The following is a 60,948-nucleotide window of genomic DNA, read 5'->3' on the forward strand; positions in this document are numbered from 1 at the left end:
TTGACAACTCCTCATATACGAACCATGTGTCCCAAGCTGATTTCTTACCTTTCCCAGAAAAAGCTGAGACTGTGTCACAACTGGTAAATGAATGGAACAGTGGAAAGACTTTCAATTTCAATGGTCCTAGAGCAAGGCACAATCCATGGATTGAAATATATCGGAAGTTCTTTCCAGTGTCAAATCCTATCCACAGCTGTTCATTCATTTGAAAAAAGACACTCTCTTTGACTGGCATTTCAACATAGGTTCAGATTGGTCAAATGTTTGAACAACGCCTTGAACATCCTCTGAAATATGTTGGAATAAAGATATACCTGTACCATAGAATGAATCTTTTAACGAGATACTGCTTGAATTGTGTTCAAGGTTGTCTACAGCAGATGAAGTAAACACATTTCGTAGTAGATTGGTAGTGCAAACAATACCTTTTTGGACATAACGACGACAAGCATCATTGGCCATGGAAGTATAATTTTCTAATCCTCGGTCGTAGGAGACAGACAGTTCAAGTTTGAAGAAAGTATCTACTAGATCACGTTTTCTAGTCTTAATCTGGATCGTGATTCCCAAATAAGCACAAACTGGAGGTTCATGATCTTTCATGTGACGGTTGGATAGTTTCTTTGTACAACTATACATCAGAAGCTGTGCTATTGTTAATGTCGACTGAGAATATGAACGATCCTGAATGTTGGGTCCAAACTGAATGATACTGACCAAAGAAAGCAATGACTGAGGTACAGAAGCTGCCTGACATCCCTTTGGGAAGGTTCCTTTAAATTCTAAATTTGATGCGAAAATATCTTTACGAACAAACCTAGCTGCTTTTGATATGTTGACAAACTCATTATCAAAGTCTTCTAAGCGGACTCTCTTCAATGCAGGACCAATGTCATCTTTGAAAGCAAGAATGTTTTCAAGGCCTTGTTTGTAAGCATCTTAGTTAGGGAAATAAGATACAATTATGTGTTTTAGTCGTGTACTATTAACTCGAGATGAAACATCTGCACCTATACATGTTGTTCTTTCCGTATAAAGTTTACATAGATCTGACAACTTGTAAACACTTATGGTCTCATCGCATGACCTTGTTTCATTTATATAGGAGACTAGTTCTGAAAATGTAATACCATGGATTTGACTTTCCTTCTTAGATTCGACATTATCATTTTTCATTTCAATTCGAGATGCACGATTATATAAGGAAACTAAGCATTCAGAGTGGGACTTTGTTTCCTGTGCAATTAGATCACCAGTACTTAACTTTGCAAGTAACAATGTGTCATTTAATTTTATTGCACATTCTCTCACACGTGTATCTTGTCCAAACGTTGAGGACTCATGAAGGGCTTCTTGGCTATTTTCATTATGGAAAAAGTACACAGACGGGTTACTGGTGGACTGAACGGAAAAGCTATGTATAGTTTTCTATGAGATGTGGTTGCTTTATTATCTATCCTCTCATGTGTTCGTATTTCTGCTCTATTCAACATCGTCCTGTTCAGTTTTTAGTAGCAAGATTTGTGCCAACATGCCTTTTGGTAAATGAAAGACTGTGCTATTTCAGATCCCTCATCTAAGTTTTCAATGCACACATTAATGCCTTCAGTCATCAATCGTAATTCATGAAACTTCTTAATATTGTCAGCTAAAGATTGATAACCAGCACCAACATTTAGACGTTTAGAATCAAATGGGCATATAAGTTTTTCATCTATAATTTCTTGGCATAGGATGCAATTTGCCCAATCAATATTATTTGATTTAGTCGGTTTGTCATATTCTACACTTAATACCCTGAATGTCTTTTTAGTAGCCATGTTGTAAAAACTCTGATCGTAAATTGGTTTATATATTCCTTGAGGATAACTTCTGTATGCCAGATGCGTATTTCGTCTACAAATGACGTATCAGTGACGCTAACAGCTTTCTAGATATAACCGACATAGTTTCTGATAATGAGACTTTTGGCGGCCATTTTGAATTTGTCGGCCATTAAGGAATTATTTTTGATTGTTCAATATTCAGAAAAGATTAATTAGCATCATAACTAGCAATATGATAAGTTTTGAGCTTTTATTTTCAAATGATCAATTGTATCATTTTTTTTACTCTGCCTCATGACTATTGGCGGCCATTTTTAAATTTGGCGGCCATTATGGATTTTTTATTATTGTTCCATATTCAGAAAAAAATAATAATCATCATAACTGGCAATATGCAAAGTTTTTGTGCTTTTATATTCAAAATATAAATTATACTATATTTTTGGACTCTGCTTTATGACTGTTGGCGGCCATTTTGGAATTGGCGGCCATTGTGGAATTTTTTTTGATGGCTCCATATCCAAAAATGTTTATAAGCATCATAACTAGCACTGTGCAAAGTTTCATGCTTTTACCATAAAGTGATCAATTGTCCCAAAATATTGGATTTAGCTGCTGGACTAGCAATATATTCTGCACATTTATGATTGATTGAATATCAGTATGACATAAAAAAAAGATTTAGCACAAAAATGTTAGTATTCAACGCAGAAACTAACAAAACCTTTAAATAGACTTATTAAGAAGGGATATAGTTACGATACTGTTGTCAGGTCATTAAAGATTGCATATTTTGGCGTTAATATTGATTCACTTATAGGGTCTTTGCATCGGAACTAAAAGCATTTATTCAAAAACCAGTTGTTGGCAGGACACGGGTTATGTTCTTCTCATATATGTTATGATGGTATGATACTTAACCCCTAACGGGAAGGATTGTGCCTGATATTCATATGATGAAATCACAATCTTTCAATCATTTTAATTGAAGTCTGGAGCTGGCATGTCAGTTAAGGTGGTTCGGGTGTCTTCCTCCATCTTGGATTTTGAACAAGCAGAAAGCTTTGGTCTATATATTTGATGAAATGTAAAAATTTTGAAAGTTGTATGTAAATTATGTAAAAGACTTTAGATATAAATATAGAAAATTGTGTGTTTAAACATAATTGGAGTTGTAATTTTGCAAAATCACCTTGTTTGTGTTTAATTAGATTTTTTCAAACTTTGCCAAATATGGGGAGATAACGCCAATAAAGTCAATTTTTACAATAGAAAGAGTTATGAATTTACCTATTTCGATATATAGCAAGAAAACATGTTCGGTGACCCCATTTTTTCTTTTGCTTATCTGAAAGCATGTTATAAGAGCAATATTCTCATATTTTATCTTAAAGTTCTTATAGTACCTTTTCGTTTTATCACCCAAAATTTGATTTTCCATGAATAATATATTTACAAAATCTGACAATTTTGCGAAACCTGTAGCGTGAAAAAAAGTACGGTGACCCATACTTTTTAATAAAGTTTTGAAAAAAGCATGATAAAAGCTTCATTTTGACAATTTATCAAAAAATTCTGTCAGTTTTAATTAAGACGCCCCGCCACCTTAACTGCTATTAGTCTGTTGTTATTTATGTATAATTGTCATTTTGTTTCTTTTCTTTGGTTACATCTTCTGACATCAGACTCGTACTTCTCTTGAATTGAGTTTTAAATGTACGTATTGTTATGCGTTTACTTTTCTACATTGGCTAGAGTTACAGGGGGAGGTTGAGATCTCATAAACATGTTTCACCCCAGGAGCCTCTGGTCTTTGTTAGTCTTGTATTATTTTAATTTTAGTTTCTTGTGTACAATTTGAAAATTAGTATGGTGTTCATTATCACTGAACTAGTATATATTTGTTTAGGGGCCAGCTGAAGGACGGCTCCGGGTGCGGGAATCTCGTTACATTGAAGACCTGTTGGTGACCTTCTGCTGTTGTTTTTTTTTCTATGGTCGGGTTGTTGTCTCTTTGATACATTCCTGATTTCCGTTTTCAATTTTATTTACAAAAAAACTTAAAAGATTGACAAATATCTAAATCCATCATTGACCGAGTAGAAGAGTAATTGACCATGAAATCGTATGATACTTCAACTCGAATGAAAATAAGAAAATGTTTTATTCAATTTAATTTTATAAAAAAAGTCGTTTATAAATTTGTCATAAATATTGAATATTAAAAAACACAATACCGCCAGACGCGTGTTTTGTCTATATGAGACTCACCATTGACGCTCGAATTATATTTTTTTTTCAAGTTGGCCCTGTTTTCATTGTATCTTAGGTTTTATCCATGTTGTAAGATGGTCATATGATATATGATAGGAACCGTTTGGTTTACTAGATAGTGTAATACAAATAAAATTTGTATTCCAGCGAATGTCATTTTTGAAATGTTTTGTCCGTTAAATGTGCTACCATGAAATAACCGTATAAGGCGTACACGTGAAATCTTTTTTTTACAAAATTAATATATCAGTTTTAAGTTATATGTTAGACACACACAACAAGTCGTTATTATAATCGAATGCCATCAAAAATATCATATGCATAGTGACGTGCACAAATTTTACTCTTATATTAATCAACCTTTAGAGGCGCGGTCTCTACTAAAACATAATTTTCTAATGGTATCAAACCATAATAAAAGACTTCAAATACTTTATTCTATTATGTAGTGATATTCAATCACACAATTTGCATTTAAGCAAAAAAATTGCTGATAAATACGTTTCTTAATTTGTTTATTTCTACTTTGTATTTTAATGTCGTTATTATCATTTTATGAATTATAATAAATCCTATCACAATAAATATACTGTGATTTATAGTAAATTGCATCTATAATTATAATGTAGAGACAAAATAAAATGCTTGTAAGAAAAGCATAAAGTTAACATAACTTAGTCGTAATACCAGTGACTGTGTATGGCTGTTTCATTACATCTTTGATTAACAGTTTAAAAAATATTGAAAAACATAACACAGAAAAATACCTGAACGAGATTGGATATTTGGCAGTTGTTTTCCATTCCTTCCTTTTGTAGGTATAGTCTAACAGGTTCGGTATATGGCAGTTGTTTTCCATTCCTTCCTTTGGTAGGTAAAGTCTAACAGGTTGTATATATGGCAGTTGTTTTCCATTCCTTCCTTTGGTAGGTAAAGTCTAACAGGTTGGATATATGGCAGTTGTTTTCCATTCCTTCCTTTGGTATGTATAGTCTAACAATTGATATATGGCAGTTGTTTTCCATTCTTTCCTTTGGTAGGTATAGTATAACAGGTTTGATATATGGCAGTTGTTTTCCATTCCTTCCTTTGGTAGGTATAGTCTAACATTTCATATAAGCAGTTGTTTTCCATTCCCTCCTTTGGTAGGTATAGTCTAACATTTGATATATGGCAGTTGTTTTCCATTCTTTCCTTTGGTAGGTATAGTCTAATATTTGGTATATGGCAGTTGTTTTCCCTTCCTTCCTTTGGTAGGTATAGTATAACAGGTTGGATATATGGCAGTGGTTTTCCATTCCTTCCTTTGGTAGGTATAGTATACCAGGTTGGACATATGGCAGTGGTTTTCCATTCCTTCCTTTGGTAGGTATAGTCTAACAGGTTGGATATATGGCAGTTGTTTTCCATTCCTTTCTCTGCTAGGTATAATCTCACATCTGTTATACGGCAGTTGTTTTCCATTCCTTCCTCTGGTAGGTATAATCTAACATTTGATATATGGCAGTTGTTTTCCATTCCTTCCTTTGGTATGTATAGTCTAACATTTGATACATGGCAGTTTTTTTCCATTCCTACCTTTGGTAGGTATAGTCTAACAGGTTGGATATATGGCAGTTGTTTTCCATTCCTTCCTTTGGTAGGTATAGTCTAATATTTGGTATATGGCAGTTGTTTTCCATTCCTTCCTTTTGTAGGTATAGTCTAACAGGTTGGGTATATGGCAGTTGTTTTCCATTCCTTCCTTTGGTAGGTAAAGTCTAACAGGTTGGATATATGGCAGTTGTTTTCCATTCCTTCCTTTGGTATGTATAGTCTAACAATTGATATATGGCAGTTGTTTTCCATTCTTTCCTTTGGTAGGTATAGTATAACAGGTTTGATATATGGCCGTTGTTTTCCATTCCTTCCTTTGGTAGGTATAGTCTAATATTTGGTATATGGCAGTTGTTTTCCATTCCTTCCTTTGGTAGGTATAGTATAACAGGTTGGATATATGGCAGTGGTTTTCCATTCCTTCCTTTGGTAGGTATAGTCTAACAGCTTGGATATAACGCAGTTGTTTTCCATTGCTTTCTCTGCTAGGTATTATCACACATCTGTTATATGGCAGTTATTTTCCATTCCTTCCTCTGGTAGGTATAATCTAACATTTGATATATGGCAGTTGTTTTCCATTCCTTCCTTTGGTAGGTATAGTCTAACATTTGATATATGGCAGTTGTTTTCCATTCCTTTCTTTGGTAGGTATAGTCTAATATTTGGTATATGGCAGTTGTTTTCCATTCCTTCCTTTGGTAGGTATAGTCTAACATTTGATAAATGGCAGTTGTTTTCCATTTCTTCCTTTGGTAGGTATAGTCTAACATTTGATAAATGGCAGTTGTTTTCCATTCCTTCCTTTGGTAGGTATAGTCTAACAGGTTCGGTATATGGCAGTTGTTTTCCATTCCTTCCTTTGGTAGGTATAGTCTAACATTTGATATACGGCAGTTGTTTTCCATTCCTTCCTTTAGTAGGTATAGTCTAAAATTTGATATAAGGCAGTTGTTTTCCATTCCTTTCTTTGGTAGGTATAGTCTAACATTTGATATAAGGCAGTTGTTTTCCATTCCTTCCTTTGCTAAATAAAGTCTAACATTTGATGTAAGGCAGTTGTTTTCCATTCCTTCCTTTGGTAGGTATAGTCTAACATTTGATATATGGCAGTTGTTTTCCATTCCTTCCTTTGGAAGGTAGAGTCTAATATTTGGTATATGGCAGTTGTTTTCCATTCCTTCCTTTGGAAGGTAGAGTCTAACATTTGATATAATACAGTTGTTTTCCATTCCTTCCTTTGGTAGGTATAGTCTAACATTTGATATAAGGCAGTTGTTTTCCATTCCTTCCTTTAGTAGGTATAGTCTAACATTTGATATAAGGCAGTTGTTTTCCATTCCTTCCTTTGGTAGGTATAGTCTAACATTTGATATAATGCAGTTGTTTTCCATTCCTTCCTTTGGTAGGTATAGTCTAACATTTGATATATGGCAGTTGTTTTCCATTCCTTCCTTTGGTAGGTATAGTCTAACATTTGATATATGGCAGTTGTTTTCTATTCCTTCCTTTGGTAGATATAGTCTAACATTTGATATATGGCAGTTGTTTTCCATTCCTTCCTTTGGTAGGTATAGTCTAACATTTGATATATGGCAGTTGTTTTCCATTCCCTCCTTTGGTATGTATAGTCTAACATTTGATATATTACAGTTGTTTTCCATTCCTTCCTTTGGTAGGTATAGCCTAACAGGTTGGATATATGGCAGTGGTTTTCCATTCCTTCCTTTGGTAGGTATAGTCTAACATTTGATATATGGCAGTTGTTTTCCATTCCTTCCTTTGGAAGGTATAGTCTAACATTTGTTTTCCATTCCTTCCTTTGGAAGGTATAGTCTAATTGTTGTTTTCCATTCCTTCCTTTGGTAGGTATAGTCTAATATGTGATTTTGCCAAGTTTAATGGACTTTACCCTTTCTGAATTTACCTTGGATATAGTTTTCTTTTGTTCTACGGGAAAATCAGAAAGATAGAAAGAAAGCCAAACGTTAAGAGATGGAATATATTCACAGTAGGTTTCAATACATTCGCGAACGCTCAAAATAATTATTGGATGAAAAGCGAATCTTTCTTTTGAAAGCAATACATGCCGTTTAATAAAAGCGAATAGGGTTAATAATAAAATCATATGAACCCTCATTGGTAAAAAATTACTGATTTGGTATTGTTCGTTCAATTGTTTTCAAAAAGTAGCAATTCAATTTGATAAGTTAATTTTAAAATATGTCTTGTATATATGGATGCTTGGTACAACTATCAAACAATAACTATATTATATGATTTAAAATATCAATATTTACAATAGTGATTGAAATTTCATAAAAATTCAACGAAGTAACTACTTATTTTCAAATTTTACTTATATGACGAATTATAATTGATTTCCTGTGGAACGATACTGGATTCATCTCATTAAGAGAAATTCCGCCGAAGTTTATTGTGAAATATTTTAATTTTAGATTCAAATGTGAATATCATGTTATATTTTTCTTTCAAGTATCTTTAAATTCAGAATTGAATGATGTTCTAGAAAAAAAAGTGTACAAAATAAAAGCAAGTGAATATCACATTTTAAGCAAGTCGTGTGCTTCATCGTTTAAATCTAAATCACTTGCTTTGATTTCGTATCTATTTTAAAAATCTGCATTCAATATAAATGATTGAATAGATTTTATAGATTATTCTGAATTATTGAAAACTGATTCAAACATCAATACAGACACCTGACCTAAAGAAGCAAAGTATATAGGCTTAATTCCTTAATAGAGGGGAAGGCACAGTTTTATCAACGAAAATATGTTGAAGACAGGACTTGATCCTGTATCAAAGTTTCTACACAATCTTGTCTTCGTCATTTGAAAAGAAGAGGACATACTTTCCGATTGTGGCAACCGTCACCTTGTGAAAATACCAAAATCAACATGAAAGGGATTCTATGTCTTGATTTTCCTATTTAAAAATCTGTTATTTATTGACAAATAATTACACATAGACAAATGTTTGCAGAATTATAAGGTATATGAAATGTCAACACTCAATTATAAGCTAATGAATGCCTTGTAGAAAGCTGTGAAAGCATTCTTCATTGGTGGAATTTCTCAGATTCACGTGAAGTTAAATATGATGTTTGATTGGCTTTTGACAAATTGTAAAGGCTTTCCACCCAGGAAAAGAGAATGTTTTCCAGAATGAAGGTCTAGATTTTGCTGTTGACATACATGAAGTGAAAACAAAATTATATCAAACACACTCAACAATAAGCATAGAAGACTAAAGGTCTGAATTCAACTTTGATCAAATCAACCTTGCTTGAATTGATTGATTGATTGATTATTGGTGATTTAACTTTTAAAGGGGCACTAGCTGTCAAATTCATGGTAACCGATTTGACTCAAATTCTCATATTTGGTTTATAACAATGTAAAACATTTATCCAAACTATCAAAAGTCTAAAATAAACAGTTTACAGAGCATGGGGTAGATAATATATAGGTTCGTTTCGTGTGTATTTTAGTCCAGACGCCATCTAATTAACTATCGATTTGACCTCAGATGACCATATAAGCGATGTAAACAAAAATAAAGATACGAATAGATTAAAACAACACGTGCAATTGCATTTTTATAGGTCTGTTTGATTTTATTTTATAGATTAAAAATAGATGTTTCTAATTGTTTTTAACCATATAAGAATGATTTTATGTGCATCGAATTAGTTATCAAATGATTTACCGTAGTTTCACTTTCATTGTTGACATTCTTTTTATTTAAATAACCAGTACACGTACAATGCATGCGTTGTCAATCTCTAGCTAGGGGTTAACTTGAAGTTCACATGAATACCGGTTAGAATGATGATGACGTTTTCACTTGCAAGCGAATCAGTCAAAAATTATGTTTAATCGCTTATTTCAACAAAATTGAAGGAAATTGATTGCTAAAAGCAAATTATTATTTCATTATTCCAATTTGATTAATGATTGATCTAAAAAAAATCATACTTTATTTTTTTATATATATCCTAGCTAGTGCCCCTTTAAGCGACACTTTTGGGCTATTTGAACTCACAATCGCAGTGTTGACTGGCTAGAGAATAAAGTAGTAGACCTATTTAGACAACTTGGCTACCGAGGCTCCCTTGTTTGAATTAAGGTTCTAACAAAACCAAAGGACTATCAACAATCACCCGACATATAACCCCAATTACAATGAATGATCTGCCAGGAGAACGTTTCGAATATTTCACATGTCTACAAACATCGTAGGATAGGAAAACGAAAGAAGAAAGGATTGACAGGCAACACTATTCTATGTACAAAAATACAAAAACCCGTGTAGACAGTTTGTCAGGCATTATGCGTCAGTGTGGACGAAACTTTGGATAAGTATGTCATTCAAACAGTTCAAAGGAGGGCTGCGCTATACGGCACCAAGCGTCACACCCACAGATTATGTGTCACTGACATGATTAACAAATGGGGTTTGGAAAGTCTCCAAGAAAGACCCAGAGAGGCCAGGCTCGCAATGATGTATGTATTCGGGAAAGACAAAGTAGCAATCAACAAAGAAATGTATCTCCAAAGACAAACTAGAATATCTAGAATATTAAGACACACACAACAGCATGGGTACAAAGCGGAACCAAAGACTGCAGGACAGGGTCCAAAGAGGAACCAAAGACTGCAGGACAGATTCCTTGTTGTGAACACCACCAAAAACTGGAACAGTTTCCCCCGGAGATCGCCACAGCACAGTCAATTGAGACATACAAACTAAAGATGAACAATTTTGTGTAGTTTAATAAATTGTTTTTCGTGTAATTTATTTCGAGATGTTATATTGCCTATCATTCAAAATTTCGTTGTGCCAATTGTTTATTTGCATATTTTTCTCATATTATAATATTTTCTGTATATTTTGCGCGATCGGAATTCAAGGTGTGGTATGGTATTTTTTTTTATCATTATTTAATGAAAACGTTTTCATATTATCAGACCAGCTGCATTCATAGGGTTTTTTTTTTTCTTTTGCAAGATTCGTACCGTAATACCATATATACCTTTTGGAAGGAAGGAACTCAGCACTAACATATTAAAACTTACATCGTACATCTTAAAAGAATCATTCTTTTGTTTTTATCTTGTAAAACATCAAAATAAAATAACTGTTTTGCAAATATTAATGCGATATTTTTTTTTATTAGAGTATAAATTGTAAGTACAACATGACAATTATCATGTCACAATAAGATAAAATATGTTGTAATTGGCAAACATAATGACATTTTTATACTGAATTACAAATGATATAGCATTGCTAGTAGTGTTTTCCAATAAATATTTAGATGAAATGGACATATAATGGAACAAATTATTATTCTTAAAGTTTTTATGATTGTTTCATATTAAAATATGAGATGTTTTGTAATGATTCAGGTTCAGAGCAAAAATAAAATATGAAAATTGATTAGAAAAATAAACTATGAAATTGTGGAATGTTAGTGATGAATTGCCACTAATGATTGCAAGTAGAGACTGTTCCGTAACGTTTACTTCAACAGTGCAGAACAAAAATAGATTTACTGTATCGAAACTAGATAAATAGTCACTTTGTTTGTGGTATTATTATATTGTCTATAACGGCTAGCAAAAATCAGTTTTCGCGGAATTAATTAGTTTTTGCTTAATAATAGATTTACTTTTTACCTGAAGATAGTTGCAGCAGTTTAAAGTTTAAAGTTGCGGTAGAAAGAGTACATCAATATAATGTTTCATCCAGTAATACTACTGTATCATCTTAATAACGTGCTATACTATTATTTTATTTGTTTTTATGAATATTAGTTTTACTTTTTAGTTGATTAGTTTTATTGACGAACATTTTCCGTGGCTCTTCACTTTTATATTGTTCTATGATAATTCTTATATTCCTGTCTTTTATTTTTGCTAATGTGCTTTATCTATATGCCTATTGGTGTTTCTGCAATACATATGACGTGGCTCTGTACTTATACATCCCATTATTGTGCTATTGTAAAACATTTTTGTATTCTTGTCTAATTATTTTGCTAATATGCTTGGTCTGCGTGCTATTTTGTGTGTCTTTGTTACATACTTGTTTGTTTTGTGGTGATTAAGATAATAACACAATCTTGACTTCTGTACCCCTTTTCTAAACATTTTTACCTATTATGTCTGTTTGTTTTGTTCACACATTGCTATCAATATAATATAATGAATGTGATTGTCATACAAGTGAAAGGTTGAGCTTGGATTAAAACTAGGTTTTATCTTCTATTTTCTACATACGAACATGCCTGTACCATGTCAGGTATATGACAGTTGTTATCCATTCGTTTGATGAGTTTCAGCTTTCGATTTTGCAATTTAATCAGGGACTTTTCTTTTTCAATTTTCCACGGAGTTTACTATTTTTGTGATTTGTCTTTTTAATTCTGCTGGAAACATAATGTCATGCCACTCATCTCATTATATATGTTCCAAGCCTGGTTGAAATCTTTGTTTTCTTTCATTTGAAACAATATATTTTTATATCTTTTTTGTGATTATATAAGTCTACCTTCGTTTGCTATGCAACAATAGTCAGGTAATACTCTGAAATATCACTAATCCAAATAGGAACATACAACAGTGTCCATAATAATTCAGTACACACCAGAAGCGAAAGGAGGATTCACTCATACATGAACAAAATATAGTTATGAAATATGTCATATATTAGGAAAAACAATAAATAATTATAATTGTCATAACGATAGATATGGTCTCGAAATATTGAATGGGACTAATATAATAATAAAAACTAATACTTTGTACAACTTATGTGAACAGTGTGAATTTATACATTGCAATTGCAAACCGAATGTAGGCGTCTGGCGTGCAAATTTTCTATCAATTCTGGTATCTCTAATGAGTTATTTGGTATAATAGTAAAACTATATTGATACTGTTCATTATATATATATAAATTGTGAAACGTTCATCAAATTATTTTGCCTTCACAATTTACTACGAAGTATAGAAATAAAAAAAAGCATGCAAAGTACATGTTTATTTAATGTAAAAAAAGAAGGAATTTGTCTTTAAATAGGACGTGAGGGACGTCCTGCGAGTATTCAGATAGTTGTTAATGGTAAGAACAATAAAATAATCATTCACCAAAGGGAATCATAAATATAGCTGATCATTGCCTGTTCAGAAATGAATCTGATCCGTATGTTCTTGCTTTTTCTGTACATATGGTAGCTCTTTCCAAGATTAAAAAAGTAACTAAAAAATAAAAAGTCCTATCGAAGATATTTCCTTTCATCACAATCTGCAACTAATACAGTATCTTATTTCTGCAGTAAAAAAAAGATAACGAACACTTCTGAGCCTTTCTGACAACTTATTGCAAAAAATGATTTTAAATGAAGCAGTTTATGATCTTTTGTGATATTTGCTTGCCGAAAACACATACGTTTTGCGTGTGATAGTTTGTATCTTTCCATTACAAATTGACAAAAAATAAGTGAAAACTGAGGCACAAAAAACGAAAGAGTTGTAAACTCATAAATGTAGCGTGATAAACAAATTTGTTTTTAAATCAATGTTTTATTTCAAAATATGTTACTTTGAGGCGGGTGCTTAAGCAGTGCTTATTTAGAATTTACTTCATTTGATTAGTGAATTGCCTAACAATGACATGGACCATTTCATTATCACAAATATGAATGAAAGACACGTTTTTTCTACTTTATCAGATACGCTCCAAACAAAATAAGAGCGTGTAATTAGTAAGGTGACACCGCGTGCACTGGCTAAATTTTACATAAACGGTTTTAAAGAAAACACTCTCTCCCAAACTCGACAAAACGTTGTCGAACTAATAGTTATTAGTAATGCTGTTCTTCGATATCTTTGTGCCGACATAAATGTCGTTCTTCAATAGAAAGATGTTCTATTACCGGTGTTTTTTTTGGTTAGGAGGGGAAAGTGTTTCATTTTCAAAATGTAACTTGTAGTAATTAACATTTTTCTTTAATAGCTTTGCCAAAGTTTCTGCAAAGATAAGGCAGCACAACTGTGTGATGTATGATAAAGATACAAATGGACCCAGCATTATACCACTGTTCATGATATCGAATGTCTTGCAAAAGCGAACGAACCAAAGAGACATCCAATCTAGTAAACCAATAACTAAACGAACTGTCAACGCCATGTCAAACAACGATAAACAACAGGTCACAAAACACAACAAAGCAAATGAAATGTTGCTGACGTCTGTTAGTTTTTATTGAACTTGTTTTCGTGTTATGTAGTGTTATAGGAATTTCCATTTTTCTTCATATCCATCCTGTAAATGCTGTTACTGACTTTGAAATCGTTGATGTTTTGTAATGATTTAAATGTCAACCCAATTAACCAATAACCCAGGGACATAGTGGTTTTATAGTATAGCAATTGAAACAGATCAACCAAATTCAAATTACTCTAGACACATTTTAGTACTATACGACTAATTACACGCCCCCTATTATCAGTAAATATCTTGTCCTCCTTTTAATAAATTGATCATTGTATTATTTAGAGGCAAAGGCTTCCTTTTTGATATTTACAAGTACACACTGCTTACAATGGGAGATCACTGATTTGCTTTTCTCTCTCATTAAACATTTTCACAGAGAATGTTCCCGTGATGATTGAGTTACAGTAAGTAATAATGGGAAATCCGAAGACAGTTTGTGGTCATCATTTCCTGTACATTATTTCCATATATAAACCTAAAAACGTTTTCAATATTATACTATTATAATATTTACGACCTATATGGCAGAATTATATTGTCTACAACACAGGACACCACTCCTTCATTGATCGCTGTAACAATACTTTCGCGTAGGCAGTGACGTTTGTATTATCGATTTAGGGTCGATCAAACCGGATCATCGTCATTAGATTTCTTCACGTAGAATTCTTGTTTTCTTTTAGAGAGATAGACAACAGAATGGATATGCATATGATACTTTTTCTTGAACAATCATGACAAAAGGTTCTTTTACATTTGTTTTAAGAAATACGCGTGTTAGCTTATTATAGTGTTCTGTTAAGCGTTGGATATAATTTTTGATTAGTTTGGTCTTTGCTTTATAGCTCTATTATTACTAGATAGAAACTAATATTATTAGAACAGTGTTTTAATAAACTTTTGTAAAATAATATAAACAAAAAGGGGGTTCCTTATCTAGTTTTCATAATTAATTGTTAAAAAGAGAGAATATATGCTGATTTACCTTTATTTCAAATTTAATAGCCTACGATGAATAGTGTTAAGACATTGATATCTTGAAAACAATGAAATGAGATTTATAGCTCTACCATTACTAGATAGACACTAATATTATTAGAAAAGTGTTTTAATAAACTTTTGTAAAATAATATAAACAAAAATGGGGTTCCTTATCTAGTTTTCATAATTAATTGTTAAAAAGAGAGAATATATGCTGATTTACCTTTATTTCAAATTTAATAGCCTACGATAAATGGTGTTAAGACATTGATATTTTGAAAACAATGAAATGAGACACTAATACGTCTCCTACTCAAAACTCTTATAACGATGATATATATTTCAGCATACTTATACAATATAAATAGCACTCATAAACATCATGCGTCCAATTCAATCTGTTCGTAGGTAAGTAAATAGTTTAGTTTAAACATATTTATTTATAGTGGATTGGGAAACAAGTTTTGCAACTTATATTAATCTCTTTCCTCTTTGTGGGTGTTTGTAAATGCTGCCTTGTATTAGCCGACTCTTTTTCGAGATCTACAAGGGTGTTTTTAACGTGCAAGAGATATGGCTCTCTCTCAACACGGGTCAGCCATGTATCTTCACCTTACGGTCCCTCAAGACCATACTCGCAATAGTGTCAAGAGAGAACTGACAACTCAGTCCCTGAAATTTTCATACCGGAACGGGAATCGAACCAGGAACCTTTGTGTTAGTAGTCCGATATATAAATCCCAAAATTCCACAAGACTTAAGTTCAAACAGGTTCAGGATATCAACTACAAACGATAATATACAAAACAATATCCGATCATAATTACAAATAAAACTAGATTCATGAACGCTTGATAAACAAATACCGAGACAAGTCTTATAGCAATGCGAATTAACGCTCAGCAAACCAGTCATATTCGGAAATAGGTCACGTTCGGTACCTAAAGACCAGACGACGTAAATGATAAACCACAATCTAAGACGTGGTAACAACAGTTCAGTTTAGACATAGACAAATTGTATCGTGGTCTCCAGAAAATACACACAACATAGAAAACTAAAGACTTAAGGTAGATTCATGGTATACCGCCATCTCGGATTGAACAATCACAGTAAAAAAACAGTATAGTTATTTTACTAAATCTGCAAATTTGGAGACAGATTTGCAAATTAATGATTAAACTGTTCAATAATATAAAGAAAACTTGGCAATTTATTGTATCATTCAAAATATTCAAACAAATATATATTTATTTTGCTTTTTGAATCATTTTTTTCAAATGAGCTATTTGAGGGAAGATAACTCTTTTAGTTAAAAAAATTATACTGGATAGATAGGGATTTTTTTTCTTTTTACTTGTAGCAAGAAAACAAGTTTGGTGACACCCTTTTTTCTTCTTATTTTCTCAAAACATATAACAAAACCTATCCTTTCACAATTTATTTCAAAATTCTATCTCATAGATTATTTTTTATGCACACAGTTGTGTTTTTCCATGAACAAACAAACCAAATTTAGGCAATTTTCAATGACTCATAGCTTGAAAAATAGCACGGTGACCCCTACTTTTTATTATGTTTTTGAAAAGAGCATTTAAAATCTCCATTCTGGCTGAGTATAAGAAAATTCTGTCTAAAAAAACATTTACTTATGATCTACCTTAACGGACAAATCACACAAAGACACTGAACTCCGAGAAAAATTCAAAACGGAAATTCCCTAATCAAATGGCAAAATCAAATAATAAAACACATAAAACGAAGAGATTACAACTTTCATATTCCTGACTTGGTACAGATATTTTCGAATGTAAAAAATTGGTGGATTAAACATGATTTTATAGCGCAAAACCTCTCACTTGTATGACAGTCTCATCAAATTTCATTATATTTACAACGATGCATAAACAAAACAGACCCAATAGGTGAAATTGTCAAAATATGGGTACAGCAGACATCAATGTGTAATAATTGCAAACCAAACAAATGTTTAACAAAGAAGCACAAAAACCATTTATCAAATCTAACAACCAGATTCATTAATTCTCGTGTTTAACGTCAGAAAATGTAACGTCGCACAGAAAGAAATATGAAATAATTTCATTCAAAGTATTTTCAAAAGTATAATTTCACGCGCGTCTGGTGTACTTAATTATAATCCTGGTAACTTTGATAACTATTAACATGGGGAATGGTGGTATACAGGGTTGAAAAATCAAAAGTTTTGATAGAACTTATTTCAGAAAAAGACCGAGATTAACAATAATCCAGAAGTTCTTTTAAAAATTTAAGAATCCACATATGGTTAATATCACTAGGCGAGTGAACAGTTTCACAGTACCTCTTTAACTGCAGCCATAATTTTAGTCAATATAATGGACAATTCTTTAGTTAGGAATATAAACAAGGTAAGTCCACCTATTTGTTGTTCAATGTATTTTTAATTGAAGCCATGAAGCACTTATGATTTGCCAAAATCTCATCCTTGTCCAATGATATGTCTTTGTATGTGGGATTACCTGAGTGCTCATTTATTCTTAATTCTTTTACAAGACATTCGATGTAATACAATTTACATAAAAAGATAATATTATCTTAAGCTTTGTTTGCAGGAACAACAACATACTTATCATAAAGAGATGATAGACTAAGCAACACGAATCCCACCAAATCTGAGGGTGATATCATGCTCTCCGGAAGGATAAGCAGATCCTTCTCCACACGTGGCACCCGTCGTGTTTCTCATGTTATAACAAATCCGGTAAATAGTTTTATTCAGTAGGTCACATGCATGAACGGGAAGGGGATTGTAGTTACGACGTAAGTGACATATCATTTGTGAAACGGTTGTTCCATAATAACGGTCTACCAACTCGTGATTGCGTCCGTAAAATTTACGAAGGGATGATATCAACCTCTCAACTACTCAACATAAGTACAAACAGTCAACATCAGTTTTAATAAGCTTCACTCAAAAGATCGCGGTAGTATTCACAACAACACCTAAAATAAAAACGAGAATGCACCTAAATATGAGAATTCGCAGCTACTAAAAGCTTTGAACTATCAGAGCAAAATACAACTTATAAATAAATCATGTTTTCTGAAAATCAGGACAATTTGTGTCACGATAAAACGAATATAACAGTGTTTATCAGTGGTAAAAGAATTCCATTATAATCGTCAGAAAGTGAGGTGGTGGTGTTGGCAAACACCAAAGAAATGTAATAATGTTACCTATTGAGAACCATTGAGAACTATTGACAACCGTTGGTACACCTATTTTCCTGTTAGCAGTCACTATCTCTCCAGGAACTGAAACATATTAACTAGAATGTCGTATCAAGCGGCAGAAATAAAATGGATTATATGTTCTGATTAAACTCATCATAGATACCATGATTCAAATTCTATATTTGCGCCAGACGCGCGTTTCGTCTATAGAAGACTCGTCAGTGACGTTTGAATAAAATATTGATAAAAAGGCCAATTAACGTCCGAAGTTGAAAAGCATTGAGAAATTAAAAAAAAATTCACCAGCAGTTGCATCGACCCAGTGGTTGTAAATAAACTCTGCATAGCTATTGAATATATAGGATTGAAATAGTCCCAAAAAAAAGTTCTCTTTAGACCTTTCGACACAGAGTTAAGTCCTCGTTGGAACTAACTATGAATTTAAACATCCTACGAATTAGCCCAAGGTACCGTCGATATCGATGATATTGAATCAGAATAGATGATTTCTTAAGACAACAATACCAATTCATGGTGTCAAATAATGTAATAGATGAATACAGAGTCAATCTACATTTAAAATCAACATTTCTAGATTTGAAACAATATGTATAGACAAATAACATAAATATAGGAAATCATGACATTGTTCAATGCCAAACTATAGATATCGACAGATTGAAGAACCGTCAATGTACCTATATGCATAACAAAAAAATCTGGTATTCTTTTATTCATTGGTAATTAAATAAATTTTTATACAATCATATAAAACATTATTCAATAATCGAATACAGTATTGTATTTGTCACCATTAAGAATAAGTTTATTTAAAGGATCGATCAGTTCACACGGAGCTTACTTAAATTCCCGGGATTGGTTAAAAAAGAATAACATTGAAAATTGATTATGTTATCCCGCTTGCAATCGGTTATATACTGCAAATTTCCAAACCATAATAGAATTTATCGAAAGGATGTAATTAATTCTCAATATCTCAATATATCTCAATAATTTATCAGTAGTTCAAATATTGCATTAATTGAAATTCAAAACATATTCATTCATCATAATTATTTGTTTCTTGTTTTCTTAAAAAGGCGATATTGAAATGAATAGCAAAAAATGAGATTTAGTAGGTAGGTAATCTGGTATAATAACAAGAGCTTTTCCGTCCACTGAAAATATTTTTACGCCTTCGTTCTATTTCTAGTTTTGATTTTTATTTTCAATATTTCTTACTGCATTTTAGACCACATACTACGTTACACGATTAGAACTTCTAATGAAAGAAGAACACAAAAGAATGTACTTGAACATCTATTCGACAATGTCTTTTCCGAACTAAGACAGAAATTCCAATATCAAAATTCAAATTAATCACTGCCTGACATATATAATTAACGATTTGAAGTGACATATATGAAAATTATTATAACAATCACATTCCGACACACTTCTAAGTACATACAATATAATGGATTTCATCTTAATATGTCGCTAATGGAAAAAAAGTTTAAATTACATGTAATGGTTTGATTAACACATAGTTTAATTGACATTAGTCTGGATTTCAATTCTGTTTCTGTTTATTTTTCTCTTTAATATTTACTGAAGCCTTCGTTGATGACACCTCCATCTACACTCCTATACGTCCCTGGCATTTCTGCATCGCTAATGGCTATTTCTTTTTCTCCATTTGGAAAAGAGATATCATCATTATTACTCCGAGAAGGAGACTTGAGTGGAAGTGAGGTAATTCCGGTATAAATAGGAAGTAAAAATAATGTCGTCAACATGATTAAAATCAATATTGCTCGGGAAATAAATAAGACCACAAGTACTCCGCATACTAATGCAAACAGAGAGTATCCCCATAAGTGATGGAAACTAGATATAAATGGATTGCTATTTCTGAACTCATCCTCTACTGCCCTTTGAGGAATCCATTTAACATTCTTTGCAAGATTTGCTTGAACAGCTTTAAAAATTCTAACACAGCCAACCATAGCTTCGGGTGTAAATTGGAAGAACGATGCTAAAGTTTCTAGCAAAACATATTTATAATTATTTCTATTGCATGTTGCAAATTTTGGGAACACTAGAACGAGAAACATAATAAGGATAATTGAGGCATATCTATATCGTAAATGTACCGAGATGTGGATAATTACATACAACATGAGTAATGGCTTCATTACCATTTGTCTCAGTGCTGAATAGGCAATGTAACTGCTAGCGAAATTCAGTGGAGATTCTGTTCTCAGTTTGGTTGCATTAAATTTCTCCCCCTGAAGTTTCTTTTTTATCCATCGCATAGGCCTTCCGATGCCATTCTCCCAAAAATACATAGCTAATAAAACTTCTCCCCGGTTCCATCGACGTTCACGAATACTCCATGTCACAAAATTTAATGATGGTGCTTCAAGAAGGAAGACTGATCCGGCATAAAGCGGTTTTAAAATGGCAGCCTCAAATGTGTCGTGACTGAGAACATCAATTGGAACTCTTTCAATCGGATGATCTCTGCTTCCAATAACATTATCTATGTAAATTCTATTTTTTAGCAATGCTTTGCCAAAATAAGCTGATTGTCCTAATAATTCCATTACAGCATTTGTCATTGGTTCATAGATTTGCTGGCGTATTGTTTCAATATGCATGAATATTGTATCCGTAGGTTGACAATGAATTTTTATCGCCGGTTGAATGATACCCTTTTCTGGATTTGCAGCGGCAATGTCTAGCAGATCGAAGACACATTTTTTCGGAACACCCGTATCTCCGTCTAATACCAGTGTATAGTCAAATTTTCTACCAAAGATATTTTTGACGTCATCCGAATCATAAAAAAGTTGTTCACCTTCATTCCTAGCACCTTTGCCATAAAATAATGGGTCACAGTATGAGAAAGCCTCGTCTTCACCTTCAGACAGAAGCATAAGATCTTGATACTGACCACATTTTCTTAACACCCGAGATACCCGGTGTATTACCATAAATTCTCTGGCATATCGATCACATATATCATGTAAATATTCGTGAAAGAACAACGTTTTATCTACATCTTCATACAAATTCCACACATTCTCTAAACGTAGGGGATCAATAGATTCGAAATCATCTTTTGCAAAACAAGATCCTTCATGAAATAGTTCATCGAAAATGGCCGATCTGAATCGATCTCGAACTTCCAGTTCGTAGTCTTTTAAACTTTCGTCGCCCGTTGCACTTACTAAAACAGCTGACACATTCGGACTAAGGTTTCCCATGTAAGCTTCGTACATAGTTTCCATACACTCATCTATTTCATCTCTACTCATTGCTAATAAATTGTAATTGAGAACGATTGTCAATCTGTCAGATTTAGCTTTTTCTAGTCCTCTTTTATCGCCTCCTATCAAAAGAGTTGCCATTGTTTGAGTAGGAAATTCCATAACGCTGCCTTGAAGAACACCAAGGACAACTACAATGATAATTCCGTTGATATAGTTAGTCCTTTCCCAATCCACATTAATAACGTTCAGAATAATAGCAATAAAAGCCAATGACACCCAAGTCGTAAAATACAAGTAGATTCTTGTTATTCTGTTCATTTTGATTCTATTACTTTATTTTCGTCAGATTTGTATTCCGTGCGCTAATTCGGTAAATTTAAATATCCAAATTCAGTATCTGAAAAAAATAAAAGAAAACTATATAAAAGATAGAATGAAGTAATATTTCGACAATAAAAATTATGAACAGCGGATTATTACAATCACATTAATTCTTGGTCTATTTGACTAGGGACTCTCCGTTTTTTTATTTTCCTCGGAGTTCAGTATTTTTGTGATTTTCCTTTTCTTTTTAATCAATTTAGAAATAATTTGTAATCAATGGAAAAGGGTATTAAGAATTATTTATACAAATACAGATCAAATACAAATCGATGCAAATCAAAAGAATAACTTTTAGAAGAGACCGCCCATCTAATAAGTACATTGAATTCCATCACTTGTTCTAAATCAATCACTACAAAAATGTTGTAGAACATCAACAATACAATTACAATTGGGACCGTGTGAAGGATTCAATGACATTTATAGTTTTTGCTTTATATTTATCACTAATTTAATTAATTTTTTTTAATATGAAATTTTTTATGTGAATTTCTCGATATTTTAATGATATATTCGTAAAAAATGTTGACTATAAAATGTTCTTCACTCCCGTAGTACGCCCATCCAAAACATAATACAAATTATGAGTAATAGGTGAAAAGTACAAAATAGTCAATCTATTTATGTTCATCAATATTTATTTCAGTTTTACGTGATTTTCTCGTTAATTATATTTTTATGAATTTGGTAATAAAAAGTTACAATAACATTGTTAACTTTATCTATCAATCACTTTTCATAACAAAATTTAGCTTCATTAATTAATTTGTTTACAGACACCATCATGATTTAGCTGACAATTACTGTATGATCACGAACAAGTTACATGTGTCTAAGTCGCAACCCCAGCCTCATTTGTCTTTCATGACGTTACTGAATGTGACTTGTCACCGATTTTCGCTGTCAGGAGCAACACAACGGTGCCGTTTTTTTTAATCATATTGAGATAAACCCTCATTTCTTTCAAAGGGATTTATGTGGACTTTAACGTTGTGTGTTGAATTTCGTAGTACTAATTATATATTAATATTTGTTAGATTTCTGTACAGTCCATCTTTAACGTTGTGTGTTGAATTTCGTAGTATAATTATATATTAATATTTGTTAGATTTCTGTACAGTCCATAGAAGTAAATGGTCTTGTCTCCTATTCAAGCTCGAACTCTTTCGTTCAGTCATGTTTTAAAGGTAAACAATTTATATGTAAAAGTGATTTATATATTCTCGTTCAATTTGGCATTTTGGTGGTATTGCTATGAAGGTATTCAAAACATGATTTCAAAGTTAGCCTAATTTAAAAAACAAATAAACAAATACCGACCCCAATGTAATTCCAAAGGAGGAACTCGATACATACTAACGTTATCAGCCAACGGAACGAGTAAAACATAAAATCATAAAAATACTGAACTCCGAGGAAAATTCAATACGGAAAGTCTCTAACCAAATGGCAAAATCAAAAGCTTAAACACATCAAAGAATGAACATCAACTGTCATATTTCTGACTTGGTACAGGCATTTTCTTAGGTAGAAAATGGTTGATCTAACTTGTTTATAGCTAGCTAAACCTCTCACCTGGATAACAGTCGTGTAAAATTCCATTATATTGACAACGATGTGTAAACAAAGCAAACAGACGTTATAGGTAAAAATGTCAAAATAGAGGTAAGGCAGTCATGACTAGTAACCAGCGATAAGCCCCGTGAATTTTAATGTTCCTTTGGTATCTTTCGCCTCTCATGTGCAAGGAGGATAATCATTTGTACTTAAGAAGAAAGACATAATAAAAAAACCGTTTTGTTTTCCTTAATCATGAAACTAACGTGTCTGGATTAAAATGACAAGCGGTATGGCCATTTTTATTATTTATTTCACAGCAGAGACTTTTCCTTTAAGTCTTTGATTTTTGTCATATAAAAAAGTAAAATCACAAAAATACTGAACTCAGAGGAAAATCAATTTGGAAAGTCCATAATCACATGGCAAAATCAAAAAACAAAACGCATCAAAAACGAATGGACAAGAAATTCACAGTATTATAAGGTCATAGTGTGTTCTTCGTTAATATTCTAACGACAATTATAAAACCACTTACAATAGTGTAAATGTATGTCAGAACATATCATAAAATAATAAATACATATACAGAGTTAAAACTTCCATTTTGACAAATTTTTATTGGAGGCATTCTTTACCAAAAACACAATTGATATGCAAGTATTTCAAATATTTTCTATTTAATATAAAGTAATTTATGCATTTTGATAAAAAAAAAAAATGTAGTTAAAACAGGCAACATTTTCAAATATGTTAAAAATCTAACAAATATTATTCAGAAAACATCTTGGTAATGTACGCAAAATATGATTCGCTTAACTCTATTCATGTTATAATGTCAAAATTGTCTTATTACCAAACTAACATAAACAAAATGTATATTTCCGTATTATGAATAAAAAATATCCATGGAAGTTGTCATTAAAAAAATCTTGAAGAATCAAGAATAATACGAACTATTGATTCAGTAGTATTATGAATGGTACCAGGAATAAATTTCAATCCACAATCAGCGCATTACGTATAGTGTTGGATTTTTACTAGCAGATATGGTGTATACATTTTTAATTCATGTTTAAGTTTAAAAATCAGATTTCACATTTAAAAATCTGAAAACTATTCATGAACCAAGGTGCAAACTCCTTTTGACTAAGTTAACCTGGCATTCGTTGTAATTTGATTTAGTCATAAATATCGTCTCGTATTAATACACTTTCATAAGCTTTTAATTATTTAGGGTATGTGCGTTACTGTCAAGTATATCGATATACACATTTCAGACGCACAAAATATAGTTTTTTTTTAGAGCCCTTGATTTTAGAAAGTAAATCCGTAAACAAACTTAAAAAAACGCAAAGCAAAGCAAATTGCTTACATCGGTGTTCTTTTTATAAAAGTCACAATGAAACCTTCTTTATTAAATCGTTGACTTGAATTACCAAAGACTTAACTTACCTTGCTACCAGTTAAATGAAGGGGTAATAGCTTGCTCAAACGTGTTCATTTATTCAATTCTAAATGATTCCGGTCATCTCCTTATGGGATTGTACAGTAACAAAACATCCTTAACTTCCGACTAAACGATACTTTCATTGCTTGATGTCTTATGCCTACGGCGTTCGACTTAATTAATTAACAATTTTTTTTATGAAAAAGTACAAGGTTGTCTGTTACGTGTTGTCTTGAACTGATTAATTACCTTTCGCTCTAAACAAATGACGTACAAGGATATGTGTACATAAGTGAGATATCTGTACACAAATATAGTTACTTATCGGGAGGGGGCGGATGAAAAACTACCATACCTAATAATTAATAACACATGAGAAATATAATAAAAGTAGTATTTGCACTTTAATGTACTAAACAAACGTGTGTTTAATATTTTCCCCTATATTACTAACAATTTACAATACTGAAAATCATTCGTTTCGCTGAGATGAGAGAGAAGTTTAAGCCAATTAATATTTAAAAAAAAACTGTCATCTGATTTGTGTATACATTTAACATTTACAAACTCCTTGGATCATTTTCTGATTCTATAAATTGGCATTTCATTTGGTCGTTTCAAATTTTTTTATCAGTCAAATCTTTATTCCGATCAGTGTGAGTTTTCATTTTCACGTAACATCTTTGTCTTCAATCTGATGACACCAAAATAGTCTGAACTGAAAATTGCAGGTTAAGTTCTATTGGCTATCTTGACATTTGTTTTCTGAGACTTGATTCGCATAACTAGAAATATTTATAGCGCAATTTTAACTTTTGAAAGTCGTCAGAATTTTTTATCTTGTTTGATATATTCTAAATAAATACGCCTTTAAGGAAAACTGTCGTATTCCTGACATGGTGAAAAATGTTGTAATAAACCCGAATTTATAGCTAGCTAAACTAGTCGCATTAAAATAAACTGTTGGCAGCTATTGCAAAATTGTGTACGCCAGACCTGCGTTTCGTCTAAAAAGACCTCAGTTAGTGAGAAATATTTATGTAATACATTATATACCATTATTCTCGTAACCGATGTAAAAAGAATTACACAAATATACATTTATGCATTCAATACAATGTAATTTAAAATGCAGGGTTGAAATTTAATGTGTTTATCCAGAATATCCCAACATATATTTATACATTTTGTTTAGTTAGGACAGAGTTTTAAAAATTGTTATACAGCGGTATACTACTGTTGTCTTTATACTGCAGAACTGATGTTGTTTATAAAAACCCATAACAAATATATATATATATATATATACTAGAAATACGTTTCTGTAAAAGGAGGTGGTTTTTTTTTTGGAATAGACTTTATTAAATGACAAGGTGTTTTTTTACAGTCTTTATATAAATATTTAGGTTTAATTGATGATTTGGCTAGGTTTTATTTGATTAATAAGAAGATATAAGAAAGTATGTTCTAACTTGGATGCGTCCAAAGCGTTTTTCTGGATTAACCATTAATAGGAACGCTTAGATCTATTATTTGAAAGACATTTAAGATTCAAAACAGTTGAAGAGCTATTTTACCAAAAAGGGAGCAACACACATCCATCTAAATGCAACTTTGGTCATAAAAAAAGCAATTCAAAATTTCAATGACCAAATTATTTCTAGCTAGTCTGTTAAAGAGTTTATTTGTACTTGATTTTGAGGGTGAGCATCATAATAAAACAATGCAATATTAATACTCGTTATTAAAAAAATGCGTTATTTCTCCCAATAACTTTTTTTCAATAAACCGGATGTCATGGTTCAATACATTCATATCTTCTTTGACTGTCCATGATGTTAAAATACTAAATCCCTGTTGTTGATGTGATTCATAAATGTTTCTCGATTGCCGTTTTTATGTAGATTAGACCTTTAATTTGAATGATTTTACACTAGGGCATTTTAATGAGCCCTTTAAAGCTTGCGTTCCGTGTTAAAGACTGTACTTTGACCTATGATGATTTCCTTTTACAAATTGTGATTTGGATAGAAAGTTGTCTCATTGGCATCAATACCACATATTTTTATATCTGTTTGTTAAAAGGAAAGAAAATACTGTCGGACAAGTATAAGTTTTTCATTAAAAAATGAACGTGGGCTGGTGTTTTTACCAATACCGTTAATCCTACATTGTTTATTACGGTTAGTTTACGTTATAATGATGAATAAATCATAAGAAAAAGATAAATTCCATTCAATTTACATGACTTTGCAGGAGTGATATTTCAGCAAAACAAAGCGTTTCTGAAGTTTATAACATTGCACATCTGCGTCCTACTCATAAAATTGTCGCCAAACTTATAAAAATATGTCAATACCATTTGTCAAATTCGTCCTGCGTTCGGGATCATATTTTAATCTACTTTCCTTATTGTGTCTATCATGTATTCAAAAATTATGATAAAACTTAAGTCGCGCAGACAATTATACTTATGCTTTGCTGAAAGAAAAAGATCTTTTTGATATGATATTGATATAAAGTATATGACTATCTGTATCAAAACGCATGTAATTTTTCCATTATAACCAAAATATTATTTAATAAAACACTGGATGATACTGAGATTGTTTATTATTCTTTGTCCGTGTAGTCATTATATACTGAAGAAAAAGGCGTAAGCTTGTCTTTACAATATAAATATATCAAACAAATTATTACAAAACAAAATCTCAAATCAAAACAATTGGAATTTAAAAAATAAAAATGAAACTTATACTTCATAAATTTGTTGAGTCCGAAATAACCTTTCCTGGATTTAGTTTTTTTCATATCCCAAAAAGATGAACGATAAGGATTTATAATAACCTTAATATTCGTAGAAGTATAAGGATCACAATGGGCACAAAACATAACATGTGTCTGTTTAGTTTACGCATCAGTGTCATATATAACGGAATTTGATGAGACCGTCTTACAAAGTGAGAGGTTTAGCGCTATGAAACCAGACACTGTTGTCCATTCGTTTTTTATGTGTTTTGTCATTTGATTGTGCCCTGTGATTAGGGACTTTCCGATTAGATTTTCCTATGAGTTCAGTATTTTTGTGATTTTACTTTTTTCGAATACATGGACGGTCAACTTTGCTTTATGGAGTGTAAAGCTCTCTCTCTCTCTCTCTCTCTCTTTAATATTTGCTCTATTTGACCCACATGTTTACTATTCAATAAATTAACTGAACGTCGTCTTTTCTCTAAAGAAACCTTCTGACTGAATAAAGTTGCATATGGTGGTTGATTCACCATGTCTTTTTCAGTTTTGATAAAATACAAATTCTACAATTTGTGTTTGGTTTTTTTTCTGTCTAGGGTCTGTTGATTCAGAAAATATTTGCAAAGTTTGAACATCGGTAAAATAGTGTAACCTCAAATCAAAATTATCAAACCACACTTTCTATTTATGTATAGTCCGAGGTTCCTTAAGCTGGCGATATTATATTCCTCCAAAGTAGAGAAAATATAATCACAAACTTCTTGTTGATATAATGACTTGCACTCTATATTTTGAAATTTGCACATCCACTGTCAATTTGAAAAAAATGCAAATTTGTAATTATCAGAAACGTTGTAACTGTATACATTATTCCAGAAATAAAGTTTATTGGATAAAGCTTTATAAAAAAAAACCAGATACAGTTTGTAAATTTTTTCTTTTAAGACCTGCTAAATAATTGTTTGTCAAATAAACAAAATTAAGATATTGTCTATCTATTTCAGAAAACAATAATTATGATGACCGTAAAGTTATAATCAGAAAAGTACATTGACCTGATTAAAATATATGATCCGGAAAATTCTTACTTAACCCTTTAATCTTTCTTAATATTTAGGTGAACCGACTTGGAGTCATTGCACTTCCATGTATTGACTGTATGCAGTTAAATAAAAGCATTGCTTTAAATGTTATGGATAACGTAACATACCAATGAGCTAGGCAGGATTCATGATTCCTAGTAAAAAGTGAGTTTATGATAAAACCATTTAATGTTTATTACTAATACAAATAATTAATTTACCCCATAATCGAACATGTTAAATAAAACTATTATAAAGAACCCAAGATGAAAGATTTGTGATTCTCAGCTTTGGTAAATATAATAATCGTCTTTTGCCAATAATGATACTATTGCTAGGAAACAAAACATAGATGAAACTGATTTTAATCACAAAGAGCTTTATCCGACCAGTAGTTTCTCTGTGTTTTATAACATATATAGAAGCAGTTAAACATATTAACGTGTCTTTAAAAAACAATTGAGTAAAAATGATTCAAATTAATCAACTATAAGCATCAACGTCCATCAAAGAAGACGAAATGTTCATAAACAAGCAACAAGCTTTTAATTGACTTCGTTGTATCATTTTCAATATAAAACATAACGGCGTATTCATTTATTTCAAGTAAGAGGAAGTTGACACTAGGGATGTTTATTATTATTTTTGGTTGGAAAACTCAAAAGGTAATATTCTTTGCGGAAATAACCTTGACATAAAAACTATTAACGATAAACGATAGCAATGACAAACAAGGTCATAGAAATGGTCAGATCAGATCAAATGTAATGAAAGTTTCATCAGGAAAACAAAAATCAAACAAAAAATTATAAAAAGATGGTAGTTATATAAATATCAAAAGTACCAGGATTATAATTTAGTACGCCAGACGCGCGTTTCGTCTACATAAGACTCATCAGTGACGCTCAAATCGAAATATTTATAAAGCCAAACAAGTTCAAAGTTGATGAGCATTGAGGATTCAAAATTCCAAAAAGTTGTGCCAAGTACGGCTACAGTAATCTATGCCTGGAATAAGAAAATCCTTTTTAGTTTTTTGAAAATCCAAAGTTTTGTAAACAGGAAATTTATAAAAATGACCACATGATTGATATTCATGTCAACACTGAAATGTTAACTACTGGGCTGATGATACACTCGGGGTTAACCTGACAATTTTAAAAAGATTCTTAAATAAGTACTAAGTTATGAAGGCAGCATTTTCTTCTTGAAATAGGAGATCCATATGTAACAACTTAGAAATGTGCAGCCTTACGAAAAACAATGGTTGTTTAGTGGTAATGTGTTATGCGTCTTTTTATTCTTAAGGGCTTACGTTGACTTTGTTATCATTTTGGTATAAATAGCAGTTCATTGTGTAGTAAAAAGCTTACCGAAAATAATGTTGGCTCAATGAAACAATTGTTACCCAGTATCTCTATTTATGTTTCCTTCACTAAACCATCTTATTTGTTAGCTTTAACGGAAAAGAATTAAAGAGAAGACAGCAAATATTTGTAACTATGAATACTACAATCCAATACTTGTGCCGTTATTTGAATAACCACCTAAGATTGCTGTGCCACTTCCGATATTATGTTTTTGTACTTGTATTACACATTACATCATGGTAACTGTAAGTGTACGTCAAGCTGATTGACATGTATTACAAATTCTTAAATATGGTCAAATCATTTATGACATGTCAAGTTATAGTTTTTACTTTGGGCGTGACATATGGGTAGACCGCAAAACCATAAAATCTCATAAATGGGAAGTTAAAAACATGGAAATTCATTCATCAATAAACGAATTTAATGGTACTTTTAGTGCGTTTTGGATTTAGTATAGAATAGTATTCTTTGCGCATCTTCCTTTCGTAGAATTTTACAACTTTTTATCGAAAATTGTATATTTTTTGTCATATATCCTACAGACTATCAACCCGCGATAGTTAAATATAAACCCAATGGGACTTTTGAATTTGAATTTTCCTTGGGACTTCGGTATTTTTCCGAATTATTAAAAGGTGGCTAACTTATACAGACTTTCAATACAAGAACAACCTAAACTATAGACATAAGGAAAAGTTTTATAAGTTAATACAGTTGAATGCACATGGGAATAGCCTTGACATGTTACACAATATATCTCCGATTAAAAGCAAAATACAGCATGCGCATATATATTGTTTTCATTTAATTGTTCCTTCTCGAAGAATAGGAGTGTGAATTTGAAGCGAACATTATGTCAAAAACCTAGGGATATTTCTTTAATAAAGCAAACATTAATATATATCACCTTCTTATAGATGTTAAATATTTTTAATGTTTAATTTGGTAATAATGCCTTTGTGTTTAATAACGAGGTCAAGCATTTGTAACACAGAATGTGTCTCTTTTTTAGGTCATAGCTTTAAAGGCTCTAAATGCTATATGTATACAGAGAGAAAGAGATACTAATTATTGCTAACAGGCCTTTTGTAGATGAAACGCGCGTTTGGCTTACAAAACTATAAGCCTGGTATCTTCGGTGATTTTTTAAAAGCATGTGACTTGCAATAGTGTGTTGGTCATTGTATTGCCAACAATCAAAGAGTCTTTGATCTCGTTGTTTTTGAGATACTTCAATATACAGGTCAACAACAAGTTTACTGATGTGAATGTTTAATTACTCTCAATTGTAAAACAAAAATTTATTTGTTATGAACATAATGACTAGAAATTACATTTAGGGTTAGGACGCAGTTACTGCAGATCCAGGTCTAAATATTGTGTCCCCTAAGGCGATACCCATATATTAAGCAAAGTGCGACCGTTTTAGTAGACCTTGTTAAGATTACGAATCTATATTTATGTTTGTAAAGTCCAAAATATATGAGATATGAAATATGAAACATAACAATTTTAAAATACAGCATATCATGAAAGTTATACGCTTAAATTTACGTGAATGGACTGCCATAAAATAACTATGTATATTTAGTATGTGTATTTTGTAGTAATCAGTTTTCAGTTGTGATTTATAATGATAGCGATTATTTGAAAGTCGAATAAATATCTCTGTATCAGGAAGAACTAAAATAAATCGATGTTTTATATATCATTTATGACATATACTAACAGAATGTTTGTGTGAGATACGAAGGACACAGGCACATGTCTCAGATTTTTTTTCTTCTATATACCTTATATAACACGTTATATAAGGGTTTAAAGGAAAATTATGTTTCTGATACTTAAGTGCCTGTGACGAAGGACGTACGTTTTATCATGAATTTCACATAGCGACTGAGGTGAACAACAAATATATAAAAGCAGAAAAGAAATAGAGTCTAGATTGTGAGCAAAGGTTAACGATTTAAAAGTCTGTTTCAATTTCGATAATAGTGTAATTATCACAAACTCTATAATAGATTCCTATTGCTTTATTAAAAAAAGAAGGAAACTTACCATGTTTCGACTTTTGGTATATACTATGCATTTCTCTCAAATGTGGATATGGTCTTACAATTTGACATGATTACCCATCAGTTTGATATCACACGTATGTATGTATATTAGTACGCCTTTTGTTGATTAGATCAATCACTTATTTATTACCACACCTTTTGTTTTATTGATATCATTGTCATGAGCTAATAGTAATGAAATTTGAGGTTTTTTTGTATTGTATTTCTACGTAGACGGATCAAAACTCTCCCTATTGATAATAAAGTAAACATAATTGTTTGTTAGTTTTGTGTAGTTTACAATACAAAACCACAGACAGTACATCATATTTACAACATTAAACGTTACCAGCCGTGAAGTTAATATTTATAGTATATATACATATTGTATGAATAAAGACAAACAAATATCACTTTATCAATTTCGTGCGTCCTTTTTTTATTTTACCTATATCAGGAACGTTACACCCAAACAGTTGAAAGCCGAAAATGAATAAACATCTGAAAACGTAATGATTATTGCAACCAATTAGAACCTAAAAATTTTATTCCAATTAGTCTTAGATAAATTTTGTCTGACGGATAATCACATCTGATTACATGATAGCCTTGTGGACATACTGTCCAACAGAAATGGTATTGACCAAGTACTAGTAAATGGGAATAACACTTCATCAATCTGTCGTCCTAAACACTTTTCAAATCTAATATGACAGTTACTATCCATTCGTTTGATGTGTTTGGGCTTTTGATTTTGCCATTTGATGATGGGGACTTTCCTTTTTGAATTTTCCTCTGAGTTCAGTATGTTTGTGATTTTACATTTTTTCCTTCTTCAAAAACCCTTACATCCAGAACCTAAGTCGTGTCATTGTTAGGCAATTTAATCTTGGTCTTTAAATAAATATGTCTGTTTAACTATATAATTTGCTGTTTATGTAGAGAGACATATTGGCTTTAAAAGTAAGGAATGTAAAGATAGACAAGCGTGATAAACTATTTATAAACCTATATGGAGTAATTTTCATTCAGAACCATAGGTTATTCTTTTTCAGAATCAATCCGGACGATACCATGTTTCAATGAATTACGCTCCAAAGCATAAAATAATGTAAGGTCTTTCATTTAATCAATCCTGACACCCGATGTGTGTTCTACTACAAGAAAACCCTTAAAATATGCATTAGCTATAACATAACCACAAGGTACCCAAACAGAATAGCATAATGTATATATGGTCAACTTTGCGAGAGGGAGTTTGCATCTTAGTTTCTCAATGATTTCTTAATTTCTCATCGTGGAATGTAGGAACAGTATGCTATACATCATGTCAGTACAGATACACTGACTTCTGGTCTGAGTTATTTTAAGGAAAAGTGTACAGCTCATTACATCTAATACATAAATCAAGTTCTCTCAAGCTTAAATATCAATCATAACAAATCTAGCGAATTACGTTATAAACGTCATAAATAGTCTGAGAATAGGACAACCTTGTGCAATGCCAACATATAAGAAAATACTTTTGACAGGATGTAGAACCATAAATTATCATAACTGTATAGCAATGCATATTTTGTAACGTTTTGAATTATTATAAACATAAGAAGTGTTTATACCAATGAAATAATACTTTCATACAAATGAAAGGTTTAGCCAGCTATAAATCCAGGTTTATTGCACCATTTTCTACACAAGAAAATGCATGTACCAAGTCCGGAATATGACAGTTGTAATTCATTCCTTTTATGTGTTTGAGCTTTTGATTTAGCCATTTGCTTATATGGACTTTCCATTTATAATTATTTCTCGGAGTTTTGTAATTTTATTTTTATTTTACATTTTAAATGATTTAACAAGTCTCGTATATAAAATTGTTGGCTTTATAATCAAAAGTCATTAAAAGATAAGTTGTGATATTTCGTTTATAAAAAGACAGTCGAACTTTAAAACAAAATCTTTTAAACTTATGTATCTTCCACTTCAAAAGAGCTACTTCTATATTTTTTACAGGCTTTAGTACAAAGCTTATATGAATTTCTTTAATAGCAGTACATGAACTAGTTAAACATAAAAGAAAATTAGTTATTCAACACTTACTGTATGGGAGTATTACAGTCGTTTTAAAATATTCCGTGTTAGTGTATGTTGGTGGGTTTTTTTTGTGCCTCAGATCAATGTTTCTGTTGTTTCGGTTGTTGTCCTCTGATAGTTGGTGTGTTTCCACGGTTTGTTGACCCGGATGTTTTTCTCCTTATCGAATGATGACTTTTGAACATCGGTATACTACTGTTGCCCTTTTATTTAATAAAAGCCGCGATGAGACGATATTAGACGGTTGCGTTAGTCATTGTGAGTGTAGTTTAGGTATATTATACATGCTACTTAGATACAGTCCGATACTTACCTTAATTTTTAAGCCTGAGACAACTATAACATAGTAGTCTAGGTCTAAGCTGAGATGCGATAATGGCGTCACCATCGAATTACTAGTATAGTGCATCCCTGTAGTGTGGGGACACCAACCAAGTACTAGTATAGTGCATCCCTGTAGTGTGGGGACACCAACCAAGTACTAGTATAGTGCATCCCTGTAGTGATCGATTAAAAAAGTCAATAAAAAAACATATATATAACAAGAAGAATGAGAAAAGTCATTACACAATAACTTTCAAAAAAAATAACGTCATATTTATCTTTCAAACTTTATATTAAACTATAGCTAAAACAATTTTAATTAGCTATCGCGCAAGGGATAATTAAAGTTATCTCTTCGCTTCAAATGTTAACAATACCATCATGGTGTGGTTGTGACACCAATGTCACTAACGACAAAGCAGATATTCTTCTTGTCGTAGCATAATTCCGTGTTCCTTCTCTTGTTGCATCACAGAATTCGTCTTATTTCCCAATCGGTTCCGCCCCCCCTTTTTGATCGGACTTTTTTTTTTTGTAAAATGATTTATCAGACTAAACTTCGTGAACTTTGCCATTTCCCGTGAACTCTAGTTTTTAATTTTTATGCGACAATTCTTTACTTATAAAGATATTTTTCGCTGGAATCTACTGATTATCAAAGTCATGTGTATGTGATTCGCTATGCCGGTGGAGTTGACCAGTGCGTCGAAAAAAAACGTCGCTCAGTCATTTTAAAATTCAAATTACAGCAACACATTGCTTAGGCTGACGATGACAATCGCACTTTCCGTGAAAGCGACACAGGATTTAAGCAAGAACGTATTGACCTCTATTGCATTATTCCACAAAACAGAAACTAATACTCTATATATGGACTATTACACTCTCATGACAAAAAAAAGTTCAACAGCAGTATTAAACATCTACGAAAAACATGTTTAACCTCAAACGCCCCAACCTATTTAAAAATAAGATAGCTGAATAATGATCCCCAGTCACGGTATATATAGGCTCTATATATATTTAATGTACGAATAATTTGATTTGAGGAGACAGTCTTAGATATTGGAGAAACAAAATTTACTCTGATTTTTGCCTTCCACAAATCTGGTCGTATCTGGATTGAAAACAATAATCTTGTCCACGTTTTTGCTATTACAAACTAAAAAATCCAACAGAATTATTCAGTAAATGAACATGATATTTAGTATGTTTTTTTGTGGCAGGAGTTTTTGTGTCTGACCGGCATGTCAGTTTAGCCGAACTGGTGTTTTTAGTACTTTTTCAAGACCACACTGCAACCTGATTGCTAGGTGTGGCCTTTATAAAAATGTTTCCCGATTTGTCGGCCGTCAATCATAAATTCTTTGAGAATTCTTTGTCATTTCAGACTCATTCTTAGCCTTTGGTTGATTTGGAACCCCTCACTTCCCTTAACTTTGTTGGGTGAAACATATCAACCAAACGTTTGGATAGAAACTGCTTGTTTGTCTTTTTTAACTCGTGTCGGTCATATTTCAAATTCAATCGAATAGCCCAGCGTATATCTTGTTTACAACAAGACATTTGTGAGGTTATGATAACTTATTACTTGCAACAAACCGGCGAGAATTTTCAATGGTCTATTTTTTACTAACAAGTTCCTCATCAAATTTATCAGTACATACCTTTGGATCCATGCTATCATTTTATGATAGACAATTAGTAGGTAGAATACAGTACATCGAAAATATCCAACCCTTACACTTTACATCAACTATGAAAATATATATGCCCCACTTCAGGAACCGTTTCAAAAGTGCATAGAACACATATTTTATGTTTTTAGCCCAAAAAAGGTCCCAAAAAAATTTGGCCCCCTTTCCGAAATCCTGGATCCGCTCCTACAATGTATTGTGAGTATTTATAAAAGATCAACATCAGAGACTGTCTTAGTCCAAATAATTATGACGTTTGGCGAGGCTATTTTTATTTTTTTTTCTGGGACGCCTTCCTACGAGTACGACGGTCGTAGGAAGGCGTCCCAGAAAAAAAAATAGCCTTCCCAGACGTCATAATTATTTGAACTAAGACTGTCTCTGTTAAAACTAAAGTCATAAATGCATTAAAAATTTATGAAATCTTGTTTAACTCTTCCGTAATACCAGAAGTCCATGGACTAAACTGTATTTTATATATTTATATATACAGTAGGGCTATATACCTATACGGCTAGGACTATTAGACATTTGCGAAAACTTGCATACACCTAAGATTAGGATTACGATTACACTTATAGGTAACATTTAAACTTTGGTCTTCTCAAAGTGTAAATACAAACTGTCGTTCAAAACAAATGCTACATGTATCTCTTTTATGATGAATTTAAAAGTTGAACAATTGAGTTTTCAAGCAAAACATGTAACCATAATTAACATATTTAATACAGGCGCGGATCCAGAAGGGGGGGGGGGGTCCGGTGGTTGGAACACCCCTTTTTTTAAAACTTTTTTAAGATCAATGTATTTGAATGGGGACATGTAGTTGGACCAGCCCCCCTTTTTTTGTCCTGGGTTAGAACCCCCTTTTTAAAATGGCTGGATCCGCCCCTGTAATATTGGTCGTTGTGTTAAACTGTAGTTAAAGTATGCCACTCTAAAGGCATGCATATGTTGAAGGCCGAACATTGACCTATAATAGTTTACTTTTGTAAATTGTTATTTGGATAGGGAGTTGTCTCATTGGCGCTGATACTACATCTTCATATGAAAACAGAATACTTCTTTTTATGCTCTGGTTACGATCGTATCCGTCATATCACATTTTTTTCTGTAATATTTGACGTTAGTGTTTCGATTATTAAAGATGACATTCATGCATGTATACCTATTTTTGAAGAAACATATAGTCGTCTCATTTATTGGCCTTCTTTTGGATGAATGGAAGGACTTACACGGTGGGTGGGGAAAACTTCCGTTTGCAGTAGGGGCTATTGACGGAACTTCAACTGAAATTTATAAGCCGATAACAGAACCACAGGAACAATATTATTCGAGATACAGACAATATCACTGCATTCATACTCAAGTTGTTATATCGAACGAAGGCAGGATATGTTATGTCGAATGTGGATTTCATGGACATCAAAACGATGCTCAGCATTATATGTTGATGCGAAATATTGGACAACAACTACCTTTCCCGGATGAGCTATTTCTGCTGGGCGATAAAATTTATCCTAACAGACATCCAGTACTGACAGCTTATACTAGACAGCAAATTGTTAGAAAACCCCGGAATAGGCAGAGAAAATGTAGAAAGTTAAATAGACTGATTACCCACTATAGAGTTATGGTTGAACACGCAATCGAAGAATTAAAAAAATATAAAGTTATGGGGACTTAGTGGAGACAGCGATTAACATCTGTTGTGACCATATGCGCTGTTTTCGTTTGCCGCCGTAAAGACTTATTTACAAAATAAAAAAAATCATTTAACTATGTATCTTTATTTGTTTTTTGTTTTTTTTCCAATTTGAGATGACCCTTTGTTTTTTTAACTGTAATCGTAAGTCTAAGGTGTAATCCTAGGTGTAGACCTAGTTTCCGCAAATGTCTATTATAACATACTTAGTCTAGTCTCAGATCTATCTGATTCAGTGAAAGAGTATAATTATTCTCGACTCCTAGTTCTCGACTCCTAGTATGACCTCACGTGTGTGGTAAAATTTGTTGATTGATGCACGTGGCGATTCTAGTAAATGAATTAATCTACAAAGCGAGAGCTCTTTCCATTTTCATCAGCTAAGAGTGGAATTTAGCACTTTTTGAAAGGCTATCGCTTGTTTTTTTAATGTCAAAAACATTTTAAAATTTAAAAGAGTGTGGTTCTATCCAGAAGTAAAATGATAGGACTTACAATGTACAACGTGTGTTTATTATCAGATTATGTATATTATATAATCTCCCAGTATATAATAGTCCCAGTTACAAATTGTACGCAATTACCGGCCAGTATTGTTTATCTTAGATGTGGTGGTATTTAGATTTATCAGGTAGAGTTACCGCCCCTTCAGCGCTAAAATGCCAATTTAGTTCTAGCTCAGACTACTATACTATAGTCTCAGGTTCTAGGTAAACATTTGTGTATAATTTATTAAGTAATACATCTACAATAGTGAAATATCTGCAGATTATATTGTTATTAGCTATAAATTTTTCTTTTATAATGATATATTCTATGAATAAATATACTGGGTTAACCCCATTCCGGTGGTCAAAATGTTAATCATTATTCCAAAGTGCCGGTCGAACTAGACGGAACAAATATGATTGAAATAAATAAAATTCAGATATTTAGCTCTTCAATGGTGCATAATATGTTACCCATTTGTCAAGTTTTATCAGTTTAATAAATGATTGAAAATCGGTGATCACCACCCATCATTGTTTTTGCTATTGTATGTACTCGAGATTCCGCCAATCTAGACGCACCCCTTAGTTGATTGCAAGGGTACAGCGGATCCATGTACACTCCCTAAGGATTAATGGAGATGTGTCCTTTACAATATTATCCCACCACCAGAACAATCCCCACCCAACACCACCTAAGGGAGCGTGTAGGACACCGTGAAGTCTGTTATTATGGTGGAGGAAGCCGAAGTACTCGGAGAGAACCACCGGGCCACTCGGTGGAAACAGACAAACCAGAGAGATATCAGAAGATTGATCTCCAGGTCAAAGTAGGGGACAACTTTGACCAACCGAGGCCCCCAAAGTACCCATTCTAGTTTAAACTCCGGTCTGGGTACCAGAGATGTGTGTGAGAGGGTGAAAATTACCCTTCTGATGTACTGATATTTTTAGCACCCTGAGTGAGAATCGAACTCGGGACCTTCAGCACTGTAGCCATCGGTCTTAACCACTAGACCACTAGACCACGAACTCACTATTAACCTCTTTCCGGTGCAAAGGTAAAATATAGTATGGAGGACAACTTGGAACACTAATGCACCTTATTTTGTGCATCAAATAACGCTAATATTCTAGTAAAGAAGTACAGATCAGCAAAACACGATTTTATTTAGGACAAATACACAAATTATTTTTGACAAGATGAAAAGTGTTGAAAAGTCCAATATGCAAGATTTTTTTTCTAAATTTAAAAAAAAAATATCATTCAAATTTTTGTTTTACTTTCACTCTTTTGTGGAAATTATTTGAAATAATTCTATTTAGATGGCAATAGTGGAAAAACTATTTTTTTCTCTGTAGACTCATCAAAAGGGTAATTGGAGCATCTCCTATCCACAGAAACCAAACCAAGTGTCCTATCTCTAAGAGTGCTTTCTGGAATACCATAGTTTTTTGCAGCTTTGTAAACAGACATTCCATTTTAGACAGCACCATAGGCAAATTTCGAAGCATTTGGGTCATATTGTTTTTTCTTCATTGTAAAAATATCTGTAATAAAAATGAATAGTCATAATCATTTACAAAAGATCAGTAAAATCTTAAATTCAGTTTGAAAAAATAATTTCATTTCCCCCCCTTATTTATACCTTCAATTAATTATAAAGCACATTTTTTTTAATAATTATTGTGCAACCATTTTGTCCTTTAATCACAGTAATATGTTCTTCATATTCATTTTTATAAATTCTTATTAAATTCAATCAACATAAATAGTTTTATAAACATAAAAACGAGATTAATAACTTTTTTCTAAAATAAACTGTAAAAGTGTTCATTTTTGTTAATTAGGCTTTCCATAGATTTTTCAGAGTCATATCGAGGCTGTATCATCACGTGACTGTTGTTTGGGACGCCTTGCAAATGGCAGACGAAAAATCAATAACAATAAATCGATTTGGGATGATTATTCAATATTTTTAGATGGCTTGAAATTTTATGGCATATGAATGAATTTGGGAATTATGGAAATCATACTATCGTGCGCTAATATATATCTACCTGTAATGAAGACCGTTTGACATATTTACATTTCTTGATGACAGCAATGCACCAGTTGTCTGTAACCTGTAACCCCTGACCCTTGCACGCGCTTTTAGTTCAACAAATACCCGCAATTTAACATTACACCGGAATCAGGGATACACCGGAAAGAGGAGAAGGCAGTATACACCTTCTTCTTCTTTAGGTTTCTAGCTTCTTCTTCTCTGAATCTTTACACCCTTTGTAGGGTAACCATACTTCCGTATGTTGAACAGTTCCACCACCAAAGAAAATAAAAAATAATATATACATGAAGAATAAATTAACAATCGTAAAACTTATATATACACTATATTTACATTTTTTATTAAGTCTTTATGTGTTTTTACAAAGGAGGTTTACATGTTTTATTTTGAATTTTACATGGGAAGTTTACAGTTTAATGTGCAATTAAAGGAAAAATTTTGATTTTACTTTTAGCAGTTATTTTTCATATATTTTATTATTAATTTTTTAATACTTTTTTTATTTTGTTTATTATTTTTGGTTACTAATTGATATTTAATTATAATGATAACATTTACAGATTAGGTTATATTCACTTTTTAGATAATTACCCAGATGAAATAAAAAGAAAAAGATTTTGGTCTTTGCCCTTTAAAATTCTCCTTTATATCTTTGAAGTTAATTTAACACTAATTTATTCGCTGTGTTTTATGAGAACAATTAGTAAGATGATGTTTTTACGACTATTTATAGTTAATTCACAGAATATTAATGAACTGAAACTTAATTCGAATAAATTTTTAAAATGTTTTGTTTAAATTTTACATTGCTGTCCTCCCATCCTTGCCCCCATTCTCAGGCAGCCTTTTTCTTTGCTTGGTCTTTCATCACCAGTTGATATCGTGCGTTGTGTATGAGGAACACTAGTCTTCTTGATTGGAATTCTATTTGAGATATCAGGTCAGATGTGATTCTGTATATCTTTTGTATTTTTGTAATGTCAATTAATACTTGAATTAATGTTACAGGTATTTTATTTGATGTTTCACCTTCAAGGACTACAGTTTGTGTTCTGTTTGTTAAGAAATCTTGAATCCAATGATAAGCATTGCAATTTATACCGTAGAAACCAATTTTGTACATGAGGTGGTGATGTGAAACTTTATCAAATGCTTTTGCAAAATCCATTATTATGATGTCTATTTGAATGTTTTTATTATTTGAATTTGCAAGATCTTGAATAAATGGTATTAGCTGAGTTTCACAGGAGCGGGACGATCATATTTGTACTTTGTATCTATAAGTGACATCTGTACATGCATGTATATCCTTAGTCCAAATAATTATGACGTCTTGACTCTTGAAAGGCTATTATATTTTTTTTCTTTGACGCCTTACATCGAGGCGTCAAAGAAAAAAATATAATAGCCTTTCAAGACGTCATAATTATTTGGACTAAGGATATACATGCATGTACAGATGTCACTAGATACCTAATATAATAGTATCAAAAGTATACAAATCCAAAGACAAAAGGAGAAACTACATTACTCATTAGGGATTATAAGTTTGCAAGAGAGGAACATTTACTGTAGTAAGTTGGTTAATAAATTGTATTTAACAATCCATACCTTACAGTTAATAAATCATCAAACTTTAAACTTGTTATCTTATATATATATATATCCAGGTTAGACAACGGGAAGACAGGAAAGCCAGACTTCACTCCCTCTACAGTCCATAGCATGACTTATCTCCCTTTACAGTCCATAGCATGACTTATCTCCCTTTACAGTCCATAGCCAATCGGAACAACTCGGCCTTTCTGGTTGCACGAAGAAATACTGCGTAGCGAGAATGGCCGAGTAGTTACGATTGAGTCCATAGCATGACTTCACTCCCTTTACAGTCCATAGCATGACTTCACTCCCTTTACAGTCCATAGCCAGACTTCACTCCCTTTACAGTCCATAGCCAGACTTCACTCCCTTTATAGTCCATAGCATGACTTCACTCCCTTTACAGTCCATAGCCAGACTTCACTCCCTTTACAGTCCATAGCCAGACTTCACTCCCTTTACAGTCCATAGCATGACTTCACTCCCTTTACAGTCCATAGCATGACTTCACTCCCTTTACAGTCCATAGCCAGACTTCACTCCCTTTACAGTCCATAGCCAGACTTCACTCCCTTTACAGTCCATAGCATGACTTCACTCCCTTTACACTGAGTCCATAGCCAGACTTCACTCCCTTTACAGTCCATAGCATGACTTCACTCCCTTTACAGTCCATAGCATGACTTCAACAATTAATTATTGCGCAGGAACAGAAGACCCTTTACCATACCTAGCCCATATAATTGATATGTCTTGTGATGTCTTTATTAAAATAATTTATGGACACATTTTTAGTCTTTCAAGATCCTACCCCGACACATTATACACCTCATTGCTATATGTCTGCCATTACTAGACATCACAAAGGTTCATGTAAAATTTTGATGTGTGTGAATTGTCATAATTCAAAATATCTGATGCCTCAATCATGTCAATGGATAAGTTAAAATGTTGTATTATGTCAAAAGTTCAAATGACGCAGATTTCCAAATAGCAATAAGGTGTATTTTAAATCTTAACTCTGAGCCAACCAGTCTTTACTCTTACTACTTTAAAAGAATGTTAATGCAGCATGCTTAGCCACGAAGCAGTCAAAACCAGCTATCTATTAATTTTGAAGTTTGTCCAATCTAATAGAATTAATTGTTTCATATAGAAATAAGTATTAAAAGCATGGCAAGCATTAAAAGTAGCATTAAAACATTATTAATAAAATCTAGTACATTCTACAGGTTTTTATTTATTGATGTATCACTTATTCTCTGTTTATGTTCCACGGACTGTTGACCTCTTTTTGTTTTAAAAGTGAAATAACAGACCTACAGAATTACTTAGCCTTCAATAGAGTATTCGGGACACCTTTCATTTTCCATTGTCAACAAAAATATTTTATTTCAATGAGATCCATAAAGGTTTTTGTCAAACTGATATAAAATTGAGCCAATATTTTTTTTTTTTAAATGTATGTTTTTTATAGCAAACATTGCAATGGTATGTTTAATGCTAAAAATAAAACCTTGCATTTGAATTCTGATGTCAATGTCACAGGACATTCCTTTTGGGACCTAAATTACAGCTTTTGTGAGCCATGGCTTCATGTAGAAGATCTTATATGTACTTTTACCTATAATGCTTATTATGGTTCACTTTTATAAATTGTGACTTGGATGGAGAGTCGTCTCATTAATTGGCACTTATACCACATCTTCTTATACATGTATCTATTTGCAAAATGTCTGAATTTACAGTTTACCTAAGCCTGACTTGGAATGTACTGAAGAAGTGTCAATTAACATGCCTATTATCATGGTTATATACATGATGTCAGATACATTTTTGTATTTGTATGTCAGATTTTTTTTTGTGTTATTTTTATTTAAAGGCTTAAAGTGAAATAGGAAGAAAAGAAAATGATTAACAAAACAATACTGCTGTTACTGCTGCATATGATTAAGATGACTTACTCAGAGTATGGGTCAACCAATGTAATGATTGACACAGATACAGTTATTGAAACAATATCCGATAGATTCCTTAGTGTTACATTAGATACATCAACTATACAGGCTAATTGGGCAACACTCAACCTCAGGTAAAGATTTTCATTGTCAGGCAAATTTGATAACACTCAACCTCAGGTAAAGATTTTCATTGTCAGTCTAATTGGCAACACTCAACCTCAGGTGAAGATTTTCATTGTCAGGCTAATTGCCAATTGGGCAACACTCAACCTCCGGTAATGATTTTCGTTTTCAGGCAAATTAGGCAACACTCAACCTTAGGTAATGATTTTCCTTGTCAGGCAAAATGGGCAACACTCAACTCCAAGTTAACAGATTCATTGTTAGGCAAAATAGGCAACACTCAATTACCATGATTACAGGTGAAGAGATTCCATATTCATGTTATTAGGCAAATTGGACAACACTTAACCTCAAGTAGATAGATTCATTATCTAGCATCAGTTAACTTAAAAAATGACCCATTACATGATTACAAGACAAGTTTCATGAAAAAATAAGGAAACAATTATGATGTTCATACTTTAATTCAGATACAGAGATTTACTATCCCTCAAATTAACCAAAATTATCTAGGTAAAGAGATTCTTTACCATGTACAATTCACAATTATTGAATACATCTTTTTTTCTTTTTTAGTTCTCCAAAGGTACAGGTTTTAGCCAAAGCTTTATCACCATGTTATTTACGTGTTGGAGGAAGCTCAGCAGATTACCTTCAGTTTAATCAATCGTCTGAGAGTGAAAGATACCCAAAAGTGTCTAAAGAATTCATGTTCACAGACCATATAAACAACAAACTGACCAATTTTACTATGATACGTAAGAATTTACTATATAAGCTAGTAATTTATTATGATTTCAGATGTATAGCTGGTATACAAGATGTAACTGATAAATATCCTAGAGTTTAAAAAAACTTTGATAATCTATCTATCACTGTTTTCATAGGCAATGTCAATGAAGTATGCTTGTGACTGCATACATTAACAAATGGAAGTTTTTAACGACCTTGACTGGCTATACAGCCCTTGCACGGTCGGCTAGCATACATTCTCTTTCTGCCCACTGAGAAAAACTTGTATCATTCAAGTACAAGCATGATATAAAATATTACCACAAAAAAAGAACAAAGCAAAACTTTTAGAATTTTATATTTTGTATGATTATTTAATGACTTGTTTGGCAAAGTAATGATATTGATTTACAGACAGAAAATAAATAATAGAAAAAACGCAAAAGACAACTGGAGGTCGACATATTTTTGTGTGTTTTGAAATGATTTTCATAGAAACTTTGCCTGTCTACCAACTTAACTTTTAATTTAAAGCTTATAAGCAAACACATAGGTATTTTTGCTCATAAATGTATTTTAAGATTAATTTTGGTTCTTTTCTGGTTTAATTTTAGCAAGACAGTGGGATGAACTGAATGGTTTTGTAGAAATGGTTGGATGGGATCTTATATTTGACCTCAACTCACTTCTTAGACAGAATGAACAATGGCTACCAGATAATGCTAAACTACTTATGGATTATACAACACAGAAAGGATATAAAATTGCAGGATGGGAACTAGGCAATGGTAACATTTTAATTAATGATGTCAACACATAACCTTGTATAAATTTGTAGAACTTTTTTTATATTTTTTCTTTTAAAAAATATATACAGGCCTTAATTTCTAACCATATCCACCTTCCTAGAAAAAAGAAAAAAAACTATCCCAAAAAGACAATATTACCCCTGGTAATGTAAACTCATTTCATGTTTGAAAAAATTCAAAGGACTTGAATAATCAAATCATAAGAAACAATTTCTATCAAGCGCCTTTCAAAATTCACATTGGTATAAGAAGTTAATGTGCAATGAAAGTATAGAGAAAAATCTCTGTACTTTTATGTCTGAAATTTGGCTCCTGTATTTCCAATATCAGTTGTGAGTATAGGTTTAAAGAGTATGTGCAATGTTAATATAAAGAGAAAAAATATAAAATAACTTCTGAAAAAAATTATTCCAGACAGGCTTTTCCCATTGGGACACATTCAAACAATAGCATGTTCAAACATCAGTTAGAGGTTTTTGTTTTGTATATATAAAGGAATGTCAATATTCTTATAGCATTAACATGGGCTCATCCTGAACCAACTTAATTTCATCCTGAATCAACATGGCTTTACTCTGAATCATGATCTTTTTCTAATTCTGAATTATCTGCTCAATGTTATACTTCTATCTATCACTCAAAACTTTACAGATATAGAAAATGCCATGTAAAAATCTATGTATATTTTGTATATTTTAGAACCTGATGTTTATAGAGATGTAGGTATTAACATAACAGGAGCCCAGAGAGCCAAGGACTACAACATACTACACAGCCTCCTCAACCACTACTCACAATGGAAAAATAGTGTTGTTATAGGTCCTAGTGTTACAATGTTGGTCAAACAAATTAGTAGGAAGTATTTACAAGAGTAAGTATCATCAGTATGAGTGTTAAGGGTCAGTTTGATGTATTAACTGTTTGTATATATTACATGTATCTGTTTTTGTTGACCATAAACATTTGAAAGTTGTCTCTACTGATATTAAAAAGAAGGAGATTTATTAGGGTTACCAATGAGACAACTATCCACTCGGCCAGTTTAAATCAAATGTGATCTAAATATGTTTATGATTTCCATTATAGAAGGAAAATGCATGTATTTTACTCAAATGTGATCTAAATCTATCTACGATTTCCATGATAGAAGGAAAATGCATGTATTTTACAATGTATTACTTGCTTCCATCAGCAGTGGTGAAAAAAATAACCCAGAGAGTTTGAATGACAATCAGTGGTTAGATTACTGTTTTTTGACACGCACATTAAAATGTGGCAATGTTAAACCTGTCTTGAGTACTAAACCATTTAATTTTATTGTCGAGCCTTCGACTTTAGTCGAAAAAGGGAGACTAAGCGATCCTACTTTCCGTCGGCGGCGGCGGCGGCGTCCACAAATATTCACTCTGTGGTTAAAGTTTTTGAAATTTTGATAACTTTCTTAAACTATACTGGATTTCTACCAAACTTGGACAGAAGCTTGTTTATGATCATAAGATAGTATCCAGAAGTAAATTTTGTAAAAATGAAATTCCATTTTTTCCGTATTTTAAATATAAATGGACTTATTTTTTTCTGCGGGGAAACATTACATTCACTCTGTGGTTAAAGTTTTTAGAATTTTAATAACTTTCTTAAACTATCCTTGGTTTGAACCAAATTTTGACAGAAGCTTGTTTTTGATCATAAGATAGTATCCAGAAGTAAATTTTGTAAAAAAATAAATCCATTTTTTCCGTATTTTACTTTTAAATGGACTTAGTTTTTTTCTGCGGGGAAACATTACATTCACTCTGTGGTTAAAGTTTTTAAAATTTTAATAACTTTCTTAAACTATCCTGGGTTTGTACCAAACTTGGACAGAAGCTTATTTATGACCATAAGATAGTATCCAGAAGTAAATATTGTAAAAAGATAACTCCATTTTTTCTGTATTTTACTTTTAAATGGACTTAGATTTTCTTCCAGTTAACATTACATACAGTCTGCAGTTAAAGTTTTCAAAACATTAATTAGATTCATTAACTATCCTAGATTTTTACCAAACTTGGACAGAAGCTTCATACAATCAAAAGATAGTATCAAGAGGAATTTTTTTATTGATTTTTTTCCTCATTTTTTGTTGAGCCTGCGATTTACAGCAAAAGTAGGCGAGACACTGGGTTCCGCGGAACCCTTACAATTTTTTTTAATCACAATGGAAATAAGACAACAAATAGTGAGCAAACAAGAAGTATTATGTTTGGGGAAGGTTAACTTTCTGGTAATTAGACCTGTCACGGCCTGACTGGGGAATTGGGTAGGCAAATGCTCACATTAATCTGTACTGATACATGCTCCAAATGTCCTCCTTTTACGCCATAACTGATGGTGGTGCTCCTATTTAAAGGAGGCTCATACGGAGACAAGAAGAGAACTGAATTCAAATACATTGATACTTCATGGTCATAGTACGTCAGAATATTAACCACAACAAAATAATAAAAACAAATTAATACTGCATGAACTGGTCAATATGTTCTGTCAGCTAAATAGCACAACTGAATCTGTTAATGAGTAAAAATTTATGATGGGTTATGCTGTAATATCAATCACTGTATTTGCTATAACTTTCATATAGCAACATCTTTGATCGCGAAATAAAGCAATGATTTCAGAACCATCTTTATATTTGTGATTATGTAATTATGGACACAAAATTAATTTAATGTTTTATCATCAGTTTAATTTATATTTTTAGTACATGCAATTGAATTACCCATAGGCAATCTCTGAAATTGAAATTGTTACCAGACAATAAATATTTTCTATCAGTATATGACCAGTAAAAATGCAACATTTATAGTCCGTTTGATTTCTATAAATCTTCAAAAATTAATTCTTAAAAATTCATCTTTACTAATAGATATTTTTTTCTTCATGTGTGTTAATGTATGATGTATACGAACTCTGACTATTAAAATCATAATTTTGAACCAATAATAAAAAAGTTACTCATTAGGTCTCTATGTTATTTCTATTTTTTTGAATATTAAATACTCAATGGAGTATGTATGAATATTGTAATAGCCTTCCATTCAAAACAAAAACATAAGACATGTGCTTTGAACCTGTTTCATTGTACCATGTGACTTTAATCATTTAAATAACTCTGGTCATGTGATTACTGAGTTTTCTGTTTGCATGCTTTTGTATATCTCATTGCATCTAGAAAGCTCAGTAATCACATGACCAGAGTTATTTAAATGAGTAAAGTCACATGGTACAATGAAACAGGTTTAAAGCACATGTCTAATGTTTTTGTTTTGAATGAAAGGCTCTTACACTACTCATACTTACTCCATTGAGTATTTTATATAAAAAAAAAATAGAAATAACATAGAGTGCCCATGAGTAACATTTTTGACTATTGGTCCAAAATTATGATATTTATAGTCAGAGTTCGTATATATCATACATTAACACACATGAAGAAAAAAAAAAATTTATTAGTAAAAACGAATTTTTAAGAATTAATTTCTGAAGATTAATCAAACAGACTATACAAAACCTTTGAAAAATTAAGTCACTGTTCAGTTACTAACAAAGAGAAAATTTCCCTTTGCTTCATTGGATATTAAAGATGTGGTATGATTACCAATGAGACAACTGGGACAACATCCCTAATGCGCCTTGAAATGAGGAACTCAAAAGTCATGTGTAAAGAAAAAATCTCTCTGTGTAGTGATATTGGACATGTTTCTATTTTTAACAAATGACTGAACTTAATTATTTGTGGTGATTAGGAAAGTGGAGGAACATAGAATAAATGTGTAAAAACTATGGAGCTATTGAATGTGTTCAAAGTATTAAATTTTCAAAGAACTTATTGTGTTAAAAGGGGATATTTTACCACAAGGAGCCGCATCACAAAAGGATGTTTGGGGTTTGCTAATTTACGAAAAAAGTAATCTCACTATAAGTTTGGTTTCCTTTTAGTTTTGTTGATGCAGGAGGACCAGATATAGTAACAAATCCTACATTCCATCAGTAAGTACACAAAAGACATTTAGTTTATATATAAGCCATCAGGATAAGTTTAAGACTCAAGTTTCAACCATCTGAAGTTGCCATATCTTGTCAGAGGGAAAGCAATAGTGGATTTCTCTGAGAAATATATTCAGATTTCTACATTTTATTTTTCTATAATTTAATTTCAGATGTAATGAGTCTTCTGATTGGCTGACGTTATTTTGTTATCAGCCCATAGACATAATTAAGTCATGTGACCGTGACGTCATCAATGTTTTTTTATGGTTTTCTACGGTTTAAAATGGAATTTAGACTTAAATTATAAGAAATAACTGTAATATTTTTTCTGTCTATTCCAAATAACAAAAAAATAAAAAAAAGTGGTGCACACTGTTTAAGAAATAATTCTTTCATGCCATGCTCTATGCTCATTTTAACATGGGTAGGCATTATATTTGTTAATATCTTAATACTGAGCGTTAGCGAGGTATTAAATGTTTACAAATATAATGCCTAACCATGTTAAAATGAGCATAGAGCATGGCATGATAGAATTATTTCGATTCTAATAGGAATATTTTGAACTTTTGTACTTCGAAGCGGACCTATAGTAGACGGTCGAAATAACGCCATTTTGATTTGATGAACACAAACGTTATAGAAAAATCAAGTTTATCAATGAAAAAATAACAGATTCATTTAAACTTACTTTTAGAATGTTTTTATTTAATTTCCTAGCGAGCAACACCAACAAAAATGTCCATTTTGATCTCTGGCGTTATTCAAAATTCACCTGACATTGCAATTTCAATTGTGACGTCAATCACATGCAGCCTATGTTCTATTCGAATTAGAAAATGGCTTTGTACTCAAAGCTAAAGAAGAACGTCATATTAGAATAAATAACCGGCTACACATGTTATTCAGCGTGCACCAAATTTTTTATGTTATTTTTTCATAGACAGAAAAATATTACAGTCATTCCTTAATTAACAAAAATGCACTGGCCCAAAATAATTGTCATATAAGTCCAGTCAGTTTTAACTAATCCCAACATAACAAGGGAGGTGTTACCAGCTCTGCCTTCAACCAAAAAAGCTTCACTCCATTTGATTTGTGCATAAGATTTTGTATAGCAGGGTGTGTAAAGCATAATGTAAATGCCTTATTTAAAGTTATTAAGGACATCGAAAATTGATCAGTTTCATGTTTTTAATTTATTTTTTTTAAGAATGCAAAAATAACACAATTCTTCCTGTACTTATGCGATTAGAAAGATCATACATGCATTGTTACTACTGAATATATATATTTTTGTTCTAGCTATTATGCCCATGGTCCATCAATGACTGTCCCAAAGTTTATGTCACCAGACATTCTGAGTAATCTCCCCTGGCAGATAAATGTTGCAAAGAAGATAGCTCCATCTCCTTTATATGGCAAATTCTGGTTAGGTGAAACAAGCTCAGCCTGGGGAGGAGGAGCTGCTGGATTGAGTGACAGATATGTTGCAGGATTTATGTAAGTTGGGGAGATTCATAAATGATGTGCTGGTTTAAGTAACAGAACTATGGCTCCATGTGTTCTTTATGGTTAAATACAAGAAATTAAGATAGCTCTTTGAGGTTAAGGCCTTCAACAATAAGCAAATGTCATACCAGAAAGAAACCTTTAAAAAATTTGCCATTACAAAATGAACTAGAATAAGGCTCAAGCGATTAAAAAGAAAAGAAAAACATATATTGTGGAGATCATTGCACTTCAGTCATGACTAGGGACAGTTACCTACAGAATGTGACTGACTTTAACATGTTTGTGAGGGCTCAATCCTCCCTTAACCTTCATGACCTTGGACTTTTGTATAACAGCACAAAAAAAAGAACACAGTTAATAATCCAGTTGGAAAGAGCTTGGATCAGATAATAAAATAACTAACAAAAAGACAAAAGACACAAAGCTTTGATCTTATAACTGCAAGCTAGATCAAAACCAATTACAAGTGAAAACATGCTTACCAGACTAAAATATATCAATAGATACATCTAACAAATTTAAGTTGAAGAGGTCAACAGTTGGAGAAAAGCATACCTTATTGAATGTCCTAATATGATAATAAACAAGATGTCAACAATTTGTCTGTTTTTCAACTATTGGGAATAGGTCTAAATTAAAAATATCTGATATTTGTATTGTGTTTTTTACAGGTGGCTAGATAAACTAGGTATATCAGCATCATTAGGAGTGGATGTGGTAGTAAGACAGACATTTTATGGTGGAAATTATGGTCTGATTGATACAAAGACTTCAAACCCTAATCCTGTAAGTGCTTAAGAAATTTCAAAGACATAACATAAAAAAAAGTTAATGAAGTTTCTGAAAATTAAACCAAAGAAAATCTTTTTTTAAGCCCCATTTATGGGCATTATGTTTTCTGGTCTGTGCGCCTGTCTGCCCATCTGTTCGTCTGTCTGCCCACTTCAGGTTAATTTTTTTGGTTGAGGTAGTATTTGAACTTAAAACTTAGTACACAATGTTCCCTATGATATGATCATTCTAATTTTAATGGCAAATTAGAGATTTTACCTCATTTTACAGTCTACTGAACATAGAAAATGTTAGTACAGATGGGGCATCCGTGTACTGGGGACCCATTCTCTTGTTTTCTTAGGTAAAAGTACTGTGAAATTGCTCTGGTATAAACATACACAGTAATAAAGTACAAATTTCTAATGTCCTGTGATAAAATGTTATTTAAAAATCTAACATGAAATCAGTATTTGCTAATTTTTAGGATAGATATTGCATTCATGGAGTTAGAATCCTTATGTGGCTTGCTTGAAACTTACCAATTTTCTATATTCTATTCTTTTGATATACACTAAACATCTGCATTCTGTCCAATGCAAATTTTGTGAAATATCAATTAATCTATTATATGTATACTCACATACTTAAGTTTGAAAATGATGTGTTTTGTGTATACAAACAAATGTATAACCATACTTATCAAGAAATTATATAAATTTTGCATGGTTCATGACTCTTAGTATCTGTTCTAAAATATCAATAGTAACATTTAAAACTGGAGTTATCTTCCCTTTATACATAATTGTATTTAATCTACAATTCATAGTATTGCTTTCCAATGCTGAATACATTGAAAAGTTTCAAGTTTTGTTTCCACTGAAAATAAAGGCAATTTATATCATTCAGTCCTCAATTGAATAATTAAAAAAAGCTTTTTTAATTGATTTTATATTGAAAATAATTTATATGCATGTTGCGCATGCGCAATATTCAAATTGATTGTAATTTTGCATTCAATTTACTCCAAAATAATCCGCTTACACAATTAAATGTTTGTCAAAGTTTGTTAAATATACAACCCATTATTGTTAATTTTCACAATACATGTACTATAATGGAATGAATTTGATTTTACAGGATTTTTGGTTGTCTTACCTTTACAAGAAGTTAGTAGGACGGTCTGTGTTTAATGTGACAATGGAGGATAAAACAGGATATGTTAGGATGTATACTCACTGTACTCATACTCAAAGGTAAGTTATAGGGAGGATAAAACAGGATATGTTAGAATGTATACTCACTGTACTAATACTCAATGGTTAGCTATAGGGAGGATAAAACAGGATATGTTAGAATGTATACTCACTGTACTAATACTCAAAGGTTAGTTATAGGGAGGATAAAACAGGATATGTTAGGATGTATACTCACTGTCCTAATACTCAAAGGTTAGTTATAGGGAGGATAAAACAGGATATGTTAGAATGTATACTCATTGTACTAAAACTCAAAGGTAAGTTATAGGGAGGATAAAACAGGATATGTTAGAATGTATACTCATTGTACTAAAACTCAAAGGTAAGTTATAGGGAGGATAAAACAGGATATGTTAGGATGTATACTCACTGTACTAATACTGAATGGTTAGTTATAGGGAGGATAAAACAGGATATGTTAGGATGTATACTCACTGTACTAATACTCAAAGGTAAGCTATAGGGAGGATAAAACAGGATATGTTAGGATGTATACTCACTGTACTAATACTCAAAGGTTAGTTATAGGGAGGATAAAACAGGATATGTTAGGATGTATACTCACTGTACTAATACTCAAAGGTAAGCTATAGGGAGGATAAAACAGGATATGTTAGAATGTATACTCACTGTACTAATACTCAAAGGTTAGTTATAGGGAGGATAAAACAGGATATGTTAGGATGTATACTCACTGTACTAATACTGAAAGGTTAGTTATAGGGAGGATAAAACAGGATATGTTAGGATGTATACTCACTGTACTAATACTCAAAGGTAAGCTATAGGGAGGATAAAACAGGATATGTTAGAATGTATACTCACTGTACTAATACTGAAAGGTTAGTTATAGGGAGGATAAAACAGGATATGTTAGGATGTATACTCACTGTACTAATACTCAAAGGTAAGCTATAGGGAGGATAAAACAGGATATGTTAGAATGTATACTCACTGTACTAATACTCAAAGGTTAGTTATAGGGAGGATAAAACAGGATATGTTAGAATGTATACTCACTGTACTAATACTCAAAGGTAAGTTATAGGGAGGATAAAACAGGATATGTTAGAATGTATACTCACTGTACTAATACTCAAAGGTTAGCTATAGGGAGGATAAAACAGGATATGTTAGAATGTATACTCACTGTACTAATACTCAAAGGTTAGTTATAGGGAGGATAAAACAGGATATGTTAGGATGTATACTCACTGTACTAATACTCAAAGGTTAGCTATAGGGAGGATAAAACAGGATATGTTAGGATGTATACTCACTGTACTAATACTCAAAGGTTAGTTATAGGGAGGATAAAACAGGATATGTTAGGATGTATACTCACTGTACTAATACTCAAAGGTTAGTTATAGGGAGGATAAAACAGGATATGTTAGGATGTATACTCACTGTACTAATACTCAAAGGTAAGTTATAGGGAGGATAAAACAGGATATGTTAGAATGTATACTCACTGTACTAATACTCAAAGGTTAGTTATAGGGAGGATAAAACAGGATATGTTAGGATGTATACTCACTGTACTAATACTGAAAGGTTAGTTATAGGGAGGATAAAACAGGATATGTTAGGATGTATACTCACTGTACTAATACTCAAAGGTAAGCTATAGGGAGGATAAAACAGGATATGTTAGGATGTATACTCACTGTACTAATACTCAAAGGTTAGTTATAGGGAGGATAAAACAGGATATGTTAGAATGTATACTCACTGTACTAATACTCAAAGGTTAGTTATAGGGAGGATAAAACAGGATATGTTAGAATGTATACTCACTGTACTAATACTCAAAGGTTAGTTATAGGGAGGATAAAACAGGATATGTTAGAATGTATACTCACTGTACTAATACTCAAAGGTTAGTTATAGGGAGGATAAAACAGGATATGTTAGAATGTATACTCACTGTACTAATACTCAAAGGTTAGTTATAGGGAGGATAAAACAGGATATGTTAGAATGTATACTCACTGTACTAATACTCAAAGGTTAGTTATAGGGAGGATGAAACAGGATATGTTAGGATGTATACTCACTGTACTAATACTCAAAGGTAAGTTATAGGGAGGATAAAACAGGATATGTTAGGATGTATACTCATTGTACTAATACTCAAAGGTAAGTTATAGGGAGGATAAAACAGGATATGTTAGAATGTATACTCATTGTACTAATACTCAAAGGTAAGTTATAGGGAGGATAAAACAGGATATGTTAGAATGTATACTCACTGTACTAATACTCAAAGGTTAGTTATAGGGAGGATAAAACAGGATATGTTAGGATGTATACTCATTGTACTAATACTCAAAGGTTAGCTATAGGGAGGATAAAACAGGATATGTTAGGATGTATACTCACTGTACTAATACTCAAAGGTTAGTTATAGGGAGGATAAAACAGGATATGTTAGAATGTATACTCACTGTACTAATACTCAAAGGTTAGTTATAGGGAGGATAAAACAGGATATGTTAGAATGTATACTCACTGTACTAATACTCAAAGGTTAGTTATAGGGAGGATAAAACAGGATATGTTAGGATGTATACTCATTGTACTAATACTCAAAGATTAGCTATAGGGAGGATAAAACAGGATATGTTAGGATGTATACTCATTGTACTAATACTCAAAGGTAAGTTATAGGGAGGATAAAACAGGATATGTTAGGATGTATACTCACTGTACTAATACTCAAAGGTAAGTTATAGGGAGGATAAAACAGGATATGTTAGAATGTATACTCACTGTACTAATACTCAAAGGTTAGTTATAGGGAGGATAAAACAGGATATGTTAGAATGTATACTCACTGTACTAATACTCAAAGGTAAGTTATAGGGAGGATAAAACAGGATATGTTAGGATGTATACTCACTGTACTAATACTCAAAGGTAAGTTATAGGGAGGATAAAACAGGATATGTTAGAATGTATACTCACTGTACTAATACTCAAAGGTTAGTTATAGGGAGGATAAAACAGGATATGTTAGAATGTATACTCACTGTACTAATACTCAAAGGTTAGCTATAGGGAGGATAAAACAGGATATGTTAGAATGTATACTCACTGTACTAATACTCAAAGGTTAGCTATAGGGAGGATAAAACAGGATATGTTAGAATGTATACTCACTGTACTAATACTCAAAGGTTAGCTATAGGGAGGATAAAACAGGATATGTTAGAATGTATACTCACTGTACTAATACTCAAAGGTTAGCTATAGGGAGGATAAAACAGGATATGTTAGAATGTATACTCACTGTACTAATACTCAAAGGTTAGTTATAGGGAGGATAAAACAGGATATGTTAGAATGTATACTCACTGTACTAATACTCAAAGGTTAGTTATAGGGAGGATAAAACAGGATATGTTAGAATGTATACTCACTGTACTAATACTCAAAGGTTAGTTATAGGGAGGATAAAACAGGATATGTTAGAATGTATACTCACTGTACTAATACTCAAAGGTTAGTTATAGGGAGGATAAAACAGGATATGTTAGGATGTATACTCATTGTACTAAAACTCAAAGGTAAGTTATAGGGAGGATAAAACAGGATATGTTAGAATGTATACTCATTGTACTAAAACTCAAAGGTAAGTTATAGGGAGGATAAAACAGGATATGTTAGGATGTATACTCATTGTACTAATACTCAAAGGTTAGTTATAGGGAGGATAAAACAGGATATGTTAGAATGTATACTCACTGTACTAATACTCAAAGGTTAGTTAGATATGTAGAGTAGTGAAATGGTTGTGAAAGATGTTCTTGGAATAGAGGGTCATTTATTACGACACTTGTCCTGTGAATTATTTTTAACAGGTTATTTAAAACACTTCATTAGTTAACTGTTCAGCTAATACATTGTACATTGCACATGTTTTAATATTAAAAGATATTATGGAAAGTTTCCCTATTGCAGCAGAATGAACATCAATTTTTCTGTTATCTTGTTGAATTTTTCAGATTTCAATATTAACCTACTTATTATTTCAAACTTTAAATTTTGAAAGAGTGAAGATACAGAGGAAGCAACCACTAATCATTAGTTGAAAAAATAAGAGATTTACACAATGAACACAATGAACAAAAAGACAAACAATTAAAAGTCAAATACTACACAGAAAAACTCATGAGCAACACGAACCCAACTACTACACAGAAAACTCATGAGCAACACGAACCCAACCAAATTCAGTGCTACAGGAGGGAAACATTTTCTTGTTGCAGCTGAATGAAGATAAAATTCTCCTATATATGTGAATGTAAATAATCTAGTTCAAAATTCCATTATCTTCTATTTTGTATGTTGTGTGTAACTTTTCATCTTCTTTTCTATTTATAGAAGTGATTACAAGCCAGGTAGTATTACAGTATATGGTATGAACCTCAGATCAGAACCAACAACAATTGTATTCCCACAGTTTAAACCTGATGTCAAACTACACTTATACCTGATGGAACCTGTTGGTGTAGATAGCCTTAAGTCTCAGTAAGTTTTTTCCTTAGGTGGAAAGGGTTCCTCTGCTGTATAATAAATAACAAGAAAAGTTAGTACATGGGAAAAAAACGGAAAAATCTTGTCAACAAGAAGGGACCAACATGGGAAAATCAGATCTTGCACAGACCTGGTATCTCATTTAAAAGGACTGAACAACTTACGGGGAACCTAATCAAAAAACAGAAAAAAGCTGGCAATTTGTAATGATTTTCAACATGAATGTGAACCTCATTACCAGAGCTGAAATTAAAGAACTGACAAAGTCATAAACATCTTTGTGTATCCTGTATCACTCTATGTATTTGGTTCATGGTTTTTGTGACAATGATTTCAACAAGTCCTTCAAAACCTGTTCATAATTTTCATACTTTACTGTGCAAAAAAATTATTATTATCCAAGTAAATAATTAGAATGAAATAGATGAAGTCACAACTTGTAAAAGAAAAACCAGTATAGGTCAAAGTACGGTCTTCAATACGGGCCTTTGCTCACACAGAACACCAAGCTATAAAGGGTCCCAAAATGACTAGTGTAAAACCATTCAAGCGGGGAAAACCAACGTTCTTATCTAGATAAAAAACAAGAAACTAGAAACACTTGTGAACCACATCAACAAACAACAAATACTGAACATTAGGTTCCCTTTTCAAAGGAATATAAATTTAAGGCCAATTTGGCAATTTTTATTCCATCACAAATACAAGTAATAAATGATTTCTTTTCTCTTTACAGAACAGTTGCTTTAAATGGTAGAACTTTGACTCTGAATCCTGATTTTTCATTACCAAGTATGGACTATCCTGAAGTTGTTAGTTCTAATTTTACATTCCCCCAAGAGTCTTTTGGGTTCATTGTTATACCTGAAGCTAATGTTGCAGCTTGTAAAGTGAGCAGTTGATGAAAATAAAAACATAACTAGAACAGATGATAAAATAAAAAAAAAAGTCCAGTTGTATTAGATATGTTTAAGAAGATTTATAGCTTACATCTGAACAGTAGAAAAGTTTTCCAAAGATTGCCATTGGTATTACAAATAATAGTTTTTCTGTCAAAGTTTTTTTCTGCACAACATCCTATAAAACATCATAGTTGTATATGATAATGTACATGGTACCATTTTGCATGGATTTATGAAATAAAAAACTGCATTTCAGTGGTGCTCAAAATGTTAATAATGTTTATTTTTGTGTTCATGATTCTTTGTTTATTGTTACCAGTAATATAAAGTGATTTTTAAACAATATTTTGCTTGGTATGTTTTAATGTTTTAAAATTGTAAAAGCACTTCACAACAGAATATTGTTGGCACAGAGAAAACATTAAAACTTGTTTGATGATATTTTCATTTTTGTAGTAACTACTTAATAAAAACTGTCAGTCACTTTGCACATCAAACTTTATCTCTAAGTTCTTATATCTGAAACAAAACCACTTAGTATGCATTATTAATTTGTTAATTGTACATGTAGAAGAATTGGTTTTCAATAATTTTTTAACAAATGTGAAGTTTATGACATTTAGTCTTGATTGGTAGACAGAGCTTATACCACTTAAAAAACTAGAGAAATTGATGGATCAGGGTTGCATTCAATGTCGTAGCATCTACATAGGGCTTAGTAGACTTTTGACTACTGAATGTGAAGCTCGCCTCGCTGCTATATAGATAGCAGCTAGGCTAGCTACATGTTCAGTTGTCCAAAAATCTATGTAGCTTCTACAATATTAAACGCAACCCTGCCTTATGTCTTCATATTGCAAACATTGAAATAAATAGGTATTTTACAGTTGGGGTTAAGTTTTCAACTGGCAACCCTTACAATTGTATGCCTAAGTATAATGTTACATTCCAATTGATGCTTTTTTTCCTTCTGTTTGTCCCGCTGCGATATAGCCTTTTTGTGCTGATGTAGCTTACAGCCATCACCAATCAATCAATCCTTTTGTTTGACCTTGTGCATATTTAATTCTAATACCAATTTGTTCACTTTAATATTTTGTTCTATCGGGTATATATTTATCATAAAGAATTTAGAGAACATCTGATTATCTTGCCAGCATTGTTTTTGTTTATTTTTTTATGTGTTTTTGCATATTCTGTATTATGTGCTACATGTATGTATTGAGTTAAGATTAATTGTATATTATTTTTCCTGGAGAATATATTTTATATGATATGACAGGTAGTTCAACATATATTGTGTGTTGCATTGAGTGTGATATTTTTTCTATGCATAATATCCAGATATTTACTTTTACTATTATTGTTTATAAACTCAGATCTAAAGATCTAGTCATTATTTTCTTTTGTATTAAGAATAATTTTATCAGAGATCTCTTGCTAGTGTATTGTCTTTATAACATGTAAAGAATAATTTTATCAGAGATCTGTTTCTAGTGTATTGTCTTTATAACATGCCATGCATCACTCTTTTTTGCAGACAAGATATTTTGATTTAAGAAAATCTCTTTTCATGTCAAAAGTTTTCTAATAGTTATCTCCCATTTGGAATATATTATGTTTTATTTGTAATATTTTCTTTATTTTCTGGGTCCTCAATGCTATTAAATTCTAACATAATTTTGTAACTAATAAAACAAATGCTCTGCACAAGAAATAGAAATACACGATGTATACAGACCTTGACGGCATTATCTCAGTGTTAAGACTTGTTTAAATGTGCAAGTGGAAGTAACTTTTTGAGAGAATGAAAACCATTATTATATGTGACACGTTGAATATTTATTGAAACATGTTTTTGCTATTTCCAAATATATATTTTTATACAACATATGTTTTATAGATTATTTATTGGCCCATCACTTTAGGGAATATTTCCTATAATTATTTGAAATAAAACATATCTTAATTATTGATGTTTGTTTATTTAAGCTTTTTGTGTTCTTTGCATTTTAAAATAGGTTTGTTATATTGACTTGAAACTTAGTACATCACAATAACATTAAAGGTACCAATGTTCCTGCACCAGATGCGCATTTAGACAATACATGTATCTTCTGTGAAGCTCGTGGGCAAATTATTTGAAATCCAAAGCTTATATAAAAGATGAAGAGCT

The 60,948-nt window shown here is 32.0% G+C and overlaps 2 protein-coding genes across 2 annotated transcripts; one reads left to right on the top strand and one right to left on the bottom strand.

Annotated features, from left to right (window-relative positions):
• Window positions 1-18,938: 18,938 nt before the first annotated feature.
• Window positions 18,939-32,241, bottom strand: LOC134716283 (glucans biosynthesis glucosyltransferase H-like). The gene is made up of 2 exons (XM_063579176.1): window positions 32,155-32,241; window positions 18,939-21,896 (listed from the first exon to the last, which is right to left on the bottom strand). The coding sequence occupies exon 2, from the start codon at window positions 21,815-21,817 to the stop codon at window positions 19,823-19,825; it is 1,995 nt and encodes a 664-aa protein (XP_063435246.1). The 5' UTR covers window positions 21,818-21,896; window positions 32,155-32,241; the 3' UTR covers window positions 18,939-19,822.
• An 11,740-nt stretch (window positions 32,242-43,981) lies between these two features.
• Window positions 43,982-60,746, top strand: LOC134716284 (heparanase-like). Its single transcript, XM_063579178.1, has 10 exons — window positions 43,982-44,221; window positions 44,790-44,971; window positions 45,560-45,733; window positions 46,454-46,625; window positions 49,733-49,783; window positions 51,089-51,286; window positions 51,970-52,084; window positions 53,210-53,325; window positions 57,718-57,864; window positions 58,607-60,746. Exons 1-10 carry the CDS (start codon window positions 44,040-44,042, stop codon window positions 58,770-58,772), a joined length of 1,503 nt encoding a protein of 500 aa, XP_063435248.1. The 5' UTR covers window positions 43,982-44,039; the 3' UTR covers window positions 58,773-60,746.
• Window positions 60,747-60,948: the final 202 nt, after the last annotated feature.

Source organism: Mytilus trossulus, chromosome 4 (assembly GCF_036588685.1).
Source record: "Mytilus trossulus isolate FHL-02 chromosome 4, PNRI_Mtr1.1.1.hap1, whole genome shotgun sequence".
Lineage (NCBI taxonomy): Eukaryota > Metazoa > Mollusca > Bivalvia > Mytilida > Mytilidae > Mytilus > Mytilus trossulus.

Coding starts and splice junctions, on each gene's coding strand:
- LOC134716283 (XM_063579176.1), bottom strand. CDS start 21,817: ATGAACAGAATAACAAGAATCTACTTGTATTTTACGACTTGGGTGTCA.
- LOC134716284 (XM_063579178.1), top strand. CDS start 44,040: ATGATTAACAAAACAATACTGCTGTTACTGCTGCATATGATTAAGATG. Junction 53,326..57,717: donor CACTGTACTCATACTCAAAG/GTAAGTTATAGG, acceptor TTCTATTTATAG/AAGTGATTACAAGCCAGGTA. Junction 57,865..58,606: donor GTAGATAGCCTTAAGTCTCA/GTAAGTTTTTTC, acceptor TTCTCTTTACAG/AACAGTTGCTTTAAATGGTA.